The sequence below is a fragment of the Salarias fasciatus genome, chromosome 5 (assembly GCF_902148845.1).
Source record: "Salarias fasciatus chromosome 5, fSalaFa1.1, whole genome shotgun sequence".
NCBI classification, from domain to species: domain Eukaryota; kingdom Metazoa; phylum Chordata; class Actinopteri; order Blenniiformes; family Blenniidae; genus Salarias; species Salarias fasciatus.
This window is the reverse complement of record NC_043749.1, coordinates 32,850,878-32,922,379: the sequence shown is the minus strand read 5'-3', so window position 1 is coordinate 32,922,379 and position 71,502 is coordinate 32,850,878. Positions and strand designations below refer to the sequence as shown.

At 48.0% G+C, this 71,502-nt stretch overlaps 1 protein-coding gene and 2 long non-coding RNA genes across 3 annotated transcripts in view; all 3 read left to right on the top strand.

Moving 5' to 3' along the window:
- The window catches only part of LOC115388734 (uncharacterized), a 2,312-nt gene extending 1,252 nt beyond the window's left edge, over window positions 1–1,060 (top strand). The window contains exon 4 of the long non-coding RNA XR_003931496.1: window positions 1,002–1,060. This is a non-coding gene — a long non-coding RNA (uncharacterized LOC115388734). The remainder of the gene's footprint in view (window positions 1–1,001) is intronic.
- Window positions 1,061–1,240: 180 nt separating this feature from the next.
- On the top strand, window positions 1,241–1,797 carry LOC115388736 (uncharacterized). Its single transcript, XR_003931499.1, has 3 exons — window positions 1,241–1,291; window positions 1,368–1,503; window positions 1,579–1,797. It is a non-coding gene; the product is annotated as an uncharacterized LOC115388736 (long non-coding RNA).
- A 48,862-nt stretch (window positions 1,798–50,659) lies between these two features.
- aldh4a1 (aldehyde dehydrogenase 4 family, member A1) lies at window positions 50,660–62,597 on the top strand. The gene is made up of 15 exons (XM_030092686.1): window positions 50,660–50,814; window positions 51,639–51,732; window positions 51,829–51,921; window positions 52,002–52,049; window positions 55,478–55,633; window positions 55,698–55,847; window positions 55,945–56,019; window positions 56,093–56,280; window positions 56,652–56,725; window positions 56,814–57,010; window positions 57,419–57,466; window positions 58,616–58,768; window positions 60,152–60,273; window positions 60,749–60,867; window positions 62,165–62,597. The coding sequence occupies exons 1-15, from the start codon at window positions 50,762–50,764 to the stop codon at window positions 62,275–62,277; spliced, it is 1,683 nt and encodes a 560-aa protein (XP_029948546.1). The 5' UTR covers window positions 50,660–50,761; the 3' UTR covers window positions 62,278–62,597.
- Window positions 62,598–71,502: the final 8,905 nt, after the last annotated feature.

Sequence of the window (71,502 nt, the reverse complement as noted above, 5' to 3'; positions counted from 1 at the left end):
GGGGCTGTATCATGCAAAATTCACTTTTTCTATGTTTTAACCTTGTTATATAGTTATGTACTCACCAAAAACACCCCCAAAGCGTTTTTTTTTCCTTCATGCCTGCCTGTTTGAGCTTTGCTCGTTGCTGTGCTGCTCAGAGAGGCAGCCCCTCCCCTACCCGTGAAAACGCTCTGTTCCCCATGTGGACGTAACACGGAGAAGATGGCTCCCCTGAGCCCCCCTCCCGCAGCCCTCGGTCATCATTTGTAACTGGGATTACGGATGAAAGCAACGATGAAGCAAGAGCAAGAGTCTGAAGGGTCTGCGCTTGGTGAGTTTCTAACAGGAAAAGACGTTTTTGTGTGTCTTTGGGTGAAGAGAAGCTCGAGCAAAAGAGCTAAAGCTAGCCAGCGTTTTTGTTTTGAACGAGCAAAGCTCAAACAGGCAGGCATGAAGGAAAGAGAAAAAACGCTTTGGGGGTGTTTTGGTGAGTTTAAGTTAATTAATTTTAGTTAATTCCAGAATTTCAATGAGTGAAAAAAACAACACGACAGAGCCGGGACGCGAACCCACGAGCTCTCGGGTGAGAGGCGTACGCTCTACCACTAGACTATTAGTCCAGACGGTAAAAAGGGAGAGTTAAGAAGAGGGTACATCAGAAATCCATTGTAATCTATGCTTCACATGTGTTCCAGCACCTGAAACTCCACAGTGGTGTGAGTGAACAACGCCACACCACCTCCACTCTTCTTTTGTCTGTGTCTGTCAAGCATTTCATCCCCTTCAATGCCAAAATCACTTCTCCACAGCACTGTTTGACCAACTTTCTGATGTTGCTCTGAAATTCAAATGGCATTTGAAGTGACCTACAAACAACATGGTGTTTTCAAAGTTGGTGTAAGGGCCTCAGATAATGAGGTGGATCATTGATCATCTGTTACATGAACAACAATCCTCATTTGTACAGTTTGGACTGTGTGAGTTTCAATCAATTGACACGTCTTCCCTTTTCCCACAAGGGGGCGCCACCAGACCACAAGTCACGCTGATCTGAGACCGGGGGGAGAGCTGTGTTTATTCTCCACATGGAAAGAGGGAAGTCTCCCAGTCACCCGAAAGCATTTCTACATTTCTCATATTTGGTCAGAAGAAAGCTGTGTGTGTGTGTGTGTGTGTGTGTGAAGCTGCAGAAGGAGCTGAAGAACCTGTGTGTGGAGGAGGGCCAGCTGAAGCGAGCTCTGGACATGAAGCTGAACATCCGGCGGCAGAAGAAGGAGGTGAAGGAGCAGCACGTGAAGGAGGTGCTCGGGTACGGGCCTGCGCTCCTCCGCGCCGCACGCCGTCCACCGCGCTCACACCCCCGCTGACCCGAGCCGCTCTTTCAGCCAGTGCACCCACATCCACCAGAGGCGCGAGGAGATGGCCGACAAGATCCAGAAGATCTCCGGCCAGACGCAGCAGCTGAGGGCCGAGATCAAGAGCCTGAGGGACGTCTGCGGCGAGGAGACGGAGAAAGCCCAGGTACCGGCGGCCTCCCGCAGCAGCGGCAGGCCGCTTCCTGTTCCCACGCTGACGCCTTCCTCCTGTCCCCTCCAGGCCATCTACAACACCCTGTCCGCTGCCGTGGACAAGCTCCACCAGCGCATCCAGGCTCACTCCAGAGACCTGAAGCTCGCCGCCGCCAAGATGTCTGCAAACATCTGAGCCTGTTTACTGTTCTCATATCTTCTCACTTTCACAGCCTGATCAGACCAGGGGGGTTCCACAGTCTGACAGCTCATCTGTTTAATGCTGTTTTGTCTTCTGTTTAATGATTCATAAAGACAAACCAAGTCAACCATGTGTTTGGAAAAATTCTTTATCACTTGTCTTCATATTTTTCTCATGAAAAGTTTGACCACATGCCGACTCTTCTGTTTTCCTGATCAGCCCAGCCTCTTTGGACTTCAATCTAGAAACACATTTCCACTCTGATTTCACTGTAAAGCTGATGCTGCTGCATGACGACGAAGAGAAAAGAACTGAGGCTGGTTCTTCAGCCGATCCCCGAGCTGACGGGGTCAGAGGTCGTCCTCCTTCGGCCCTAGCCTCCTCTGTTATACAGGCGCTCAGCTCCACAGCTGCTCAGAGAATGCTAGGTAGCTATGCTAAGCGACCCCGATGGACAATAAATGCATAACTTGGACGACATCCGGCCAAATGTCCAGGTAAGAGGCGATTGGTTTTTTTTACTGCAGTTTGAAAAAGCGATCTTGCTGTTGGCTGTTCTGTGGCATTTTGTGGCAGATTCTGTGGTTTTAGAGGGCTTTGAGTGCTATGGTTGTAATCAACGGAGTCTCAGCTCTCATATGAGAGGCTGTTTGTGTGAATTGTATCAGGTTAAATTGCGCTATTAATATTTCGGCGAGTGGGTTGACACGGTCACGAATATAGTTCATAATTCATTTAGTTCGTGTTTGAGCTGTGTTTGGGGTGTGTAATAATGGCTGAAATGTTCGGTTAGCCCAGGTTTTGCTGTTTAATTTGAGGATAAGCATCATGACATTCTGTCAGAAATAATGCATATTATTAGACAATCTCTGAAATGTTTGCTGTCAGGCCCCCAATTGGGGGGCGCTCGGGCTTAAGGGGTTTTAAAGGGGATATTTCTGTGTACATTTAGGTTGAAGCATTAGCAAGTGCAGTATTGAGCTTTTTGTGAGTTGGGACTGTCTGTTTTCTCCCTTGAATCCATGTTTGGAGCTGAGCAGAAGACTGAAAGACTGTAGAAGCAGTTTGAAAGTTCCTTCACTCGTCTGGACTTGATGTGAAAATATGAAGCAATGAATGATCTGTGGCTGTAGAGGGCAGCAGTACGCTTCGATGAGAAGAAGAAGAAGAAGCGGACACAGGACAGAGCATCAGAGTGAAGCGACAATCGGCTGTGATGAGGTTTTTTTGAAATGGTCTTGGATGTAAATTGTGTGAAAATGAGTGTAAAAGAGGTGAGGCTGTGATTTGTGAGAATGCAGCAGTTGTACATGCGTGTATAAAGAGCGTGAGTGAAGGTGGTTGAATGTGTTTAGTTTTGAAAAGTAAAAACCTAACTAAGCTATTGGGCGATCTGGCAAGTAACTAGCTAGCTAACTGATGGCCATCTGGCATGTGTCCCCCCCAGAAACAGACACTGGGACGACCATCGTGCTTCAGGCACATATTGAGAAGCGGGTCCCTGTGGGACTCGAACCCTGGTTGCTCGCTGTTTCCAGCTGACAGGCGCGGTGACACTTTAACGTAGCCACGCGCACAGGGCGGTTATATAGGCGACGAATGTCCTGTTTAAAGCTGACGTCATCATCTGTGAGCGACGCAGCCAGCCTGCTGGGATGGACGCTGTTAAGTCTGGCCACTAGGGGGCGACGCGACTCTGTGTGCACAACCTCATCTCACCCTGCCCTTCACCTGAAAGGAAACTAACAAAAAATGTTTTGTTTTCTTTTGTTTTTTCATCTCCTCTTCAGGTACACACGCTCCGCTCGCACCGCCAGCTCTGTGTTAGCTCGCAGCAAAATGTTGCACAAACATATTTCACCACTAAAAATTAAAACACCAAGTCAACCTTCATTTATTTGCCACAAAGCAAAAGCTACATCTGGATGTGTGGATGTCTCTTTGTCACGCCACATTTCCAAAAATATCATCAAGGAATTCAATAAAATACCATATGATTATATTTGGAGAAGAAAAAAATATTCTTCTGAGTCAAGGAAACGTGAAAGAGTGATTTATACTGAATTCTGCCATATCTTTCATTTCTTACATTTTTTCTTTGTCAAACATTTGGAGTCCTTTCAATAAAGATATTTATCAAAGAACTAAGATAGCCTGAAGTTAAACTGCCCACGGTAAAAACACTGCTTTGGCAGCTCAAGCAAACATTAGAAAATTAGCTGAAAACATGTCAACAATTCAACTCCTCGTCGTCTGATCTGAGATCAGATTTTCACTCCCTACCAGTCCTACCTGGACCCCTGCTGGGGATGATGATGGTTGATGGAGAAGAGCTTCCATGTGTGTTTCTGGCTCTGACCGTCACCATGTGCTCCTCCCCGGGGTTCAGGCTCAGAGTCACACTCTCACTGCTGTTTGCCACTTCGCTCCTGATCTGCCACTCTTCCTCTCTGCTTTTAGTCCAGGTCACTTCGTAGTCCAGGATCTCTCCTTGGCTCTGATTGGCCAGCAGCTTCTGCACACAAAACACACTTCACCACTCAGAACTCAGTCTGAGATTCAGATCTTGACACTAAACTGTAATACTGCAGTAACAAGATCACTTTTTTCTATTTCTCCTGTTATGAATTGAAGTCTGTAAAACCACACTTCTTTTCCAGACTATTATCATTGTATGAATCTGACCATTAAAAACATGAAGGTGTGTGAGTGTCATGTGACTCACTTTCCACATAACCAGTGTGTGGTTTTCCTTCATCTGCATCCACACATTCAGAGCCTCTGGAACTGTGGGACCAACAGATCATCACTTCCTGTTAAACTCTCGTTGACGTAAAGCACTCCTGTCTCTCTGTGCAGCACTCACCATCACCTCTGGTGTGAAAGACCAAGTCTCTGCTCCAGTCCCCCCACCTCCAGAAGTCCTGAGCTGTTCCACATCGTACCCTCACACTGTACCTCCAGTGAGGGATCAGCTCCTTTAAAACCGCAACCTTAAGGCCCATTCCAACGCTTTCAACCTTGAGACACAATGCAGAAAATCATAAAGATATTCAGGTTCAAACAGGAGCTTCACAGAGGAGCCTTCCATCATCCACTCACTGTTTCAGCGTGATTGATGAGTGTTTGGCATGTTATATTGAGGTCTTTGCACTGCTCCACAGTCCAGGTCCATGTCAAGCTGGCGTTCCTGGAGTTCACAGCTGAAGCTGTCAGAGCGTCTGGAGCGAACATGTGGACTGAAGAACAGACCGAATCCGTCATACTCACAGCCGATATAAGTACAAGCTCCGTAGGAAGTGGTGTTTGTTTGGCACTTGACGTCGACGCAGACCTCTGACGGCTGCTTCAGCAGCAGAGTCAGGCCGTACGTCTGATCGCTGATCTCAGAGGAGTTCATCTCAGCTCCTCCGTAGCCGCTCAGATACATTTGGTCAAACTCTGAGCCGCCGGCACCACGCAGCAAAATGTGGCCTTTCTTCCCGCCTGAAGCACTCGGTCCCGAGGGAAGACGCGCTTCCTCTTCAGGGCTCTAGTTCCTGCAGGGAAACAACATGATGACGTGAGATCAGCTGTTCTTCTGTGGTCTCAGCTCTGAAGCCCTCCCTCCTGAAACATCTGGACCTGAGTAACAACAAGCTGCAGGATTCAGGAGCTGAGCAGCTGTGTGGTTTTCTGGAGAGTCCACTCTGTAGTCTGCAGACTCTGAGGTGAGGGTGGGGTATTAGGGATGGCTTGATACTACCTTTTCATGTCTTCATGTCCCATGCCGGTAGCATGAAATTGAGTATTAGCCAATTCCAATACCAATCTGATACTGATACCAATCCAGTACTGATACCAGTCCAACCTCCTTTAGTGATCAATAATGGTAGCCTTCATCATAATTTTCTGAATACAGACATCTAAAATTCGCACATTCACCATGCAACAAATATTCTGCTCTCCTGAAGGACGAAATAAAATAGCTGACAAAATAACTGAAGTAATGCAATACTGCCATGTTAGGGGTTTTTTTAAATCAAGACTCCAGATTTAACAGCTTTTGATGTTGGTAAAAAAAAAAAGAATGCAACAATGGTTGTATTAATTCCGGATGACTGCCAAAAGGAGATGCTGAAAGCTCTGAATGTTCCCTTCACACATGTGAAGTTCTAGTATGTGTACCCACAACGTCACTGGTGACCTTGTGCATGACCCTAGAAAGGTTATAAGCTCCAGTGTCACCTCAGGTTCGGTTCCTACAGAATCACCTTGACTGATCATGAAGATTCTGAGTGACAGAGTGCTCTGGCGGTCATCCGGGATTCATAGAACCATAGTTACATTAGTAACTTTCATTCTATTTGACACGTTCTGAAAGCCAGAAGGCGGTGCTGAAATCCCTGAATGTCTACAGTACACTACAGTAAACTAAATCTGAGCTGCAGTGAAGCTGTGAGTCTAAATTGAAAATGTAAAAAGTGACACATTCCGTAAGCTTCATGTTTGACTCAGTGAAAGTAGTTCAAAGCAGATTGTTTGGTGCTGAGTTCCTGTCATTATACACACCTGTTCTCACAACCAAATTCTGGAAAAATTACATTCACAGTGGTTCTTCCAACGTTTGCCCGCATCCTTCCATCAGCCTCGGCCATCATGAGGCCGTGATGCACAGCATGATCCACAAGTGGAGCCCTAATTTCACCAGGGATGTACTGACAATCTCCTTCCTCTGTTTGGTCCTCTTCCCCATCCTCAGCCCTTTTCCATGCGGCTGACCTTCCATTTCTGTGTCAGTGTTGGAGAAATGATCCACACTGTCCTGCTTGGGTCTGACACGCTTGTCAAGTGAAGGTTGATGGGATTCAGCTGAGTGACAATGGAAAAGTGACTTGTTACAACTGATAAGAAAATGCTTCTCACACCTGATCAATGAAGCTGAAGTTCACCTGAGAATAGCTTGATTTAAGAGACACTCAGGAAAAACATTCAAAATGTCAGATTTGCTGGACCGATTTTGACTAGTACATTTTCTAGCATGTAACAACTCAAGCAATGAAATGACTGTTAGTTTTATAGAGAATGACTCCAGCATTCCCAAGTATAGTTCATTTTGACTGACATGAGCAAATGACCACATTAAATGCCAGAGTTGTATGAAAAGCATGTGATGCATGTCCTGAAGTATCTGATTTGTCAGAATGACAAACTGCGACTACGATTTGTGTAAATGGCTGAATGTTGTGGAGATTGAACTGTTGTGCAAAAGTGAAATGCGATGTGACAAAGGCACCAGAGTGACTGAGAAAAACTAAACACAGGGCAAATTCTGAGACTCGAATCCCACCTGGCCCCCAGCAGCTCCGAGTGCATAGTCAAGGCTAACCATGAATGGGATGGTTCAAGTGTCACGTAGTACCTAAACCATGGAAGGATCAATGAAGTACTTTCAAGGTCACAAACCCATTTGACAGAAACCTCATTCTGAAGCCTCGGGTCCAACTGGCTTGATAAAGTTTGGATCCATTGGCCAAATCAGACAACAGCAGCTTTAACATGCATTTGGAGTTCTGCAGCTCAGTAGTTTTTTTTCCACCCATTTAAGTCATTCATGTAACCAGTAAACGAAGGCCCAATCCCATTTCTCCTTCTAGCCCTACCCCTTTGAAACGGAGTGCTAAGGGGTAGTGGATCAGTATGTATGCTAATGCGGGAACCGAACTCACTACCCTACAGTCCCAGGCCTGTGTTACAAAGCAGAGCATCACAAAAACATAAAGTAAGAAGAAAACAACAACAACAACAACAAACAAACAAAAAAAGAAAGAAAAGGAGGATAAGTCCTTATCTTAAGACTCCTTTGGCCAAGCTATGGACAATAAGCCAGATCGCAACTTCTGTGCAGAGGAACAGTCCAAACAGTTCAAGAAAGGGTCCCATGTCCTATAAAATTCATATGACTTGTTCTTTAGTAGAGTGGAGAAAGTGTGTGTGTGTGTGTGTGTGTGTGTGTGTGTGTGTGTGTGTGTGTGTGTGTGTGTGTGTGCCTGTGCCCGTGTCCGTGCGCACGCACCTGTCTGTCTGTCAATCTGTCATTTTCCAGCATCCTTGTATTCCCACAGCTGAGCAGCCACACTTAGAGGAGGAGGAGACTGGAGACTGACTGTGAAGCAGCTTTGTCTGGAACTCCAGCTACTAAGGTGTATGTCAGGTTCAGAGGTCATTCATGAACATGTTACTTGAAGTTGTTGTGTAACTCTCTCCTACTTGAGTTAATTTACTGTAAAAAAAAAAAAAAACATTTAAAAATAGATTGTCCTATTGTGTATGATATTTACATGTGAATACATAGAAAAGCCCAGACCTAAACATAGAAAACATCTCTATAAAAAAACATCAATGAAAATATGTGACACACTATGTTTTTCAGGAGCTTTTCCAGAGCCAGAGCCTTCCCGGTAAGCAGTGCAACAACTTTCATCAAGTTGGCGGATGACACCACGGTGGTGGGTCTCATCTCTGGAGGAGATGAGACTGCTTACAGGATGGAGGTGGAGCGACTGTCAGACTGGTGCACCATCAACAACCTCACCCTCAACACCTCCAAGACAAAGGAACTGCTAGTCGACTTCAGGAGGTGTAAACCAGACATACAGCCCATCACACTCAGCGGGGACAGGCTGGAGATAGTGAAAGACTTCAGGTTCCTGGGCACATACATCAGCCAAGACCTGACTTGGACTGCAAACTCCACATCCATTCTGAAGAAGGCACAGCAGAGACTCTACTTCCTGAGGATTGTCAGGAAGAATAACTTAAGAACTGAGCTCCTGGTGTCCTTCTACCGCTGCCTGGTGGAGTCGGTACTCAGCCATGGCGTCTGCTTGTGGTTCTCCAGCTGTACAGTGGCGGAGAGGAAGCAGCTCCAGAGGATTATTAGCACCGCCCAGAGGCTGACTGGCTGCCCTCTTCCATCTCTGGAGGAGATCTATCAGACCCGCTGCCTCAGGAGAGCCCGCAGCAGCATCGGGGATTCCTCACACCCCAGCCACCACCTCTTCCAACTCCTACCCTCGGGGAGGCGTTTCAGGGCAATAAAGACAAAAACACACAGACTCAAAAACAGCTTCTATCCTACAGCTGTCATTGCCCTGAATACTGCACCATAACCAGTCCCTGAACAAGAACAACATGTGACCACCAACTGCGTCATATATTTATATTTATATTGCAAGACACGCAAACTTTTAGTCTATTTATTTTATACCGTTTCTGCACTATTTTTGTCTTGCACTATTTTGTCCTTTTGTCTCTTTTGTTTGTCTGCACTGCCCACGACAGCTGCTGTTCTCAATTTCATTGCATTCTTCTGAACAATGACAATAAAGGAATTCTGATTCTCATTCTGAACATGATGTGAGCGAGCGACCTGGCTGTCTTCAGCATGTCCAAGCATCTTGTTGGGAGAGTTTCAGCACGGCTGACAATTTAGCTGATGTGGATATGTCTTGATTTCTACTTGAAGACTTTTAAGGATTCAGCACCTGTGGAAGCACCATTTGTAGTTGTGTAAATGAAATGATTGAACAAGTTTGGAGCACTTCTAAAAGCAAAACTTGCACCTGTGTATTGTGAGTTGTGTACCTGCAGATGTTTTTTTCTCTTCAGAAATCATTCAATTGCAGGTGTCCAAGTTCTCCAAGTGTCAGATTCAAAAAAGTTGCATGCAAAAGCTCCTCTCCTCTGATTGGCTTTTTCTCCACTGACTGAAGGTACAGATGGTTTTTCAACAAATACGTCAGTGCAGCTCTGTGATGTGTGACTTGAAGATGAAGGAAGGAGAGTCTGTGACTCTTGGCCAAGAACTTGAAATTGATGCAGGCGAACAAATGTTTTTCACCTCATTTATTGAAACACGTTCTCCATTGGTTGTCCACACACACACACACACACACACACACACACACACACACAAAAGCAGCACATTGTGCTTTTTTCTGACCAAATATGAGAAATGTAGAAATGCTTTCGGGTGACTGGGAGACTTCCCTCTTTCCATGTGGAGAATAAACACAGCTCTCCCCCGGTCTCAGATCAGCGTGACTTGTGGTCTGGTGGCGCCCCCTTGTGGGAAAAGGGAAGACGTGTGAATTGACTGAAACTCACACAGTCCAAACTGTACAAATGAGGATTGTTGTTAATGTAACAGATGATCAATGATCCACCTCAATATCTGAGGCCCTTACACCAACTTTGAAAACACCATGTTGTTTGTAGGTCACTTCAAATGCCATTTGAATTTCAGAGCAACATCAGAAAGTTGGTCAAACAGTGCTGTGGAGAAGTGATTTTGGCATTGAAGGGGATGAAATGCTTGACAGACACAGACAAAAGAAGAGTGGAGGTGGTGTGGCGTTGTTCACTCACACCACTGTGGAGTTTCAGGTGCTGGAACACATGTGAAGCATAGATTACAATGGATTTCTGATGTACCCTCTTCTTAACCGTCTGTTTTTACCGTCTGGAGTAATAGTCTAGTGGTAGAGCGTACGCCTCTCACCCGAGAGCTCGTGGGTTCGCGTCCCAGCTCTGTCGTGTTGTTTTTTTCACTCATTGAAATTCTGGAATTAACTAAAATTAATTAACTAAAACTCACCAAAAACACCCCCAAAGCGTTTTTTCTCTTTCCTTCATGCCTGCCTGTTTGAGCTTTGCTCGTTCAAAACAAAAACGCTGGCTAGCTTTAGCTCTTTAGCTCTAGCTTCTCTTCACCCAAAGACACACGAAAACGTCTTTTCCTGTTAGAAACTCACCAAGCGCAGACCCTTCAGACTCTTGCTCTTGCTTCATTGTTGCTTTCATCCGTAATCCCAGTTACAAATGATGACCGAGGGCCTGCGGGAGGGGGGCTCAGGGGAGCCATCTTCTCCGTGCCACGTCAACATGGGAAACAGAGCGTTTTCACGGGTAGGGGAGGGGCTGCCTCTCTGAGCAGCACAGCAACGAGCAAAGCTCAAACAGGCAGGCATGAAGGAAAAAGAAAAAACGCTTTGGGGGGGTTTTTGGTGAGTACATAACTATATAACAAGGTTAAAACATAGAAAAAGTGAATTTTGCATGATATAGCCCCATTTAAAAGTAGAAAAAAATAGTCCAAAATGTGGGAACATTTGCTTGCAACAAGCAAAGAAACGTTGTGGTGTAAGAAATGTGGACTTAAAATAAGTGTTGTGCTTTCTTGATGAAGCTGACTTGAAGAATGTTTTAGTTAATTCCAGAATTTCAATGAGTGAAAAAAAACAACACGACAGAGCCGGGACATGAACCCACGAGCTCTCGGGTGAGAGGCGTACGCTCTACCACTAGACTATTACTCCAGACGGTAAAAAGGGACGGTTAAGAAGAGGGTACATCAGAAATCCATTGTAATCTATGCTTCACATGTGTTCCAGCACCTGAAACTCCACAGTGGTGTGAGTGAACAACGCCACACCACCTCCACTCTTCTTTTGTCTGTGTCTGTCAAGCATTTCATCCCCTTCAATGCCAAAATCACTTCTCCTCAGCACTGTTTGACCAACTTTCTGATGTTGCTCTGAAATTCAAATGGCATTTGAAGTGACCTACAAACAACATGGTGTTTTCAAAGTTGGTGTAAGGGCCTCAGATATTGAGGTGGATCATTGATCATCTGTTACATTAACAACAATCCTCATTTGTACAGTTTGGACTGTGTGACTTTCAATCAATTCACACGTCTTCCCTTTTCCCACAAGGGGGCGCCACCAGACCACAAGTCACGCTGATCTGAGACCGGGGGAGAGCTGTGTTTATTCTCCACATGGAAAGAGGGAAGTCTCCCAGTCACCCGAAAGCATTTCTACATTTCTCATATTTGGTCAGAAGAAAGCACAATGTGCTGCTTTGTGTGTGTGTGTGTGTGTGTGTGTGTGTGTGTGTGTGTGTGTGTGCGCCTGTGCCCGTGTCCGTGCGTGCGCACCTGTCTCTCTGTCAATCTGTCATTTTCCAGCATCCTTGTATTCCCACAGCTGAGCAGCCACACTTAGAGGAGGAGGAGACTGGAGACTGACTGTGAAGCAGCTTTGTCTGGAACTCCAGCTACTAAGGTGTATGTCAGGTTCAGAGGTCACTGATGAACATGTTACTTGAAGTTGTTGTGTAATTATCTCCTACTTGAGCTAATTTACTGTAAAAAAAAAACATTTGAAAATAGATTGTCCTATTGTGTATGATATTTTACATGTGAATACATAGAAAAGCCCAGACCTAAACATAGAAAATCTCAATTAAAAAAAATCAATGAAAATATGTGACACACTATGTTTTTCAGGAGCTTTTCCATAGCCAGAGCCTTCCCGGTAAGCAGTGCAACAACTTTCATCAAGTTGGCGGATGACACCACGGTGGTGGGTCTCATCTCTGGAGGAGATGAGACTGCTTACAGGATGGAGGTGGAGCGACTGTCAGACTGGTGCACCATCAACAACCTCACCCTCAACACCTCCAAGACAAAGGAACTGCTAGTCGACTTCAGGAGGTGTAAACCAGACATACAGCCCATCACACTCAGCGGGGACAGGCTGGAGATAGTGAAAGACTTCAGGTTCCTGGGCACATACATCAGCCAAGACCTGACTTGGACTGCAAACTCCACATCCATTCTGAAGAAGGCACAGCAGAGACTCTACTTCCTGAGGATTGTCAGGAAGAATAACTTAAGAACTGAGCTCCTGGTGTCCTTCTACCGCTGCCTGGTGGAGTCGGTACTCAGCCATGGCGTCTGCCAAGCGGTCTTCCATCTTCCCGAGGGGGCTTCTCCGGAGCCTCTGCAGTGGTGGATGGAAGGTGAGCAGCCTGCACAGACAATAACACACTGAACTTGCTGAATTCTTGACGGATTTACAAACGGTTTGGTTTATTAAAACCCTATTAATGTGGCTATGATTCAGGCCACGCAGACCTGTTGAAATTGCAGTTTTTCTTTTCGAAAATCGCTGCATAGTTGTGTGTTTGCTACAGCCATTTGCAAGACTGGGAGTTTATTATTATTATTATTATGGGACTTTGTTATTATTATTATTATATAAGTTTCCGTGAGACCAATAATAATTTTGTGACAACAACATATTTTGTCTATTTTGTCAGCTGCTTAAGTGTTGAGCAGAATGCATGAGGAACCCTGTCAGGAAATAACAGATGACAGTACATCCACCCATAGAGGATGGAGATCCTGGTTCAGAGGCTCAACCCTCCTCAGCAGCCACGGAAAGACAGCCCTCTGATCAAGACATGGGGTTTAAGAGAGAGAGGAGCAAACAGTCCATGACATCCATGACCGTGCCTTTTTTGAGCTGCCTGATTCTCTGACTTTGTAATCTTGAAATCAATGTCCTCAAAAAAAAAAAAAAAACCTTCCTGACCCTCATTTCCAATCTGAACGATCCACTGGAGACACTTTGACTGTGTGAAATAACAGTTTGAAATCAGCACACTGGATGTCTGTGGACCCCTCACCAATCAACGCTGGTCCTGCGCCTCAGCCAGCCTCCAGCTCCACACGGTGGAGGCCTTGATGCAGACCTGATGCCGCTGATCCGGACCACAGTCACTAAGTGGCAATGATGGCGCCTGGACACCCGCACCCACGTCCTTTTCTGGATCCAGGAGAGGGAGGGACTCCTTTGTTTCAGACTGAAGCAGCTTGTGAAGGAACCACGCTGTATATCCATAAAGTACCGTTTATAAGAGCTGATTCCAAATGCTCATCTGGAAGAAAACTGATTCCAGCATGCATGCCTCTTCTTCAGGGTGAACTTTGAATTTGACAGCAGCTCATCTTGATATTGACGTTTTCAGATGGACAGCAGTTTTTAGAACTCTTACATGAAGTCCATTTCATTGGAAAAAACAGATTCCTCCTCCCTCCTGAGTGTAATCTCAGCCTTTGTAGAGGTGAGACTCTGTAATGAGGCTGGTGGGGGTGAATGCTGTTGGAATCATTTAGATGCTTTTTCCACTTCCACAACAGTTTGATCTCAGGCGGGCCAGACCAGTTACAGTTGCACCCACGATTACCAGCTTTGCATTGAAGCTTTTTTCTTTTTTGACAATTCCAAATGTTTTCCCCAAATATTTCTCAGCTGGTGGGCCACGGACCACGTGGGTGTTTGCCAGTGAAAATAGAGTCCAGGGGGAAAAAGCTGAACGTCTATTCACAGAGCTGAACAGTAGATGGCGATAATTCCTTGTAAAACGGTTTGACACCCACCCTCAGGATTTCGTATTGGTTATTTTGACCCCATCTGTACAATTTAGTGCACTGCTTGACTTTTTCTGGACTTCACGGGAGCAGTGCATTCATGCCAAGAAAAATAAGGTATTTTAGGAGCTTCTATGTATTATTTGAATATGTATGATTTTCTCAGTTAGTGTTTGAATTTGTTTTTAAATACTGGATAACTTCATGAGGGCCCCGTCCTGCCCACCCGCCCCTCATCAGCAGGCTTGGCTCAGTGAAAACAGCTGACAACTAAAAAAAGTCAATGCCTCATTGTGGTTTGGATGTTCTGGCCTGCAGGTTGTGTGTTTGACAGCCCTGCTGTGGAGCAGTGGTTCCATCCGGAGGGACCAAACGATGGAAGCAGGTGTACAGTGTGTGTTGCTGCCCATTCTGACAGCAGCGGGTTTCAGCTCAGGCACCACAGGCCCGGTCTGGAGAACTTCGGTCCTGCTTCACCACACCTGATCGCAGCGAGGAGTCTGATTCTGGGCCTCCCGGGAGCTTCTCAGTAGATCCAGGCAGACATCTCCCAGGGGGGTCCGCTTCTGCCATGTACCATGAGACAAACGTCAATTCAACTTTTTACTGACATGATTAACAGCTAACTGGCCAGCAGTGATATAGGGGGAGGCGCTTCATTAATAATAACCTTCCTGCTAAATTTGTTACCATTTCAAAACGCTAGTCACAACTTTCTTCAAGAATATAATGGTGTCTGCCATCAGTCTCTGAGGAGTCCTCACATGTCCTGCTCTCCGTCCCTCTCAGAGAGCGTCCTCCTCAAGCCAGAGGTGGCTGAGACTGAGCGGCGTGTCGGTGAGGACCAGCCGCCGCCGGCCAGAGGAGACAACACGGTCATCATTTACAACAGAGTGCCCCAGACGGCCAGCACGTCCTTCACCAACATCGCCTACGACCTCTGCAGGAAAAACCAGTTCCACGTCCTGCACGTCAACATCTCCCCAAACAACCCTGTCCTCTCTCTGCAGGACCAGGTGAGCGAGCAGGACAAGCAGGACTCCAGCTCCCGCACCAGCTGGTTTCCATTCACCCTGGTGCTTCTGATGCAGCAGAGACAAAGGGTTCAATAACACATTCTCTGGCGTGGTTGCACGCCGCTGTGCTGTTTCCTGTTCCCTCTTTCATACAGCAACGGTAATCAGTTTTAACATTACCAACATCTGTAATATCATTAATATTTACCGATGCCAAAGTCAAAGAGGGCCTGGGAGCAGTCTGTCCAGATGCTGCTGCTGACGGACCTGGATGATCTGGAGCGCTGGGGGATGTGACCGGGACACTGCTGGAAGGCTGCAAGAGCACCGGGAAGGAAAAGGAATTCATTCATACACAATAAAACACCTGCACACATTCATTTCATGAGATACTAACAATACCTTTGTTGCATGGAAACCGCAGCTACATGTTTGCGTCTGGCCAAACAAAGATGATTGTCCCCTCAGCTGCACCGGGCATTTCTCAATCTATCTTATAATGCCTCACACTTTTATTTTAAGAAAGTTTATTCTTAATATGCGCACACTGAATACTAATTATTCTGTCCAATTTTACCTTCACATAAAGATCATGCCACTTTTTCTGGCGTGGTGCTGCTCTGTTTCCTGCCTCAGAGGGCCAAACGCTGGAAGCAGGGAACCTTCGCAGGCGAGAAACCCACTCCTCCTCCCCCATGGCTCTGTGCTTCTTCTGTTTGGAAGCCATCTGCCATTAACAGAGGAATAAATGCACACATTGCACCAAAAAGTCCAGCCAGAGTTTATACCTCATTAAGAAATAGCTATTACTAATATGTTTTCAGTTACTGTCATTATTATTTGTAAGTACATACGTTTAAAAAGAACCAATTCTATTATATCGTATGTATATTATGCCTTTAATGGTGCTCAGTGTTTGTTCTTTTTTTTTTTGGGGGGGGGGGGTGACTTTACTGCAGTGACACTGCAAATTAATAAAAGATTTTCAATGAAATTTCTCAGTTTTATATATATAAACTGCTTGAAGTGAATTGGCACATTGCATAATTAAACAATACTCACGTGGCTGTGATAACAATTACAACAAAAACAGCACTTTAAATAGCTAGGATATAGCTGAGGAAAGCAAAACTGAAAGAAGCTCTCAATTCTCCTTTTTTTCCATCTCCCCCTCTTCTCCACCTTCTTCCCGAACAAATTAAACTGACAATATTTCACTTGCAAAATACAAAAGTACAAATGCTAACTCAGAAAAAAAAAAAGGGCTGGTTGAAAACTCTGGAAACTCCAGCTTACGGAAGCCCGACAGGCTCGTAACACAAACTCGAGGGCTTCACTCCCAGGCGCCACCTAGTGGTACATGACTGAGAGAACGGCAGCAGAACAATGGATACACCAAAGAAAACACTGACGTGAGTGAAGCACGGAGAGCGATTTCTCATTGTTTGTTTGTTTAAAAAAACTATAGAAACACAATAGAAGGTGCGGGGCGAAGAGCAGGAAGTGAGTTTTTTCAATCGTCCAATCAGCTTTCTCTGACGTCACAATTTCCCGTCATGCACCTGAACAAGTGGAAAACAATCGCTGGTATTGTGGCAGCAACCAGAGCAGGTGTGCCAGACCATGTGAAATCGATGTCACAATGCTGTCGGCGACCTGGCAGGACTCGGTTGGTGGGGTTTTGACAAACTTGTCATGTGGTCGCACCAGGAGTCACACTCATCTCCATTATATGCAATTGAAATAGTGTTCGCGGCATTTCATTTTTTGTTCAGCAGTTCTGCTTGGAAGATCGTGCTTTGCTCGAGCGGGGGCTCGTGAATCGCACGTTCTGTACAGCTGTTCGCCCTCATTGTGGGGCGTCAGTCAGGCGGTCTGTTGAACAGGTGTGAAGACGAGGGCGGAGTTGCAAGAGAGGGGATTGGGAGGGCAGGCAACTCCGCTGCATCTCACACTTGGTTAGGGATATACCCTTTTTCAATTCAAACCTTCATTCAATTCATTCATTCATTACAAATTGCATTTTTTGCCTGCAAGCTAAATTTACTTGGCGACAATACTTCAACCAATCAGCGTTTCAAAACAAAAACGCTGGCTAGCTTTAGCTCTTTAGCTCGAGCTTCTCTTCACCCAAAGACACACGAAAACGTCTTTTCCTGTTAGAAACTCACCAAGCGCAGACCCTTCAGACTCTTGCTCTTGCTTCATCGTTGCTTTCATCCGTAATCCCAGTTACAAATGATGACCGAGGGCCTGCGGGAGGGGGGCTCAGGGGAGCCATCTTCTCCGTGCCACGTCAACATGGGAAACAGAGCGTTTTCACGGGTAGGGGAGGTGCCTCTCTGAGCAGCACAGCAACGAGCAAAGCTCAAACAGGCAGGCATGAAGGAAAAAGAAAAAACGCTTTGGGGGGGTTTTTGGTGAGTACATAACTATATAACAAGGTTAAAACATAGAAAAAGTGAATTTTGCATGATATAGCCCCATTTAAAAGTAGAAAAAAATAGTCCAAAATGTGGGAACATTTGCTTGCAACAAGCAAAGAAACGTTGTGGTGTAAGAAATGTGGACTTAAAATAAGTGTTGTGCTTTCTTGATGAAGCTGACTTGAAGAATGTTTTAGTTAATTCCAGAATTTCAATGAGTGAAAAAAAACAACACGACAGAGCCGGGACATGAACCCACGAGCTCTCGGGTGAGAGGCGTACGCTCTACCACTAGACTATTACTCCAGACGGTAAAAAGGGACGGTTAAGAAGAGGGTACATCAGAAATCCATTGTAATCTATGCTTCACATGTGTTCCAGCACCTGAAACTCCACAGTGGTGTGAGTGAACAACGCCACACCACCTCCACTCTTCTTTTGTCTGTGTCTGTCAAGCATTTCATCCCCTTCAATGCCAAAATCACTTCTCCACAGCACTGTTTGACCAACTTTCTGATGTTGCTCTGAAATTCAAATGGCATTTGAAGTGACCTACAAACAACATGGTGTTTTCAAAGTTGGTGTAAGGGCCTCAGATATTGAGGTGGATCATTGATCATCTGTTACATTAACAACAATCCTCATTTGTACAGTTTGGACTGTGTGACTTTCAATCAATTCACACGTCTTCCCTTTTCCCACAAGGGGGCGCCACCAGACCACACGCTGACCTGAGACCGGGGGAGAGCTGTGTTTATTCTCCACATGGAAAGAGGGAAGTCTCCCAGTCACCCGAAAGCATTTCTACATTTGTCATATTTGGTCAGAAGAAAGCACAATGTGCTGCTTTGTGTGTGTGTGTGTGTGTGTGTGTGTGTGTGTGTGTGTGTGTGTGTGTGTGTGTGTGTGTGTGTGTGTGTGTGTGTGTGTGTGTGAGTGCGCCTGTGCCCGTGTCCGTGCGTGCGCACCTGTCTGTCTGTCAATCTGTCATTTTCCAGCATCCTTGTATTCCCACAGCTGAGCAGCCACACTTAGAGGAGGAGGAGACTGGAGACTGACTGTGAAGCAGCTTTGTCTGGAACTCCAGCTACTAAGGTGTATGTCAGGTTCAGAGGTCATTCATGAACATGTTACTTGAAGTTGTTGTGTAACTCTCTCCTACTTGAGTGAATTTATTGTAAAAAAAAAAAAAAACATTTAAAAATAGATTGTCCTATTGTGTATGATATTTACATGTGAATACATAGAAAAGCCCAGACCTAAACATAGAAAATCTCAATTAAAAAAATCAATGAAAATATGAGACACACTATGTTTTTCAGGAGCTTTTCCATAGCCAGAGCCTTCCTGGTAAGCAGTGCAACAACTTTCATCAAGTTGGCGGATGACACCACGGTGGTGGGTCTCATCTCTGGAGGAGATGAGACTGCTTACAGGATGGAGGTGGAGCGACTGTCAGACTGGTGCACCATCAACAACCTCACCCTCAACACCTCCAAGACAAAGGAACTGCTAGTCGACTTCAGGAGGTGTAAACCAGACATACAGCCCATCACACTCAGCGGGGACAGGCTGGAGATAGTGAAAGACTTCAGGTTCCTGGGCACATGCATCAGCCAAGACCTGACTTGGACTGCAAACTCCACATCCATTCTGAAGAAGGCACAGCAGAGACTCTACTTCCTGAGGATTGTCAGGAAGAATAACGTGAGAACTGAGCTCCTGGTGTTCTTCTACCGCTGCCTGGTGGAGTCGGTACTCAGCCATGGCGTCTGCTTGTGGTTCTCTAGCTGTACAGTGGCGGAGAGGAAGCAGCTCCAGAGGATTATTAGCACCGCCCAGAGGCTGACTGGCTGCCCTCTTCCATCTCTGGAGGAGATCTATCAGACCCGCTGCCTCAGGAGAGCCCGCAGCAGCATCGGGGATTCCTCACACCCCAGCCACCACCTCTTCCAACTCCTACCCTCGGGGAGGCGTTTCAGGGCAATAAAGACAAAAACACACAGACTCAAAAACAGCTTCTATCCTACAGCTGTCATTGCCCTGAATACTGCACCATAACCAGTCCCTGAACAAGAACAACATGTGACCACCAACTGCGTCATATATTTATATTTATATTGCAAGACACGCAAACTTTTAGTCTATTTATTTTATACCGTTTCTGCACTATTTTTGTCTTGCACTATTTTGTCCTTTTGTCTGTTTTGTTTGTCTGCACTGCCCACGACAGCTGCTGTTCTCAATTTCATTGCATTCTTCTGAACAATGACAATAAAGGAATTCTGATTCTCATTCTGAACATGATGTGAGCGAGCGACCTGGCTGTCTTCAGCATGTCCAAGCATCTTGTTGGGAGAGTTTCAGCACGGCTGACAATTCAGCTGAGGTGGATAAGTCTTGATTTCGACTTGAAGACTTTTAAGGATTCAGCACCTGTGGAAGCACCATTTGTAGTTGTGTAAATGAAATGATTGAACAAGTTTGGAGCACTTCTAAAAGCAAAACTTGCACCTGTGTATTGTGAGTTGTGTACCTGCAGATGTTTTTTTCTCTTCAGAAATCATTCAATTGCAGGTGTCCAAGTTCTCCAAGTGTCAGATTCAAAAAAGTTGCATGCAAAAGCTCCTCTCCTCTGATTGGCTTTTTCTCCACTGACTGAAGGTACAGATGGTTTTTCAACAAATACGTCAGTGCAGCTCTGTGATGTGTGACTTGAAGATGAAGGAAGGAGGGTCTGTGACTCTTGGCCAAGAACTTGAAATTGATGCAGGCGAACAAATGTTTTTCACCTCATTTATTGCAACATGTTCTCCATTGGTTGTCCACACACACACACACACACGCACACACACGCACGCACACGCGCACGCACACGCGCGCACGCACGCACACGCGCGCGCGCGCACACACACACACACACACACACACACACACACACACACACACACACACACACACATACACACACACACACACACACACTGGGAGACTTCCCTCTTCCATGTGGAGAATAAACACAGCTCTCCCCCGGTCTCAGATCAGCATGACTTGTGGTCTGGTGGCGCCCCCTTGTGGGAAAAGGGAAGACGTGTGAATTGACTGAAACTCACACAGTCCAAACTGTACAAATGAGGATTGTTGTTAATGTAACAGATGATCAATGATCCACCTCAATATCTGAGGCCCTTACACCAACTTTGAAAACGCCATGTTGTTTGTAGGTCACTTCAAATGTCATTTGAATTTCAGAGCAACATCAGAAAGTTGGTCAAACAGTGCTGTGGAGAAGTGATTTTGGCATTGAAGGGGATGAAATGCTTGACAGACACAGACAAAAGAAGAGTGGAGGTGGTGTGGCGTTGTTCACTCACACCACTGTGGAGTTTCAGCTGCTGGAACACATGTGAAGCATAGATCACAATGGATTTCTGATGTACCCTCTTCTTAGCCGTCCTTTTTTACCGTCTGGAGTAATAGTCTAGTGGTAGAGCATACGCCTCTCACCCGAGAGCTCGTGGGTTCGCGTCCCGGCTCTGTCGTGTTGTTTTTTTCACTCATTGAAATTCTGGAATTAACTAAAATTCATTAACTAAAACTCACCAAAAACACCCCCAAAGCGTTTTTTCTCTTTCCTTCATGCCTGCCTGTTTGAGTTTTGCTCGTTCAAAACAAAAACGCTGGCTAGCTTTAGCTCTTTAGCTCGAGCTTCTCTTCACCCAAAGACACACGAAAACGTCTTTTCCTGTTAGAAACCAAGGGTGGACTGGCCATCGGGAGCACCGGGAGGTTTCCCGGTGGGCCGCTGCCTCAGTGGGCCGGTCGGACCACGAGAAAAAAAAAAAAAGTCTGACGCGACACCGCCAACAGCGCTATGGTCCGCTCCACAAGGAGGCTGGGCTGTCAGCTGGACAGCTCCTGATGCCATAGGCTGGTTTACCTGGGATTGCTGCTGATAGCCAATCACATTTCATCCCTGCGGTGGTTACGTCCCACCCACTCCCTCACTCTGCAGCTGCTGTCAACTGTCAATCACACACAGCCGAGACGGACATCTGACGGCAACTTTGGATGGATGCAAGAATGCACAAAATATGGAGAAAAACAAAACAAAACAAAACAAAACGAAAAGGTGGCGCTGAGAAGCTCAGGGACAAAAAGAGAAAATCCCTTCATGACCGGCAAGTAAGTTATGTTTGGTACTTGTTGATGCTTTGATGAAAATGTATTTGGTTAAAGTGAGATAATTCAGCACAGCGAAATTTCCTGTAGATGTGAACCTGGCTGTGCTGTTGCTAATTATGATGGGATGGGGTCTTTCACCTTTGTAGCCACGTTGTCATCTGGTTGAAATTAACCTGTTCTTATCAATTAATTGACTGTAATACTAAATGACCATAAATTAATGAATTGTTTACTTGTCTGTACAAGTTCGCTATCAGAATAATTCAGTGATACATCCCAGAATGTATTATTTTTTTCTTTTTTATGTAAAATACCGACTGATGATGATGCGTGATGATGATGATGATTGGTAAACTAGCATAATTAATAATATTAATCTCTTATCTAGATTAAATATAACCCAGATGTGGACAGAGAAGTGAATCCCAGACTTGTTATGGTAAGGCTGATGACAATAATGCTTGTTTGCCCAACCATAACCCACATGCACTAATATCAAATGCTGTTGATAGTAAACCACTAAAACTGCTCTAACAATTCACATTGCCAATCATTTTTGTAGTCTGATGTCCATGCTGCTGACACAGAAGGCCAAGGACAAGAAGTCAGGTTCCCCCCATCAGTTGATTATTTCACAAGGCCAAAGCCAGAGACTTAGACGTCTTCCTCCATTTTCACCACAAGCAGAAGGCAGACAGCCCTGTAGTGCAGAGGCCATTTTGTTTGATGGAACAAACCAGAAATGACTGACATATAATGAACAAACCAAAACACTCTTCTGCTTTCTTTGCATGGCTTATGGTAATGTTGAGATAGCAGCTCCTTTATCACTGGCATGACCACCTTCACCCACATACACCTGAGAGTCGATGAGTATGACAGACAGCAAGTATGCAAGAGGTGACAAGTTTTGGAGCGCATCATAGATGTGATCAAGCTCATCGGCAGAAGGGGTTTGAGTCACAGAGGAAAGCAGGCAGAAGCAGCACACACCTTAGATGATGAGACTATTGATCATGGCTGTTTTTTAGAGATCATTCTTTTACTTGGAAAATATGATGTCTGTCTCAAGGAACACCTCACTCTCAATATAGAAAAAAACAAACAAATCCATCAGTCTGACTCTGGATGAAGAGGAGGAAGGTAGAGGTTCCCTTGTCACTTTCCTATCAAACAACTAAGGCTGCACGATATTGGAAAAAACTGACATTGCGATTTTTTTGGGGGCTTGCGATATATTGCGATATATATTGCGATATTAAAAATAGAAGAATTTTCATCAGATGACCTGAATAGCTCTATTTGGGGAGATGGCCACTTGAGAGAAATACGTGGTGCTTCATACCGCTTGTCGAGCATGCGGATCATTTTTTAAAATCCCTCTTTAACGATCCACGGTGTTCAATGGCACCATGTCTTTTGCTAGGTAAAAAGTTATTGCATCCGTGATTTGTCGATGCTGTTTGGAGTTCCTATCATACGGTGTTATGCCGGCAAAGGCTTCTGTAATTGTTTTTTGAGAAGATGAAGTTTCACCTGGGGTCTTTGGTTTTGCACTGGAAATACAGGAGCTTGTGATGGCGTTTCAAATGGTCCAACAGGTTTGACGTATTACCTCGTGTTGAGGCAACCACGACGAGGCACTGTCGGCAGAGGACGTTGTTTTGCTCCGTATCGTCTTTTTTTTATAGCCGAAATATATCCAAATTTCACATGTTGGCCTTCTCTTGGGGACTAAATGCTCTGTCGCTTCCTCCTGCATGTCGCCTGTGTTCAGAGTGTAGCCCGAACCCCCCCTCTCTCTCTGCTGTGGAGGAGGGAGGGAGGCGGTGAGTGCTGAGCAGGAGGGAGGGAGAGAGTGGCTGTGCGGAGCATGGAGCAGCTTGCTGCTTTTACGAAGCAAAACAAAAGTTAAAAATAATAATAATAATAATAAAAATATCGCACATCCTGCAATGTGACTATTGCACATGCGCACATTGCGATGGCAATGTTCAAACGATATATTGTGCAGGCCTATTATGTACTCACCAAAAACACCCCCAAAGCGTTTTTTCTTTTTCCTTCATGCCTGCCTGTTTGAGCTTTGCTCGTTGCTGTGCTGCTCAGAGAGGCAGCCCCTCCCCTACCCGTGAAAACGCTCTGTTTCCCATGTTGACGTGGCACGGAGAAGATGGCTCCCCTGAGCCCCCCTCCCGCAGGCCCTCGGTCATCATTTGTAACTGGGATTACGGATGAAAGCAACAATGAAGCAAGAGCAAGAGTCTGAAGGGTCTGCGCTTGGTGAGTTTCTAACAGGAAAAGACGTTTTCGTGTATCTTTGGGTGAAGAGAAGCGAGAGCTAAAGAGCTAAAGCTAGCCAGCGTTTTTGTTTTGAACGAGCAAAGCTCAAACAGGCAGGCATGAAGGAAAGAGAAAAAACGCTTTGGGGGTGTTTTTGGTGAGTTTTAGTTAATTAATTTTAGTTAATTCCAGAATTTCAATGAGTGAAAAAAGCAGCACGACAGAGCTGGGACGCGAACCCACGAGCTCTCGGGTGAGAGGCGTACGCTCTACCACTAGACTATTACTCCAGACGGTAAAAAGGGACGGTTAAGAAGAGGGTACATCAGAAATCCATTGTAATCGATGCTTCACATGTGTTCCAGCACCTGAAACTCCACAGTGGTGTGAGTGAACAACGCCACACCACCTCCACTCTTCTTTTGTCTGTGTCTGTCAAGCATTTCATCCCCTTCAATGCCAAAATCACTTCTCCACAGCACTGTTTGACCAACTTTCTGATGTTGCTCTGAAATTCAAATGGCATTTGAAGTGACCTACAAACAACATGGTGTTTTCAAAGTTGGTGTAAGGGCCTCAGATATTGAGGTGGATCACTGATCATCTGTTACATTAACAACAATCCTCATTTGTACAGTTTGGACTGTGTGAGTTTCAATCAATTCACACGTCTTCCCTTTTCCCACAAGGGGGCGTCACCAGACCACAAGTCACGCTGATCTGAGACCAGGGGAGAGCTGTGTTTTTTCTCCACATGGAAAGAGGGAAGTCTCCCAGTCACCCGAAAGCATTTCTACATTTCTCATATTTGGTCAGAAGAAAGCACAATGTGCTGCTTTGTGTGTGTGTGTGTGTGTGTGTGTGTGTGTGTGGACAACCAATGGAGAACGTGTTGCAATAAATGAGGTGAAAAACATTTGTTCGCCTGCATCAATTTCAAGTTCTTGGCCAAGAGTCACAGACTCTCCTTCCTTCATCTGTCTATCAATCAATTTAACAAAAGATCAAGAAATATTCCTGCAGTATTAAATAAACTACATTCCCTTTCTCAAAATCTGAGGCTGTGATTCAGTGAATAAGCAACAAATAAGTTCCTCAAAGGTTCAATAACTGCATTAATGATGTAAAAAACTTTATAAGCATCAAATTCAAGTTCTATTCAACTTCATGAGCATTAATAATTCAGTCTAATATATCTTGGCTGCTTGGCAGTTGTTTGTTGACTCTGCTGTGTTGAACCATCAGTTTAAACTTCTCCTCTGTTGTTTGCTCACTTGTCCAGCGTTCCAGCCCCTTCGTTCCAGATGGTCACCTTCCTCCATTTTTCATCAGATCACTGGAGAACTCTCCATTTGCTTCCTGCTCACTGGTACTTTGGCTCCATCTAGCGGCGCTGATGTGTAACAACAATCTGGTCCTCGATGATAGTGAGACCCCATTTGGAGAACTCAATTTTTGGAAAAAAACAATGCCTACATTTGGGCCAACACGGTATTTATTTTGTGACATGTCCATGGTGGATCATCTTGGGGATACATCGGCTACAGAGTTTCCTTTTTAAACGTTCCTGGTTGCTGGTGTGCATTGTGATTCATTTTTCTATTGAAGAAACTCCAGCTCTGGGTCCTCCTCTTCATCAACTTCCCATCCAGCGATGGAAGGCAGGGCTGCGGACGAGACAACAGGGGATTGTGGTCTGAATAAAAGAATACGCACAAATCTTATTGATGAAAAGTTATCATTATTGACTGGAAAAAGAAAAAGCATGTCAAATGATGCCATGTATTTGGTGATGTGGTAAATAGCTGTGGGTGCTGTGTCTTCTCTCTTGGGGCTGGACACATCAGGTGAGGACAGAGTTCTTTCACCTGTATTGACAACATCAAACATATGAGTAAAATTCAAATGATAGCGGTTTATTTCTTCCTGCATCTCTGGAAGTTCTTCAGCATCTTCCAGGAAAAACAGTTTGTCAGCAGAAAGGTTGCTGTCCTTCTGGACTTTCTCCGAGTCCTTATTTATGCTGCTGGCCAGGTATGTGGCTGAAACCAAGGGCATTCTCCAGCAGCCACATGAAGGCTGGCCCTTGGTATTTGCCAAACTGCAGCTTGCAGCTGGCCAGAAGCTGCGTCCTGTCAGATAGATCTCCACCTCGGGAATGCACAAATTCACAAGTTCTGACAAGTTCTGTAGTTTGGTCCATGTGCAAACGGGTCCTCTCCTTCTGCTTGGCCTCAGCGGTGGGCACCAGCACTCTCCCTTCAGGGTGAACAGGGAAGACTGCACTCTCTCCAATTACAAGATGGAAATAAGCAAATGAAATCATGATTATTACAACAAATGACACTGCCATATTTGCCATCTGAATGAGAGAAATGAGTCGCCTGGGTGATTCATTCTAATATTTACTAAATACTGGTCACAGGAAAACTTCCAATCTCCACAAAATCATGTCTTTACGCTTTTACGACACAGTTTTATATTGGCCAAAGTCAAAGGATTGTTTAATAGTACACATACACATTTCACATCAACATGTCACATTTAGAACTCAAACTTATGATACACATTAGTTGTTGGAGATAAGTTCTACACGGAAAGAAAATCTTTTTCATTTTTCCATATTTTATTTTGAAAATGTCATGAACTGCACTTGAACTATTTACAGAGATGTTTGGGAAAAAATATTGAAAAGATAAAAGATTAGGCTTCCCACATCACAATACTGCTTCAGCTTTCACATTTTAAAACTTTCATTTGGCAGGTTTTCACTTTAAATGCGCAAATGTGCCCAGTTTTGCGCATGCGCACTGGAGATCGATGTAAAACCAAACAAACGTTCTGATTGGCCAAAAACGGGCCACAATTTATCAGCCAGCACATTGATTTGCCATCAATGGGCTGAAACGGGGCTTTAAATTGCTAGAAGTATTGCCAAGCTCTCGGGAGCATGCGCATTTAGCCTCACTAGCGTGACCACAGAGCTGGGCTGGCCCACATCCAGCCCGTTGTTGTTCAAGTTCATTGTGAAAATGTTTCTCTTTTTTTTCTTCAATGAAAAAAAATCTGGCCTTTCTGCCTGGACTCTGCCATCTACCTGTTGAGCCTGTGAAAAGCCAGTCGCTATTGATTAGTTGGGTCTGCAGAGAAGAGGAGCTGATCCCGGTGAGTAGGTGGCACAGAGAGCAAAGGATTGGGCCCTTTTTCAGGTGTGTTTGACTTGTTTGTGCTGTGAAAGTGTAGGTGACATTTGTTAGTTGGTTTTCGGTGTGTTTTCATATGAAGCTGAACGTGGAGTTTGATGCAGCAAACAAAGTGAGATTTGGCGCATGCGCACTGGAGGCCAACGCATCCTCGTGACGTCAGTAGGCTTAAATACGCCCTCTGTCTTTGTTCTACTGGGCCCCCGTAGTGTAGCCTTGCGGTTAGCAACACAGGCCTGGGACTGCAGGGTAGCGAGTTCGGTTCCCGCATTAGCATACATACTGATCCACTGCAACACGATCGAGACACACATGAACCACCTTAGAACCGCAGAGCTACTCTGCGGGGGCTACTTTTGCCCACATTCTTTACACCATCCTGTTTGCCAGCTTTCCTCCACCGTAACCTGTTCAATGTGCTTTTAGCATGCCAGCTAATGTTAGCTACTCTTGCTAGCATCGCTTCATTATACTCTGTTACTTTGGACATTTCTCCATTTTATTTTCACAAACTCATTTCTCTTTCAACAAATGAGCGAAAAACCACTGGAGAAAAACTGGAATACTCAACACTAAATAATATAAGGGGGACTTCAACACAACTTTATTTGCACATTAAATCAATCATAGTTCGCTCAATACTGCGCATTTTTTTCATCTGCAAACGTCATTCAAAGAGGCATGATAGAGGCCACAATTTTTGGCGTTTTCAAAAGTTTATAATGAATAAAATAATATTTTAGAAGATGCTGGCAGAGCTGTATGCCATAGTATAATAATTAATTAGGGATATATCTAGGTTTAGAGCCAGGTTCCTGCTTTGTCTCAATAATTATTAATAACTGGCGGTTTTAATAGACTAATTTAATATTTGTAATTATTTTGTTTAATTTTATATATCTTTATCTATTTATATACACATGTCAAAATATAATATAATAATATAATATAAAGTCATAAGTAAGTAATGTATGCCATGTAATCAATAGAATATTTCCCTTCAACAACGCTTACAGCCTGAGAATGAGAGGTTCTAAGAAACTTTAAGGAATAAAATAGAATGAAAAAAGAAGAAAGTGAACTCTTAGATGATTTTGTGTTGTAATACTTTTCACTTGCAGTGTAATTTATGGCTGTCTTTGTGTGTCACATGGGTGGACTTTCTGTAGTGAAGATTCTATCTGCTTACAGGTGTCCAGGCCACGGCGTCCTGCAAGGATTTAGTGTTGGGCCATCCGCTGCAGAGCTTTTGTGTTCCTCAGCAACAGCAGTAAAGAGACCTTCAGAGAGATGTGTTGTGGACCTGGAGGAGGATCTGGAGCAGGGCGATGATCCATTAGAGGACAGCTCTTCAGCAGCAGCTTCCAAACATCTGGACTCTACCTCTGACCCTGCAGATGCTGCCACGTTGACCGAGTCAGCATTGTTGTAGTAAGTTACTCAAACGTTTCTGTCGTTGTGTGTTTTAGATTGTATGTCATAGTTGATGAGCTGAAACTATAGGATATTACAGCAGTCCTGCAATCAGTCCAATGTTCATGTCATTTTGTAGTTCAGTATCAGTTTGTTGGGAACAATTTTGGACAGATGTGTGTCCATCTCTTGATGTAGTTTTGGCTCATTCTTAATGGAATGCCCCTACACTGGCATTGTTGGTCTTTCATTGTGTGGCTGTGGAATTGTGAAGCTCAGTTGCTCACAACACATTTGTCTTTTTCTACAGGGATGAAAGCAGATGAAGCGATGAAGATGTGTCTGTTAATGCATTGTGGAATAACAGGGAGCCAGTGGAGAGATTTTCAAACAGGCGTGATGTGGGACCTCCTGTTGGCGCTGGTCAGCAGCCTGGCAGCTGAGTTTTGGACGTACTGAAGACGAGCAGCTCTTTCTGGTTGAGGCAGTGAACAGGCTGCTGCAGTCGTCCAGCCGCGAGGATATGAACGCATGAAGGATCATTTCAAGCTCGTTCTTTGACACCATGGGTCTGAGCTTAGCGATATTGCGCAGCTGGAAGAAACAGTTTCTAACAAGTTGCCTTGAGTGATGGTGTAGTGACATTTTATTTGGAAATGAGCGTCAAGCAAAAGCAACTCATATCCACAAATGTGTCTCCACCTGTTTTTACACAATGAGATTTGTGAGACTTAAAGCCTTTCACATAAAATATATTGGTGATTGACAGAGACAATTTAGAGTCACTGAAGGTTACACACACACACGCACACGCACACACAGGCACGCACGCACTTCTTCCATTTTGCCTTCCAAATATGTTTCACAAGTTCCAAAGTCTTGAGTGAGAGCACCGTATAGGACGACGCTGATTATAAGACGACCCCGATTTTTCAAATGTCATTTTGTGAAAATGAAAATATGTTGAAGACAATAAGGTTACTCATAAAATGTTTTTTTATTGTTTTATTGTACAATTATTGTAGGAAAACTCACAACAGACATAACATTTCATGTGATTTACGAGCAAGAAATATATGAATCCTGAGACGAATTCTGTAACCGGCCTTTCAAAGCTCTTGTTTCTAATTCCATCTGGGAAAGACAATTCAAAATTCTGCATTGGCTTTTTATTTCTCCTGAGAGGAGGCACAAAATGTATTCTTCACTTTCTGAAATGTGTAACAAATGTCATTCTGATGTTGGTATCTTCTTCCATTGTTTGTGGGCCTGCCCACATATTTTGCCATTTTGGTCATCAGTTATTGGTCAGCTCTGTACTGTATTTTTTTGTAATTCAAGTTTTTATTTTTTTCACAACTTAGAACTAGACAAACAAAATCAGACAGCAATGAACAATACAAAATTTGGCCAAACTAACATACAAAATGAGTACTCTACTTTAATTCACCGTATCTAAAATGGTTAAGATGTTTCAAAAATCTGAGCCCAGGATTCAACAAACTTATCCATGTCATTATTCACTCTCGCCAATAATTTTTCATATGTTACAATTTTCTGCATATTTTCTTTCCACCTACTAAACTGTGGAGCAGAAGGATGTAGGCATTGTTTTTTTCCAAAAATTGAATTCTCCAAAATGGGGTCTCACTATCATCGAGGACCAGATTGTTGTTACACATCAGCGCCGCTAGATGGAGCCAAAGTACCAGTGAGCAGGAAGCAAATGGAGAGTTCTGCAGTGATCTGATGAAAAATGGAGGAAGGTGACCATCTGGAACGAAGGGGCTGGAACGCTGGACAAGTGAGCAAACAACAGAGGAGAAGTTTAAACTGATGGTTCAACACAGCAGAGTCAACAAACAACTGCCAAGCAGCCAAGATATATTAGACTGAATTATTAATGCTCATGAAGTTGAATAGAACTTGAATTTGATGCTTATAAAGTTTTTTACTTCATTAATGCAGTTGTTGAACCTTTGAGGAACTTATTTGTTGCTTATTCACTGAGTCACAGCCTCAGATTTTTTAAAAAAAAGGGAATGTAGTTTATTTAATACTGCAGGAATAGTTCTTGATCTTTTTTTAAAAATTTTTATTGAACATTTTGTACAAAGCAGAGCAGAGCATCACAAAAACATAAAGTAAGAAGATAAAAACAACAACAACAACAAACAAACAAACAAAAAAAGAAAGAAAAGGAGGATAAGTCCTTATCTTAAGACTCCTTTGGCCAAGCTATGGACAATAAGCCAGATCGCAACTTCTGTGCAGAGGAACAGTCCAAACAGTTCAAGAAAGGGTCCCATGTCCTATAAAATTCATATGGCTTGTTCTTTAGTAGAGTGGAGAAAGTGTGTGTGTGTGTGTGTGTGTGTGTGTGTGTGTGTGTGTGTGTGTGTGTGTGTGTGTGTGTGTGTGTGTCTTTGAGTGTGCCTGTGCCCGTGTCCGTGCGCGCGCACCTGTCTGTCTGTCAATCTGTCATTTTCCAGCATCCTTGTATTCCCACAGCTGAGCAGCCACACTTAGAGGAGGAGGAGACTGGAGACTGACTGTGAAGCAGCTTTGTCTGGAACTCCAGCTACTAAGGTGTATGTCAGGTTCAGAGGTCATTCATGAACATGTTACTTGAAGTTGTTGTGTAACAAAAACATTTAAAAATAGATTGTCCTATTGTGTATGATATTTACATGTGAATACATAGAAAAGCCCAGACCTAAACATAGAAAACATCTCTATAAAAAAACATCAATGAAAATATGTGACACACTATGTTTTTCAGGAGCTTTTCCAGAGCCAGAGCCTTCCCGGTAAGCAGTGCAACAACTTTCATCAAGTTGGCGGATGACACCACGGTGGTGGGTCTCATCTCTGGAGGAGATGAGACTGCTTACAGGATGGAGGTGGAGCGACTGTCAGACTGGTGCACCATCAACAACCTCACCCTCAACACCTCCAAGACAAAGGAACTGCTAGTCGACTTCAGGAGGTGTAAACCAGACATACAGCCCATCACACTCAGTGGGGACAGGCTGGAGATAGTGAAAGACTTCAGGTTCCTGGGCACATACATCAGCCAAGACCTGACTTGGACTGCAAACTCCACATCCATTCTGAAGAAGGCACAGCAGAGACTCTACTTCCTGAGGATTGTCAGGAAGAATAACTTAAGAACTGAGCTCCTGGTGTCCTTCTACCGCTGCCTGGTGGAGTCGGTACTCAGCCATGGCGTCTGCTTGTGGTTCTCCAGCTGTACAGTGGCGGAGAGGAAGCAGCTCCAGAGGATTATTAGGACCGCCCAGAGGCTGACTGGCTGCCCTCTTCCATCTCTGGAGGAGATCTATCAGACCCGCTGCCTCAGGAGAGCCCGCAGCAGCATCGGGGATTCCTCACACCCCAGCCACCACCTCTTCCAACTCCTACCCTCGGGGAGGCGTTTCAGGGCAATAAAGACAAAAACGCACAGACTCAAAAACAGCTTCTATCCTACAGCTGTCATTGCCCTGAATACTGCACCATAACCAGTCCCTGAACAAGAACAACATGTGACCACAAACTGCATCATATATTTATATTTATATTGCAAGACACGCAAACTTTTAGTCTATTTATTTTATACCGTTTCTGCAATATTTTTGTCTTGCACTATTTTGTCCTTTTGTCTGTTTTGTTTGTCTGCACTGCCCACGACAGCTGCTGTTCTCAATTTCATTGCATTCTTCTGAACAATGACAATAAAGGAATTCTGATTCTCATTCTGAACATGATGTGAGCGAGCGACCTGGCTGTCTTCAGCATGTCCAAGCATCTTGTTGGGAGAGTTTCAGCACGGCTGACAATTTAGCTGAGGTGGATAAGTCTTGATTTCTACTTGAAGACTTTTAAGGATTCAGCACCTGTGGAAGCACCATTTGTAGTTGTGTAAATGAAATGATTGAACAAGTTTGGAGCACTTCTAAAAGCAAAACTTGCACCTGTGTATTGTGAGTTGTGTACCTGCAGATGTTTTTTTCTCTTCAGAAATCATTCAATTGCAGGTGTCCAAGTTCTCCAAGTGTCAGATTCAAAAAAGTTGCATGCAAAAGCTCCTCTCCTCTGATTGGCTTTTTCTCCACTGACTGAAGGTACAGATGGTTTTTCAACAAATACGTCAGTGCAGCTCTGTGATGTGTGACTTGAAGATGAAGGAAGGAGAGTCTGTGACTCTTGGCCAAGAACTTGAAATTGATGCAGGCGAACAAATGTTTTTCACCTCATTTATTGCAACACGTTCTCCATTGGTTGTCCACACACACACGCACGCACGCCCACACACATGCACTCACACACACACACACACACACACACACACACACACACACACACACACACACACACACAAAGCAGCACATTGTGCTTTTTTCTGACCAAATATGAGAAATGGAGAAATGCTTTCGGGTGACTGGGAGACTTCCCTCTTTCCATGTGGAGAATAAACACAGCTCTCCCCCGGTCTCAGATCAGCGTGACTTGTGGTCTGGTGGCGCCCCCTTGTGGGAAAAGGGAAGACGTGTGAATTGATTGAAACTCACACAGTCCAAACTGTACAAATGAGGATTGTTGTTAATGTAACAGATGATCAATGATCCACCTCAATATCTGAGGCCCTTACACCAACTTTGAAAACACCATGTTGTTTGTAGGTCACTTCAAATGCCATTTGAATTTCAGAGCAACATCAGAAAGTTGGTCAAACAGTGCTGTGGAGAAGTGATTTTGGCATTGAAGGGGATGAAATGCTTGACAGACACAGACAAAAGAAGAGTGGAGGTGGTGTGGCGTTGTTCACTCACACCACTGTGGAGTTTCAGGTGCTGGAATACATGTGAAGCATAGATTACAATGGATTTCTGATGTACCCTCTTCTTAACCGTCCCTTTTTACCGTCTGGAGTAATAGTCTAGTGGTAGAGCGTACGCCTCTCACCCGAGAGCTCGGGGGTTCGCGTCCCGGCTCTGTTGTGTTGTTTTTTTCCACTCATTGAAATTCTGGAATTAACTAAAATTAATTAACTAAAACTCACCAAAAACACCCCCAAAGCGTTTTTTCTCTTTCCTTCATGCCTGCCTGTTTGAGTTTTGCTCGTTCAAAACAAAAACGCTGGCTAGCTTTAGCTCTTTAGCTCTCGCTTCTCTTCACCCAAAGACACACGAAAACGTCTTTTCCTGTTAGAAACCAAGGGCGGACGGGCCATCGGGAGCACCGGGAGGTTTCCCGGTGGGCCGCTGCCTCAGTGGGCCGGTCAGACCACGAGAAAAAAAAAAAGTCTGACGCGACACCGCCAACAGCGCTATGGTCCGCTCCACAAGGGAGGCTGGGCTGTCAGCTGGACAGCTTCTTCTTCTTCTAGTGATTTCCGGCAGGCTGTACGCTGATTTAGCGCAATGCTGCCCCTTCAGGTTAAGTAGTAAACATCAGTTCACACTTTAGACTCTGGAGTAGAGGTTGGTGGCTCGCAAAAACTTAATCACAGCATTGTCAATCAAGCAAGAATTGCTACCAGCAGAAAATAACGACTTAAAAGAAAAGACTGTTATTCCAAATTGAGATAGTTCTTTATGTAAAACCCGCCTCTCCACACTGTAACACACACAAGAAAATAATACATGGATAATGGTTTCAGCTTCCCCACACTGACACAAGCCACTCTGATGCTTTCCTAATACATTGAAATAGGCAGCAAGCCCACAATGCCCCAGTCTTATGCGAGTAATTTTTACTTGACTTGATCTGATGTCCATCAGTGGCCTACAATTTTTAACTCCGGGCTGACAGCTAAAATATACTCTACCTTTAGTTTCCTTATCCCACTTTGTTTGCCATTGTTTGTCTATTTCATTTTTAAAAAGAGAGATGCACTCCAGCTTCCCAAGGCCCATTTCATATTCCACCTCACTATGAAGAAGAGAGTCTTTAGCAAGATTATCCGCAGTTTCATTTCCATATATACCTGAATGGCCAGGGATCCACACAAAAATTACCGCACAGCCAGACTGTTCAATTCTACGCAAGCAGCTCAAAATTTCAAGGATTATATCAGAGCGCTCTCCTGAAATTCCACCAGCTATAGAATGAATTGCAGCTGAGGAGTCAGAAAAAATGTACGATAGCTCAGGTTTATTCCGCTCGATCCAATCCAAGGCCCACCAGATTGCCAACAGTTCAGTAGAAAAAACAGACACATTATTAGATACTCGCATATTTTTCCTAATCTCCTTATTCATTATGTAAACTCCAAAGCCAGCTTTTCCTGAGGTTGGATCCTTGGACCCATCTGTAAAAATAAAATACCCTGAGTCACTCCTTGAAATAAATTCATTCACTTGTTGGCAAACTCTTTCCTTATTCTGACCCAACAGGTCAAGCTGCACTTCTGGATCTGGTAGGAGCCAAGGAGGGATAGGGGACCATACTATGCTAGTCACATTTTGCTTGCTCAGCCCCAGCTCACAAGCAGCCCGACATATTGAGCTCAGATAATTAGCCCGTCTCATGTTTTTTCCGAACTCCCAGCATTCTCCCAGGAGACTCTTTGCACTCGAATCATGCCCCAACCCAGCTAGTCTAGCCCAGTACTGAAGCCCGAGTTTCTGCCTTCGCATTCCCAACGGAGTCTCTCCCATCTCAACTAATAAAGCCGGAATCGGTGTCGTTCTAAAAGCCCCTGAGCAGACCCTTAATGCTTTAGCCTGTATTCTATCCAGTTTCGCCAAGCTGGACTTAGATGCAGCTCCATACACAAAACAGCCATAATCCAAAGTAGACCTCAACATCGCTCTAAATATCACTTGCAAAGTTAGACGGTCTGCCCCCCAATCCGTGCCGGCCAAACTGCGAAGAATATTGATGATCTTTTCACATTTACAGATGACTTTTTCAATATGGCAGTTCCATGTAAGCCTTTCATCCATCCACATACCTAAAAATTTAAATGTTTTGACCCTTTCCAGTGGGTGATCATATAAAAACAATGTACTTTCTGGAGTTTTCTTTTTAAAACCAAATATCATGAAATTACTCTTTGAGATAGAAATCTTAAAGCCCCACTGATTTGCCCACTGAACTAATTGATCCAAAGCAATCTGAGTATGCTCAATTAACAGATCTACGTTCTTGCCTCTGCGCCAAATTGCGCCATCATCAGCAAAGAGGGATTTTCCAAATCTTGAGTCAATATTTTTGAAAATATCATTAATCATTACATTAAAAAGCACAGGACTAATTACTGATCCCTGAGGAGTACCGTTCAAAATACTAACCTTTTCAGAACATTCACAGTTCACCCTCACTTGAATTGATCTATTGTTTAGAAAATCCTTAATCCAGGAGAACATTCTTCCCCTAACCCCTGCATCAAATAATTTAATCAATAAACCCTCACGCCACAAACTATCATACGCTTTTTCAATATCAATAAAAACTGCGAGCAGTGATTCTTTATTGATAATCGCTTTTCTTATGTCCTGGTCTAGAACTCCTACTGAATCCATTGAATTTCTTCCTATTCTAAAACCATTCTGATAACTAACGAAAAACCCAGAGACCTCCAAAAAGTAGACAAGCCTGTTCGTAACCATTCGCTCCATCACCTTACACAGCACAGAGGTTAGGGCTATGGGTCTGTAAGAAGAGGGAGCGGAAGGGTCCTTTCCTGGCTTACAAATAGGTACAATTAAAGCATGCTTCCATTCTTTTGGCAACGCGCCGGCCTCCCAGACATAATTACATAACACAAGGATCTCATGAAGTACAGGTACCTCAAGATGCTGCAGCAGCTTATAACTTATCTGATCTGGACCCGGTGAAGAATTTGCTCCAGCTTCTACTGCATCCTTTATCTCTCTAAAAGAGAAATACAAATTAACAGGATTATTCATATCTGTAGACTCAGCACCACGGGCTAACTTCCAGCCTTGGGTCAGCAGAAACTCATCTCGAAGCTTAAGAATTTCTTCCCCCAAAAATTTTGCATTATGGACATCCTGGAACACTTTGACACACATATCGGCCTTTTCTTTACTTGAAACTGCCTCTCTCCCACCTTCCTTCAGGACAGGCATAGAAGAGCTTGTAATTTTCCCCGACATTCTATGGATCCTGGACCATACCTGCCTGATTGGGGTCTTAGGGCCCAACGTGCCACAGAAGTCTCTCCAACTTTTCTTTCTCTCTTTTTTAATAGTTTTACGAGCAAAAGCTCTGCACTTTTTATATTCAACCACATTTTCTAGAGTCGGTTTTTTCCTTACTGTTCTAAATGCTTTTTTCCTTTTTCTCACAGCTTTTTGACACTCCTCGTTCCACCAAGGCACAATAACCCGATCTCGAGGGGCCCTTCTGCATGGTATGGTCTCAGAGGCCACCCTAACAATCATCTCTGTTAATGAATCACACATGATGTCAATTGAATCCTCACTGTTTACATTCGTCAGGCCATCATTTGTACATTTTCTGAATTTTTCCCAGTCTGCACGGGCATAATCAAACCGAGGAAGTCTATCCCGAGCCTCCTTTATGAAGGATTTTGCAATTGTCGTTTTTACAGGGAAATGGTCACTGCCAACTGTGTCATTCAGAACCTTCCATTCTGCTATACTGGCCAAGTTGGGAGAAACCAAAGTCAGATCAAGGCAAGAGGTTTTACCTGAGTTTACATCAATACGTGTTGGAGTACCAGTATTTAAAATTACTAAGCCGCTCCTGTCCAAAAGATCTTCAACCACCAAACCATTTGAGTCCCTTACCTGGCTACCCCACAGTGGGTTGTGAGCGTTAAAATCTCCAACCCATATAGTCCGTGGTCCAGTTTTCTCCACCACTTCCTCTAAATCTGAAAGCATCAAGGGATTGGGTGGGTTGTAACAATTAACAATATGAAATTTCCCCTCTGTACCCCACACTTCTGTGATCAAACATTCAAGCGAACCATCAAAATCACATCGTTTATACTGAAACTCTTCTTTTATAAAAGTGGCACAACCCCCTCCAGGATTACTAATTCTGTCTTTACGCAAACAGTTATATCCCGGGATATTAAAATCAAGACACGACTTTAACCATGTTTCCTGAACACATAACACATCTGGCTTTGTATCAAGATCTTTAACAAACTTTTTAAACTCTTGCCCGTTGGCGATAAGGCTACGTGCGTTCCACTGCAAAATACCAACCATGAGAAGTAGACTAAACATCTTCAATGTTGTCCTCAAACTCAAATTCATCATCAAAGTCACAACCTTCCTCATCGCCGGTTTCAGTCTCATCTCTCACACTGGCTTGGCTCAGCTGAACAGGATCATTCTGGGCTGACCTCATGTAGGAAAATAGCCTCTCTGGCTGAAAATCTCTAAGCCCCAAAAACCTGTTCGCGGCCTCGGTTACAGATTTCATTATGTCCGATCTCGATTGTTTTCCACGGGCGACATACAAAACATCTACGATGAAAGCCATAAGGGCCTCATTGCTTATGACAAGCTCCCCTTGATTTAGGTTACCATGGGAATGCTTGCTGTCAAAAGGACCCCTCACTGGGGCACGGGAGAGACTGTGAGGATGTGCACTTCCCTCCACTCTTTTCAAGGCTTCTGCATAAGAGATCTTATGCATTTCTTTAACCACTTGAACCTGCTTTGCTTTGACAAAAAGATGGCATTCCCTCGATGTAGTCATATGACTGCCACCGCAATTACAGCACTTAGAAACAGACGCGGTGCAAGATGCAATGTCGTGTTCCCCTCCACACTTTGCACATCGTCTGTTACCATTGCAGGAGGCAGCCATATGCCCAAAGCGCTGGCATTTAAAACACCGCATGGGGGGTCTCTGGTATTCCTTTACCTGATACGATAAGCACCCAATAAACACTCGGCTTGGCAAAGTATTGCCACTGAACGTGATCAAGACTGGGGCATTGGGGTTTCCTCCTTCCCGGGCCTTAAACCTTTTTACATCAGTCACAGTTCCTCCTTTCACATTATCCTTAATTTCACATTCAGAGATCTCAGCACAGACACCATAGATCACACCTTTTACAGTGTCCCTCCTCTCAATCACTGAAACCTCCACTTTTTCCCCCGCTACCGACTTAACTTTCTTAGCCTTGTCCAGTTGCTCCTGAGACTTACAAATCAACAGAAGTGCTCCACTTGCTAGAACTCGAGCATCCAGTCCACTGCTGACATTCTTAAAGGACTCTGCTATTTTTAACGGATTCACTCCTCTAAACCCACCTCCCGTTTGCTCTTTTAGCTTGAAGATTACTTTATACTCCCCCTCCGTAGCCCTTACCACCTTCGCCGAGCGATCCCCTTCCTTTTCAAGAGATGTATCATTTCTATCGCGCTTTCCTGACATATTGGATCCCAACCTACTACTACTGCGATCCCTGGATTGACCTCCTCCCGAAGTAGCAGCCATCAGCAACAGGTGACTAGCGAGAGGAATATGTAAGGAACCGATACCGGACCTATACAGGCCGTCGGCCGGTAACCAGACACAAGCCCCCGGCAGCACCTACCAGTATCAGCTAACAAATCAGAAATCCGTGATCCAAGCTGTAATCCTTAAAACATATACCGTTCAAGCCGGGCAATACCAAACAAAATTCAAACTTCGCGGACAACAGACAGCGTCACCAACCCTACGGAAGCCCTCACCCAAACTGCCACTATCGAGCTGGACAGCTCCTGATGCCATAGGCTGGTGTACCTGGGATTGCTGCTGATAGCCAATCACATTTCATCCCTGCGGTGGTTACGTCCCACCCAGAAATACGAGAAATACGGCCGCCATCTTGGTCCGGTCCAGAGGCGCATACGCTCCAGTCATTTGTGTGGAGATTCAGCCGGACCTCTGCTGTGACACGATGATCATTTAGTTTATGTGAAAAAAATAAGTTAGTATCATCAGCAAAGGGTATTTTCTGTAATCTTGAGCAGTACACAAAGTAATTTATGTATAAAATAAACAAGAGTTGACCAAGAATAGATGAGGAGAAGGATTGTAATTGTATTTATCTATGAAACCTGATCAAACTAATCAAATAGACAGACTCAGTGACTGTATCAGAGAAATTAAATCCTGGATGACTACGAACTATCTCCGTCTGAATTCTGGCAAAACAGAGGTCATTATACTAGGCCCCCATAAACTGAGAGAGTGTCTATCCAAACAGATTATCACCTTAGATAACGTCAGTGTATCCTCCTCCTCTACTGTGAGGAACCTCGGGGTCTTATTTGATCAGGATATCTCATTTAAAGCACACATCAACCTGGCTTGTAAAACAGCATATTTCCACTTGCGCAACATAGCTAAAATAAGAAACATTCTACCTAGAAGCGATGCAGAAAAACTCATCCATGCATTTGTTTCTACTAGACTGGACTACTGCAACTCCCTTCTCGCAGCCTGCCCAAAAAGTGCATTAAAAAACTTTCAGTTGGTTCAAAATGCGGCCGCCAGATTATTAACTGGAACTAGAAGACGTGAACACATTACTCCCGTTCTAAAATCTCTTCACTGGCTTCCAGTCGAGTTTAGAGTTAGATTTAAAATCCTTCTCCTCACTTACAAAATCCTAAATGGGATGGCTCCGACCTATCTCCAAGATGCTTTAACGCCTTATCAACCAATCAGAGCACTCCGCTCTCAAAATGCAGGGTTACTGGTGACTCCTAGAGTCTCTAAATGGACACTAGGTGGAAGAGCCTTTAGCTATCAGGCACCATTTTTATGGAACCAGCTTCCAAGTAGTGTCAAAGAGGCAGACACAGTCTCCACATTTAAGGTTAGGCTCAAGACGTTTCTCTTCGATGCAGCCTATGATCAGGTCAGCTAGGGATTCTAAATTAAACTAAACTAAACTAAACTAAACTAAAACAAACCAAACCAAACCAAACTAAAGTAAACCAAACCAAACTACAGTGAACCAAACTAAACTAAACTAAACAAAACTAAACCAAACCAAACCAAACCAAACCAAACTAAACTAAACTAAACTAAACTAAACTAAACTAAACTAAACCAAACCAAATCACATATAACAAAATTAAACTAAACCAAACTAAATTAAACTAAACTAAACTATACTAACTAAGTACTAGTTTAAACAGTTAAGTATCCACAAAGCTGCCCTAGGAGCTAGAATGCTGTGGGAAGTACGGTTCACTGAGCCCTGTCCTCTAATGTCTGAATGTTATTCCCTTTAGTCCGTTCATTGCTTTTCACCTGCTGTCCCCCCCTTCGAGGGGGAGTCTTCTCCAGTTTCAGTTGCTGACTCCACTATTACGAGGGCCTACGAACAAGCTCTGTCCGGACCGGGAGGACAGTCCTGTCGGTCCTGCCCGCGGACTGGCTTCGGTTCTACTGCTGGGATCCGTGGTTCTTGTGCTGGACCGTCCAACGGACTGTCCTCAACATTGTCCTAGGCTTTACTTCTTATTGTCTCATGCTAGCTGTTGCCAAAGCTGTCCGTCCCTGGGAGAGGGATCCCTCCATACTGTGGTTCTCCCCAAGATTTCTTCTTTTCCCACTGGGTTTTTGGAGTTTTTTCTTGCCGGATGTGAGGGTCGAAGGCGGTGGTTGCTTCGTTCTGTCTCGTTACTGTAAATATTGACATATTACCATTATGCTTATTCACTGTTTTTACTTTTACCGACCAATGTAACATCTTGAAGCCCTCTGAGGCAACTGTTGTTGTGATACTGGGCTATACAAAAATAAATTGATTGATTGATTGATTGATTGAAGAAGAGAGGAGGTGCCCTTCCCCCTCCCAGCAGGGGGCTGGCACCATTTGGCGCCTCCTCCCAGCAGGATACCACCGCCATCTTGCTCCACAAGCCTAAGCTCCCATGTGTTCAGGCTCAGAGAACAAAGAAAACCATGACTGGGGTGCAATGCTACCGTCCCACCTCACGAGGGCGCTCGTGAGGGCACTCGTAGGGCCCTTCCCAGAAAGGGGAGGGAAGACCCAGATCACCATCTGATTGGCCAAGCAGACCCTGGGGGCGGGAGCTCCGCCTGCCATTCAAATAGACAAAACTCCGCCGAGACCAGCAGAGTCTTCCTGATTGTTCCCAAGCAGGATCACCGTCTGCTTACCGGGATAACCAGGGCTGGTACCGAACAGATCCGCTGGCCGGGACTTTTGGGACCATCTCCCTTGCTTCACTGGTGAAACTTTCCACAACGGAGTAGCTGCTCTCAAGACGACCGAGCTCTGACTCGAGGAGTCCATCCCAGCTGTGCTGCGCCTGCAACTCCGATCTCCCCCCTGCAGCCAACTGAGGACCGGACAGAGGAACCGGACGCCTTTGTTCCTCCACGTGGACTCCCCCAGAAGAGCCAAGGTTCTGCCGGACGCGGAAGAACCCGACCGATACCGAAATCACCATATTTCGCTGACTGCAACACAGCTTGGCCACGGCCGGGCCAAGCCTCCGCCACACGCCTGGCGCCAAACGCTCCTCGCCGGAACACCATAGGTGAGCGCTGGGCAGGCAGATAGATAGGAGTGTAATTCATGAATTGGCTTTTATTAATGAACAGACCGAATCGTGTTCATTATTGTATGACTGTTTACCTTTCTTTCTTCATTTCTCTCTCTTCCTCCTCCGTACGCTCCCGTGCGCACGTATGGCACTGAGTAATTTCACAGGGACTGTAAACAGTGGGCGCGAGCGGCGGAAAAACAGTGAGCACCAAGGCATGAGTCCAAGTTGAGTGGTCCACTTCTTTTTTATTTTCCATCCATCCATCCATTTTCTACCGCTTATCCGGGGCCGGGTCGCGGGGGCAGCAGTCTCAGCAGGGATGCCCAGACTTCCCTGTCCCCAGACACTTCCTCCAGCTCCTATGGGAGGATCCCAAAACGTTCCCAGGCCAGCCGAGAGACATAGTCTCTCCAGCGTGTCCTGGGTCTTCCCCGGGGTCTCCTCCCAGTGGGACATGCCCGGAACACCTCCCTAGGGAGGCGTCCAGGAGGCATCCTAAACAGATGTCCGAGCCACCTCAGCTGGTTCCTCTCGATGTGGAGGAGTAGCGGCTCTACTCCGAACTCCTCCCTGGTGACTGAGCTCCTCACCCTATCTCTAAGGGAGCGCCCAGCCACCCTACGGAGGAAGCTCATTTCGGCCGCTTGTATCCAGGATCTTGTCCTTTCGGTCATGACCCAAAGCTCATGACCATAGGTGAGGGTGGGAACGTAGATTGACCGGTAAATCGAGAGCTTCGCCTTTCGGCTCAGCTCCTTCTTCACCACAACGGACCGATACAACGACTGCATCACTGCAGCCGCTGCACCAATCTGCCTGTCAATCTCACGCTCCATCCGTCCCCCACTCGTGAACAAGACCCCAAGATACTTGAACTCCTCCACTTGGGCTAGGGTCTCTCCACCAACCTGGAGGGGGCAAGCCACCTTCCTCCAGTCGAGGACCATGGCCTCGGATTTGGAGGTGCTGATCCTCATCCCTGCCGCTTCACACTCGGCTGCAAACCGCCCCAGTGCATGCTGTAGGTCCGGGTTCGATAAAGCCAACAGGACAACATCATCTGCAAAAAGCAGAGATGAAATCCTGTGGTTCCCGAACCGGACCCCCTCCGACCCCTGGCTGCACCTAGAAATTCTGTCCATGAAGATTATGAACAGAACCGGTGACAAAGGGCAGCCCTGCCGGAGTCCAACATGCACCGGGAACAGGTCCGACTTACTGCCGGCAATGCGGACCAGACTCCTACTCCGGTCATACAAAGACCGGATGGCCCTTAACAAGGGGCCCCGGACTCCGTATTCCCGGAGCACCCCCCACAAGACACCACGAGGGACACGGTCTAACGCCTTCTCCAAGTCCACAAAACACATGTAGACTGGTTGGGCGAACTCCCACGAGTCCTCGAGCCCCAATGGAGGGTCTAGAGCTGGTCCAGGGTTCCACGACCAGGACGAAAACCGCATTGTTCCTCCTGGATCCGAGGTTCGACTATCGGTCGGATCCTCCTCTCCAGTACCCTGGAATAGACTTTCCCGGGGAGGCTGAGGAGTGTAATCCCCCTATAGTTGGAGCACACCCTCCGGTCCCCCTTTTTAAACAGGGGGACCACCACCCCGGTCTGCCAGTCCAGAGGCTCCGTCCCCGACCGCCACGCGATGTTGCACAGACATGTCAACCAAGACAGTCCCTGCACATCCAGAGACTTAAGGTACTCAGGCCGAATCTCGTCCACCCCCGGTGCCTTGCCACCGAGGAGCTTGCCAACCACCTCAGTGACTTCAGCTTGGGTGATGGACGAGTCCACCTCTGAGACCTCAGCCTCTGCTTCCTCCACGGAAGACGTGGCGACGGGATTGAGGAGGTCCTCAAAGTATTCCTTCCACCGTCCAACAATATCCCCAGTTGAGGTCAGCAGCTCCCCACCTCCACTGTAAACAGTGTTGGCGGAGACCTGCTTTCCCCTCCTGAGGCGCCGGACGGTTTGCCAGAATTTCTTCGAGGCCGACCGATAGTCCTCCTCCATGGCCTCCCCGAACTCCTCCCAGACCCGAGTTTTTGCCTCCACAACTGCTCGGGCTGCAGTTCGCTTGGCCTGCCGGTAACCGCCAGCTGCTTCGGGAGTCCCATGAGCCGGCAAGGCTCAATAGGACTCCTTCTTCAGCTTGACGGCAGCCCTTACTTCCGGTGTCCACCACCGGGTTCGGGGGTTGCCGCCACGACAGGCACCGGAGACCTTACGACCACAGCTCCGAGCAGCTGCTTCGACAATGGAGGTGGAGAACATGGTCCACTCAGACTCAATGTCCCCAGCCTCCCTCGGGATATGAGAGAAGCTCTCCCGGAGGTGGGAGTTGAAAGCCATGCTGACAGAGGGTTCCGCCAGACGTTCCCAACAGACCCTCACAACACGTTTGGGTCTGCCAAGTCTGTCCGGTTTCCTCCTCCGCCAGCGAATCCAACTTACCACCAGGTGGTGATCGGTCGACAGCTCTGCCCCTCTCTTCAGCCGAGTGTCCAAAACACGCGGCCGGAGGTCAGATGACACGACAACAAAGTCGATCATCGACCTCCGACCTAGGGTGTCCTGGTGCCAAGTGCACTTATGGACACCCCTGTGCTCGAACATGGTGTTCGTTATGGACAAACTGTGACTAGCACAGAAGTCCAATAACAGAACACCACTCGGGTTCAGATCGGGGAGGCCGTGCGATCCAATCACCCCCTTCCAGGTCTCACTGTCTCTGCCCACGTGGGCATTGAAGTCCCCCAGTAGAACAATGGAGTCCCCAGTCGGAGCACTGTCCAGCACCCCTCCCAGGGACTCCAAGAAGGCCGGGTACTCTGCACTGCTGTTCGGCCCGTAAGCTGAGACAACAGTGAGGCACCTATCCCCGACCCGAAGGCGCAGGGATGCAACCCTCTCGTTCACTCGGGTGAACTCCAACACATGGCGGCTGAGCTGCGGGGCTATAAGCAAACCCACACCAGCCCGCCGCCTCTCACCGCGGGCAACGCCAGAGAAGTGGAGAGTCCAGCCCTTCTCGAGAGGTTGGGTTCCAGAACCCAGGCTATGTGTGGAGGTGAGCCCGACTATATCTAGCCGGTACCTCTCAACCTCCCTCACAAGCTCGGGCTCCTTCCCCGCCAACGAGGTGACATTCCATGTCCCTAGAGCCAGTCTCTGTGTCCGGGGATCGGGTCGCCGGGCACCCTGCCGTCGGCTGCCACCCAATCCACACTGCACCTGGCCCCTACGGTTCCCTCGGTGGGTGGTTTTTATTTTCTTATGCAAAATAATGAAAAAATGCAAAGTGCAAAAAGCTGCATAGGAGGATTTCTGGAGACAGGCTTCACCACAATCACAATCTCTCCCACTGAAGGTCTTTGGGCCCTTAAATACCCTCGGCTTAATAGGGCAAAACCATAAAATCTCCAAGCGGTGTAAAACATAACAGGGTGCGAAATTCCCTATAAAATGGTGGCGGGGACCGATTAAGATTGAATCTCCACCGGTTTAGGTGCCATATAAGTGGGACCTGTTGGCTTTATTTATCATGACATGAAGAAATTTTGAAGAAAGAAACTGCTAGCGTGTAGCGCCCGGAACTAAAGCGCAGCATGTTTCCGCACGAGAGTGTCAGCCGCACGGACATGTTGGAGCAAGCAGATGGAGCACGGCGTGGTGAAACGATGCGAGACATGGATAAAGCTGCGTTCACACCGCCAAATGCTTTCCGCGATTTTGCGTCAAAATACAATTGAAAACAAAAGGGAACGCGCGTTCCACCAGCGACGAGACGCGTCGGATGCGGCGTGTTGTCGTGACGCGATTTCGCGGCGCGTCGGGGTGTTGAAGAGCAGAATGAAGAAAATGCTGGTGAAAAGGAGGAAGGACAACAAAGAAAACGCCAGAAAATGTCAAAAGTTTGGGACAACTTTAAACGAAAAAAAGGGAAGAGCTCGGTGCAAAGTCTGCAGTGCCGAGCGGAGCTGGCGGATTATAACAGCACCACGTACATGCTAAAGAAGAAAAAAAAGTGACTGTATTCTGAAATTGTTGTTTTGCACTCCTTTGAATGCACTTTAAATTTTAGGGCAGCTGTCAGTTTAAAAAGGTGAATGTGCTGTTTTGGACTCAGCCTGAGTTTTATTATTTTAGTTTGTTTTTGCACAAGACAGATGGCAAATTAATATCAATAGGAATTGTTTGATAATACTGAATACTGCCTGCCGTACCTGAAGTGTTCTTTAATCAGCTTTCATGTGCATTTTTTTATAATGAAGGTAAGGCCTTAGCCCTCTCTCAGGAATTTTATTTATTTTTTATTTACATAATTTGTGAATTTAAAGTGCAATGTTCATCCTAGCAATGAGTGTTCCTGTGCAGTTTAATAAATGTTACTGCAAGCATTAATAGTTCATTTTTTTGTCCGTGGTGAGTTTTATGCTTGCCAAAAAAAGAAAAAAAAAAAAATATATATATATATAAATAAATATATATATATGTATATATGTATATATATATATATATATATATATATATATATATATATATATATATATATATATATATATATATATATATATATACATATGTATGTATATATATTATTGGCCTGAATATAAGACAATGTTTTTTTCCAGAAACTGCATCCTCAAAAGTGGGGTGGTGTTATAATCGCAGACTTACGGTAGATGGTCAATACACATCCGCGCCGCTAGATGGAGCCAAAGTATCACTGAGCAGAGAGCGAGTGGAGCGATGAAATCAATGACGTAATTCTATATGTCATTGGATGAAATGAGATCAAATGATCTGATGAAAAATGACGGATCATCTGGAACAAAGGGGCTGAACGCTGGACAACTGAGCAAACAACAGAGGAGAAGTTATGATACCAACTTTAAACTGATGGTGATCAACGCAGCAGAGTCATCAAACTACTGCCAAGCCGCCAGGAGATCTGGTGGAGCAGAGCCTCGTTCTTATTGGAGAGCACAGAAAAAACACTACAGATGCTAACGCTGTGAGAAAAGCTTTCCGTGGTCCTGAGAGATGCTTCAGAGAGACTGATAGAAGGGTGAGAGAATACGTCTCTGAAAGACGGACAGACGGAATGTCCACCACCAGAGCCTGATTCAGCTGAAGGACCTGGACAGTTATTTACATCACTGATGCAGATTTGACCCAGTTTGGACCCCTTGAGGTTCTTATTTGTTGCTTATTGTTTCTTATTTTGAGAAAGAGAATATATTTTTTATTCAATACTATAGTAATATTTTTACATTTTATATCTCGTGAAATGTTATCTCAGTTGCGAGTTTTTGAGTTTATAATAATTGTATAGTAAAAAGTTGTAGGGCTGTCAAAAACAACGTGTTAATTGCGTTAATTAATTTATGTAAATAATCTGATTAAAATTTTTAACGCAGTTTAACGCATGCGCATCATGACAAGCCTCACCTCTACCAGCGGGTGGCGGTAGTGCACCTGCGTGGAATGCAAGCTGCCTGCAAGCTGCCAGCAAACGAAGAAGAAGAAGAAGCCTCCCCTCAGCCTCGGCTCGTCCAAGCTTCACATGTACGCGTTTCCGCGTCTGCTTTGGAGTGTCCGCACCACCGATGCCACGCGCTTTCTCCCACACTACAATCAGGCTGCTGCGCAGACGTCCGCGGTTCAGTCCGCGGACCCCAGCGGACAGGAATTCATGACTATTTTCATGTCACACGGACCAACGCGCAGCGCACACCCACGCAGACATGTGAAGCAGGACGGGCAGCAGACAGGAGGCAGAGGAGGCCTGGCGTCAACTCATTTATCAGAACAGAAGAAGAAAGCAATATGGAGGGAGATAAGCTGCTGGCCCCATGGATTCTACTTGTTTGATTAAAAAAATGTTGAAGCAGTTTTCTGTTTTCCACACAAAAAGCAACTCTGGCTAAGAATGACCTGTTTAATTGTGTAAGAATAAAGTGTGGTATCTCTTAGTTTTACTTTTCTTGTGATACTACATTTGTCACAGACCTGAAAATGTAACTCCTGCCAAAAGCCAACTTTAGAGGGACTGCAGAGGGAGCACTGCACACACACAGACACACACACATTATGTTATGGTGTGCATGTTTTAGTTTTTTGAATATTTATTTTATTTGGAGCCTTAAATATAAAACACATCACGTGTTAAATATATATAATCATGTCCTTTCGTTTTTTTTGCTAATGCAATACAGGAAAAAAGGGTATATTTCAGACATGGTTGGAAATTGCGATTATTTGTGATTAATCATGATTAATTAATTTGTAAGCTGTGATTAATCTGATTAAAAATTTTAATCATTTGACAGCCCTAAAAAGTTGTTTTATGAGTGACCTTACTGTCTTCAGCATTTTTTTTTTTTCACAAAATGATCTTTGAAAAATAGGGGTCGAGTTATAATCGGAGTCGTCTTATATTCGGGCCAATATGGTAATTTCTAGCCCCCCCTATAGAGGGCCTATACAGGACACTTTGGCGTCGTTTCACATTGATATCAGACAGATTAATAGTGTTTACAGGTTAAAAAAAAGGTCCACTGATCAACGTCTCCTTTAAAAAAAATTGCTAAGTATATAAAATAAGGTCTCAAAATCATGGAAAAACCAGCTCTTCTCTGTGCTGTGACACGCTGGGGGCCTCCTGCTGAGGAGGGGCTCCAGGAGCCGGCGGCGGGTCTCTGCCGCCCGGGAGCGGACATCCGGAGCTCTACCCAGTCTACCCAGGTGGTGCCCCGAAATTATTAATTAAATATCCCGCAGGTTTATTTAATTCATAAATCACAACTTCACTCAGCTCATTTTCTGTAATTTACCCATTTCCAGTAATTGGTCGTTTGTGGCATTATTGATTAATTAAAACACCTTGTTAATCAGCAATTTGATGGTTAAATCACTCTGTGGTCTCCTCCATTCCCAAATAGCTGATTATTCAACATTATTAATGAATAAATAACCGTTTATTCTGATCAATAATAATTGATGTTGGGTTAAATTACTTGGTGCTTCACTTTAAACAGTTTATTAGGCCGTAATTGATTGTTATTGGTGATCCACCATTAATGACCTGCAATTATTCACTGGTAAATCAAAATTTACTCTAGTTAATAAGTAACAAAATTACTCAAAGTAATGGATTACTCTCAGTAATCAATACTTTATTAATTTATTCCCAATTACCAATCGTAAACCCCAACACCCTCATCATGGCCCCGGACAGAACTGGACAGAACCGGACAGAACCTCTACCAGCAGAACCTCGGAGATCTGAGACCCTCAACCAGAGCCGAGCTGAGGAACCTCGGGCTGACCTTTGACACCATGACTCCAGACCACCAGTTAGGACAGCTGGTCAGAACCGGTTTCTTCCAGCTGGTCGGAACCGGTTCCTTCCAGCCGGTTAGAACCGGTTCCTTCCAGCCGGTCAGAACCGGTTCCTTCTAGCTGGTCAGAACCGGTTCCTTCCAGCTGAGGCTGCTGAGCAGCGCCACCTGGAGGTGGAGGTTCCGAATCCCAAAATGTGAGGTTCTGTCAGGTCCAGTAGAACCAACACTGAGTTTTCATTGTCTAGATTCCTCCTGATGTCTTTAAAGGTTCTGCGGTTCCCTCTAGTCTTTCTAGAACTGGACTTAGAGCAGTCAGCTGGGTTCTGGTCAGTAGTTATCCAGAACGTTGGGTTCTAGATTCTTCTTCACCGCCGCCTTTCGAAAGGCAGTGAGGAAGACTCCGGTCTGTGGAGAGCAGCTCATCCTGGTTCCTCAGAGAACCAGAAAGAAGTTAGAGTGGAGGGAACCGGGTCTGGAGGCAGGTTCTGGGTTCTACTGGGAGAACATCAACCAGGCCCACACTGTCCAGCGTGTCCTCAAACCTGGACACGGTTCTGCTGTGTTCTCTGATAGAACCGGTTGGGGTCAAATCCTGGACCTGATGGTCTGCAGTGGTCTGCAGGTTCTCCCAGAGAACGTCTGCTGGAGCCCAGAAGGCATTCTTAACGTCAGAACCGGAGAACCGGGACGTTCTGAGATCAGCTGAGAGAACCGGGACGTTCTGGAATGTTCCTGAGTTATTCTGGATTCTGAGATGCTGTAAAATCTCTGGATGAACAGTTGATCTAGAACCCTCCTCGCAGAACCTGATGGTTCTGTTGATTGTTCTAATGCTGTCAGTGTTCCTCCAGAAGAACCAGAATAATCTGCTGTTCTCCAGGGTTCTCCAGTGTAATGTGTTGTTCTGAAGTTCTCTTGTCAGGCTTCAGCTGCTCTGGAGTTTGACCTTTGACCCAGGTCCTCCTGGTTGCTCATTGGTCAGATGAGGAATGTTTAACTCTTCCTCCCTCTGAAAGCTCTTCTCTGATTGGTGGATGTCGCTGGCTGCGCTTTGATTGGCCTGCTGCAGAAACACCTCTGGAATGTTCCATTTCCTCCGGTGGTGAGGGGGGGGGGCTGGAGCTTTGTTTTTATTAACGCCTCCTTTAATGTTCCGGTTCGGGCCGGTCTCCGGTAGAACTCCCTGCGGACGTTCTGCTGTTGTGACTCCAGGTTCTCCGGGCCGTGGAGCGGTCCGGTCCCGGGGTAAGTCCCTCCGGTCCCCCCTGACGCTCCCCGCTCGGTGGTGGTATCTACCCGGGGGGGGGGGGTGTTGTAGACCAGAACCAGAGGAGCGGGATCCCGGCGACAGGCTGTCCGAAGACCCAACACCGGCTGCGGCTGCACCATGATCCGGGGACCGCTGCGAGCGACGGCCGGCCTGTGGCGCTGCGCGCGGGGGTAAGAGGCTCCGACCGGGGGGGTAAGAGGCTCCGTCAGGGGGGGTGAGAGGCTCCGACCGGGGGGGTGAGAGGCTCCGTCAGGGGGTAAGAAGCTCCGACCGGGGGGGTAAGAGGCTCCGACCGGGGGGGTAAAAGGCTCCGACCGGGGGGTAAGAGGCTCCGTCAGGGGGTAAGAAGCTGCGTGCGGGGGTAGGACCAGCGGGTCACGTGACTCCTTCTGCCCCTCAGCGGCTCACGGGGCTTTAATCTGAACTCTGCTGCTTCATCACCTGGGGTCAACCCGGGGTCAACCCGCTGTGCACGGGATCCACTGCCCCCCCCCCCCGTGTTATGGGGGTCTCTGGGTGGGGTGTCCGGTTGTAGTCTTCAGTGGACCGCCTCCAGCTGGTCTGGAGCTGCAGACCTCAGACCAGATCTTCCACCTGTGTTCAGTCCCCTGCAACACACACACACACACACACACACACACACACACACACACACACACACACACACACACACACAGTGTGTGCTGGCAGCTGCAGCAACACTGGGCCTCTGAGAAGCAACAGGTGGTTGGTTTGAATCCATCATGTGGAGCTGCTCAAAGTGCAGAGGAGATGAGTCAATGACTCCCTGCTGGGCCCCCCTCCCCTTTAGACCCCTGCTGCCCCCCCCCCCCCCCCCCCACCACACACACACACACACACACACACACACACACTCCAGCAGCATCCAATGAGGAGCGACTCTCTGACCACGTTTATTTTATCAGTTAACCTGAGAGTCTGCAAGCTGTTCATGTGTGTGTGTGTGTGTGTGTGTGTGTGTGTGTGTGTGCAGGTTCAGGACGTTCCCCTCTGCTGCTGTTGATGTGAAAAATGAGCCAATCCTCAGTTTCAAAGACGGAAGTTCAGAGAGACGAGAACTGATCCAGGTGTGAACACACACACACACACACACACACACACACACACACACACACACACACACACACACTGTGTGTTGTTAACTGTCCCCTGGTTGTCTCCAGGCGTTGGACCGTCTGAAGGGACAGACTGAAGACATTCCCTGTGTGGTCGGAGACGAACATGTGTGGACGTCAGACATCAGATACCAGCTGTGTGTGAGTACTGAGTAATCTGAGTACCCGCTGAGTAATCTGAGTACCCATTGAGTAATGTGTCTCCGTCTGTCTCTATCCAGCCGTTCAATCACTCGCACAAGGTGGCCAAGTTCTGCTACGCGGACCAGGTGAGAGACCGCCGGACCAGTCCAGAGTGGGACGGAAGGACGTGAGGACTTTAAGTCCTGGTGACGCTGTCGTGGTGGTGTTGTTTCACACTTGTCACAGTGTTGTGGCGGTGTCGCGGCACTGTTGTGGCGCTGTTGTTACAGTCTTGTGGCGGTGTTGTGGTGTTGTCATGGCACTGTCGTGGCACTGTTGTTACAGTCTTGTGGCGGTGTCATGGCGCTGATGTGCTGCTGTTGTTATGGTTTTGTGGTGCTGTTGTGGCGCTGTTGTTATGGTTTTGTGGTGCTGTTGTGGCGCTGTTGCGCTGTTGTGGTGCTGTTGTGGTGGTGTTGTGGCACTGTTATGGTTTTGTGGTGCTGTTGTGGCAAGGTGTCGTGGTGCTGTTGTGGCGCCGTTGTGACGGCATCATGGTGCTGTTGTGGCACTGTTGCGCTGTGGTGGTGGTGTTGTGGTGCTGTTGTGGCACTGTTGCGCTGTGGTAGTGGTGTTGTGGTGGTGTTGTGGCACTGTCGTAGCACTATGGTTTTGTGATACTGTTGTGGCACTGTTATGGTTTTGTGGTGCTGTCGTGGTGCTGTTGTGGCACCGTTGTGGCGGCATCGTAGTGCCGTTGTGGCGCTGTTGTGGTGGTGTTGTGGCACTGTCGTGGCACTGTTATGGTTTTGTGGTACTGTTGTGGTGCTGTTGTGGCGCTGTTGTGGCGCTGTTTTGTTTTTGTGGTACTGTTGTGGCGGTGTTGTGGCAGCGTTGTGGTGCAGTTGTGGCAGCGTTGTGGTGCCATTGTGGCACTGTTGTTATGGTTTTGTGGTGCTGTTGTGGTGGTGTTGTGGCACTGTCGTGGCACTGTTATGGTTTTGTGGTACTGTTGTGGAGCTGTTGTGGCGCTGTTATGGTTTTGTGGTGCTGTTCTGGCGCTGTTGTGGCGGTGTTGTGGCACTGTCGTGGCACTGTTATGGTTTTGTGGCGCTGTTGTGGCGCTGTTATGGTTTTGTGATACTGTTGTGGCGCTGTTATGGTTTTGTGGTGCTGTTGTGGCGCTGTTGTGGCGCTGTTATGGTTTTGTGGTGCTGTTGTGGCGCTGTTATGGTTTTGTGGCGCTGTTATGGTTTTGTGGTACTGTTGTGGCGCTGTTATGGTTTTGTGGTGCTGTTGTGGCGCTGTTATGGTTTTGTGGTGCTGTTGTAGTGCTGCTGTGGTGGTGTTGTTGCAGTGTGCGCAAAATGTTCTAACAGTACTTCAATACTCTTCAATCATTTAAGTACAGTTTTATCAGCAGAACAACAGTCAGACGTGAACAGTCGTGCAGAGCGGGGTTCAGGACAGCACGGTGTGTCTCTGTAGGACACTGAGGACGTTCCATCACCCGGTCCGCTCGCTGGACGTCCGCTGTTTAAAGACAGGAACAATGAACTACCGTATTGGCCCGAATATAAGACGATGTTTTTTTTTTCCAGAAACTGTATCCTCAAAAGTGGGGTGGTGTTATAATCGCAGACTTACGGTAGATGGTCAATACACATCCGCGCCGCTAGATGGAGCCAAAGTATCACTGACCAGAGGGCGAGTGGAGCGATGAAATGAGATCAAATGATCTGATGAAAAATGGCGGATCATCTGGAACAAAGGAGCTGAACGCTGGACAACTGAGCAAACAACAGAGGAGAAGTTATGATACCAACTTTAAACTGATGGTGATCAACGCAGCAGAGTCATCAAACTACTGCCAAGCCGCCAGGAGGTCTGGTGGAGCAGAGCCTCGTTCTTATTGGAGAGCACAGAAAAAACACTACAGATGCTAACACTATGAGAAAAGCTTTCCGTGGTCCTGAGAGACGCTTCAGAGAGACTGATAGAAGGGAGAGTGAATACGTCTCTGAAAGACGGACAGACGGAATGTCCACCACCAGAGCCTGATTCAGCTGAAGGACCTGGACAGTTATTTACATCATTTATGCAGTTTGGACCCCTTGAGGTTCTTATTTGTTGCTTATTGTTTCTTATTTTGAGAAAGAGAATATATTTATTCAATAATGTAGTAATATTTTTTCATTTTATATCTCGTGAAATGTTGAAATGTTATCTCAGTTGTGAGTTTTTGAGTTTATAATAATTGTATAATAAAAAGTTGTTTTATGAGTGACCTTATTGTCTTCAGCTTTTCTTTTTTTTTTTTCTTCACAAAATGATCTTTAAAAAATAGGGGTCGTGTTATAATCTGAGTCGTCTTATATTCGGGCCAATACGGTACTACTGTCTGATGGTGGAGTGATCATTAGCTCCGCCTACTGGGAGGAAGGATGAACTGCGTCGCTGAGCGCCTTCTAGAAGGAATCTGCTGATGATGCAGTTTACCCACAATCCTTCACTTCATCTTGCTGGGAATGAATCACGCTACATGATGCAGTGTCGCTTGCCGACACGGTTTGTTATTATTATTGTTCATCTGCATATTCCACTTAGTTCTCTCCTATTCTCAGCTCCTTACCGTCGTTATTTGCTGTGTTGCTACCTGCGATTTTACTTTATTTATTCTTATTACTGTTCTTATCGTTGTTTTAATCTTGTAAAGTGTCCTTGAGTTCCCTGAAAGGCGCTTTGAAATAAAATGTATTATTATTATTATCTATCTTCACACACACACACACACACACACACACACGGTGCAGTGGACCGTCACGCTGCTGCAGACCCGTTCACTTCACCTGACCTGGTGTTCTAGTGAGTCCTGTTAGCCCCCCCCCCCCCCCCCCCCCCCCCCCCTTAATGAAGAACCGTATTAACGTTGTACTGACAAACCGCTGCCCTACACTCTGGGAAGTTGTGTGGTCGTCATGGAGACGTGTTTCCTTTCTGACTGGGTGACTTTCTGTCAGGTTTCCTTCTTCATCCTCATTAAAAGCCAAACCAGTCCAGACTTCAGACTTGGTCCTTTAGGGTCCTCCAGCAGCCTTAACTCGTTCAGCGACAGAACAGACCGAATGAATGAATGAATGAATGAATGAATGAAGGGAGGGAGGAGCTGCTGCTGGTTCACAGTGGATGAATGAAGGGCGGAGCCTGGAGGACGAGGAGGTTCCCTGCTGGAGAACCTCCCAGTGTTCTGCTCCTCACTGGAGGTCCAGAAGAGGAGACGTGTCTTCTGTCGTCCCCCAGAGTCTCTGGTCCTGAAACCAGAACAACTTCACGACACTGTTCATCTTCCTCCTCCTCCTCCTCTTCCTCCTCTACCTCCTCCTCCTCTTCCTCTTCCTCCTCCTCCTCTTCCTCCTCTTCCTCCTCTTCCTCCTCCTCTTCCTACTCCTCTTCCTCCTTTTTCCTCTTCCTCCTCCTCCTCCTCTTCCTACTCCTCCTCTTCCTCCTCCTCTTCCTCTTCCTACTCCTCCTCTTCCTCCTCCTCCTCCTCTTCCTCCTCCTCCTCCTCCTCCAGGAGCTGATCAACAGAGCCATCCTGGCGTCCGTGGCGGCGAGGAGGGACTGGGACTTGACCCCGGTGGAGGACCGAGCTCAGATCCTCTTCAAGGCCGCCGACGTGATCAGTGGACCGAAGAGAGCCGAGATCCTGGCCAAGACCATGCTGGGCCAGGTGGGTCCGGGCCGGGGGGATCGACCCCGTGACCCCGCTGACCCTCGTCCTGCTGTGTGCGCAGGGAAAGACGGTGGTCCAGGCGGAGATAGACGCCGCCGCCGAGCTCATTGACTTCTTCAGATTCAACGCCAAACACGCCGTGGAGCTGCAGCAGCAGCAGCCGCTGGACGCCGAGGGCAGCACCAACACCATGCTGTACCGCGGCCTGGAGGTAAGCCCCGCCCCCTCCCGCTGCCGTACCGCGGCCTGGAGGTAAGCCCCGCCCCCTCCCGGTGTATAACGTGTGTGTGTGTGTGTGTCTGTCCCAGGGCTTCGTTGCCGCAGTGGCTCCCTTCAACTTCACCGCCATCGGAGGGAACCTGGCCGGAACGCCAGCTCTGATGGTGAGTGGGACGGACGCCGCCTGACGGTCCTCCGGAGGACGGAGACGTGACACTCGGCCCGGTGTCTCCGCAGGGGAATGTGGTTCTGTGGAAACCCAGCGACGCCGCCATGTCCGCCAGCTACGCGGTCTACAGAGTCCTGCGGGACTGCGGTCTGCCCCCCAACATCATCCAGTTCCTGCCTGCAGACGGACCCGCCTTCGGGGACACCGTCACGTCCTCCGAGCACCTGGCGGCCATCAACTTCACCGGCAGCGTGCCGTAAGGACACCGGCCGAGACCCGGCTGTGGTTCCAACCGGTCCCCGCTGGGTGGGACCGGCTGAACCTGGTTTGAACGGTCCCCACTGGGTCGGACCGGTCAGACCAGGTTTGAACGCTGATTTGAACCTGCTGAAGCCGGTTTGAACCGGCTTGAACCGGCTGAACTGGTTTGAACCAGCGGGAGCTGGTTTAAATCTGCTGGAGCCAGTTTGAACTGGCTTGTACCGGCTGAACTGGTTTGAACTGGCAGGAGCAGGTTTGAACCTGCTGAAGCCGGTTTCAACCTGCTGAAGCTGGTTTGAACCGGCTGGAGCCGGTTTGATCCGGCTGAACTGGTTTGAACCGGCTGCGATGTGTTCACGGCTGCAGGACTTTCAAGCGTCTGTGGAAGCAGGTGGCTGAGAACCTGGACTCGTACCGGACGTTCCCCCGACTGGCAGGAGGTGACTCCACCCACACAACCTTCACCCTGCGTGCCCTAACCCCTGACCCCTGACCCCTGACCCCTGACCCCTGTGTGTGGGTTCTCAGAGTGCGGGGGGAAGAACTTCCACTTCGTCCACTCTTCCGCCGACGTCCGGAGCGTCGTCAACGGAACCGTCCGCTCAGCCTTCGAGTACGGAGGACAGAAATGCTCCGCCTGCTCCCGCATGTACGTCCCCCACAGCCTCTGGCCCCAGGTCAAAGGTCAGCTGCTGCACATCCACAGCCAGCTGCGAGTGGGAGACGTACGTATACACACACACACACACACACACACACACACGCTCAGTCTTTCTATCCTTGTGGGGACCGTCCATTGACTCCCATTCATGTGTAGCCCCTAACCCTGACCCTTACCCTAACCCTAACCCACACCACAACAAAGCCTAACCCTAAAGAAATGTTTTTGCACTTTTACTTTTTTCAGTAACAACAACATGGTCAAGAAAACACTGTTTCTCCTACTTAGGACCGGAAAAAGGTCCCCACAAGGCACGTCGTTCCACGTTTTGCTATCCTTGTGGGGACATTTGGCCCCAACAAGGATAGAAATACAAGAACGCACACACACAAACACACACACACACACACACACACACACACACACACACACACACACACACACACTGCTGATGCTGACTTGTTTCTTGCAGCCCGTCGACGACTTCAGCACCTTCTTCTCTGCGGTCATCGATGACAAGGTCAGCAAACCACCGCCTGCCTCCACCCGCCTGCCTCTACTCGAGATGCTCTTATCTGATATATTTATTTATTTGATAATTTCCCCGATACTTAAAAGAATACTCCGAAGATTTTGGACCCACGCCCCATCCCGATCATTTACAGAGTGAGATCAGCTCATAAATACCTTTTTTTGTGTCCGTTCGTCCAGCGGCTGGCTAACAGCTGTTAGCATCGTAGTTAGCTTAGCTCAACTACGGCAGGTGAAGAGGAGACAGAGCCAGACTGAGAAAGTGGACAAAATCCTCCTTCCAGTGGTCCAGGGGACGGCGTGTTAGCACGTGAAGTAAATCCCAATGGTTATAAAACATTTTAAAAGACGTGTTTTCTTTTCAATCCCTTAAAATAGCGTTTTGATACACAGACCTGCACAAGCATAGTGCGCTGTGGAAGGATATGCCGGCGCACAGCGGCTGAGTCCATGCTTCTGCTGCTGTGCTCCGGTATATCCTTCCAGAGCGCTGCCATGCGCAGGTCTGTGGATCAAAACATTATTTTAAGGGATTGAAAAGAAATTCAGCCTGAATACGAGCAGTGAGGCGGTTCTGTGACATCATTGTACTGACAGGTACTGTAGTATCAGTACTGGCAGTACTGTAGTATCAGTACTTTACTGACAGGTACCTAAATTTATTTGGAGCACATTTACAACCTAACAGCAGCACACAATAAAACAAGAGGCCCTCAGCTGGACTCGTGTCTGAACGTCGACGGAAATAGAGGCGTCTTGGACAGAGACTTAAAGTGCATGAGAGATTCTGCAGTCCTAGCGTGCTAAGGCAGAATGTCCCGGAGACGATGACTGGCCGCAGGGACGGCACGGCCCCTCTGCTCTTCAGCCCAGTCCCAGGGACGTCCGGGAGACCCTGGGAGGACGACCTGGCGCCTCTGGCTGGAGTGGGAGTGATCAGTAGCTCACACAGACAGGAGGGGGAGGGGCCGGACCGGGTACCGGGGACCGGGGACCGGGGGACTGGAAGCCAGGCAGGGACTGCAGCCGTCGTATCAGCTGTTAACCCCACACCAGAGGCCCGAGCCCGCCTGCATCAGGATCAGCACCCCCGGTCTCCACCTGTCCGTCTCCACCGGCTTGTCCCCCGTCTCTGCAGTCCTTCTCCCGGATCAGAGGCTGGTTGGACCATGCCCGCTCGTCCCCGTCCCTCAGTGTCCTCGCCGGTGGGGGCTGTGACGACAGCAGAGGATACTTCGTGGAGCCGACCATTGTCCAGACCACCGACCCCCACGACCCCATCATGAGCCAGGTCTGACCCCCGACCCCACCCCTGACCCCTCCTCCTCCTCCTCCTCCTCCTCCTCCAGTCTGACTCCTCCTCCTCCTCTTCCTCCTCCTCTTCCTCCTCCTCCTCCTCCAGTCTGACTCCTCCTCCTCTTCCTCCTCCTCTTCCTCCTCCTCCTCCTCCAGTCTGACTCCTCCTCCTCCTCTTCCTCCTCCTCTTCCTCCTCCTCCTCCTCCAGTCTGACTCCCTCCTCCTCCTCCTCTTCCTCCTCCTCCTCCTCCAGTCTGACTCCTCCTCCTCCTCCTCCTCCAGTCTGACTCCTCCTCCTCCAGTCTGACTCCTCCTCCTTCTCTTCCTCCTCCTCCTCCTCCTCCTCTTCCTCCTCCTCCTCCAGTCTGACTCCTCCTCCTCCTCCTCCTCCAGTCTGACTCCTCCTCCTCCAGTCTGACTCCTCCTCCTTCTCTTCCTCCTCCTCCTCCTCCTCTTCCTCCTCCTCCAGTCTGACTCCTCCTCCTCCTCCTCCTCTTCCTCCTCCTCCTCTTCCTCCTCCTCCAGTCTGACTCCTCCTCCTCCAGTCTGACTCCTCCTCCTCCTCTTCCTCCTCCTCTTCCTCCTCCTCCTCCTCCAGTCTGACTCCTCCTCCTCCTCCTCTTCCTCCTCCTCCTCCTCCAGTCTGACTCCTCCTCCTCCTCCTCCTCCAGTCTGACTCCTCCTCCTCCAGTCTGACTCCTCCTCCTTCTCTTCCTCCTCCTCCTCCTCCTCCTCTTCCTCCTCCTCCTCCAGTCTGACTCCTCCTCCTCCTCCTCCTCCTCCTCCAGTCTGACTCCTCCTCCTCCTCCTCCTCCTCCAGTCTGACTCCTCCTCCTCCAGTCTGACTCCTCCTCCTTCTCTTCCTCCTCCTCCTCCTCCTCTTCCTCCTCCTCCAGTCTGACTCCTCCTCCTCCTCCTCCTCTTCCTCCTCCTCCTCTTCCTCCTCCTCCAGTCTGACTCCTCCTCCTCCAGTCTGACTCCTCCTCCTCCTCCTCCTCCTCCTCCTCTTCCTCCTCCTCCAGTCTGACTCCTCCTCCTCCAGTCTGACTCCTCCTCCTCCTCCTCCTCTTCCTCCTCCTCCTCCTCCTCCTCCTCCTCCTCTTCCTCCTCCTCCTCCTCCTCTTCCTCCTCCTCCTCCTCCTTTCTGACTCCTCCTCCTCCTCCTCCTCCTCCTCCTCCTCCTCCAGTCTGACTCCTCCTCCTTCTCTTCCTCCTCCTCCTCCTCCTCTTCCTCCTCCTCCTCCTCCAGTCTGACTCCTCCTCCTCCAGTCTGACTCCTCCTCCTCCTCTTCCTCCACATCCTCCTCCTCCTCCTCCTCCTCCTCCTCTTCCTCCTCCTCCTCCTCCAGTCTGACTCCTCCTCCTCCTCTTCCTCAGGAGATCTTCGGTCCTCTCCTCAGTGTTTATGTTTATCCGGACGACGACTACAAGAAGGTTCTGGAGCTGATCGACCAGACGTCTCCCTACGCCCTGACGGGGGCGGTGTTCGCCCAGGACCCGTGAGACACACACACACACACACACACACACACACACACACACACACACACACACACACACACACACACACACACACACACACAGTGGCGGCTGTAAACATAGGCGAACTAGGTGGCCGCCTAGGGCACCAAGTACTGGGGGGGGCACCGTGGCCGTACAAGGGGTGCCTTGACGCTCCCCTTGTACGGCCACTGCTCTGCTCTGCGCCGCCGCCGCTCTGACCGTCCATGTGAGCGCCGCACTTCACTTCTCGGCATCGCTCGCCCCCCCCCCCCCGGACAGCAGTTCGGTCCTGATCCAGATCCAGATGGGTTCCGGCACAGATCCTGCTTTAGGTCTGAACACAGGGGGGCGCTAACATGTAGCATAGATCTACAACACCTAGAACGAGGTTCTACTGTCACCACATCACCTCTGACCCTCATCATGTGTGTGTGTGTGTGTGTGTGTGTGTGTGTGTGTGTGTGATGACAGGTCGGTGATTGAAGAAGCTGCTCGAGTTTTGAGGAACGCAGCAGGAAACTATTATGTGAACGATAAATCTACTGGATCCATCGTGGCTCAGCAGCCGTTCGGAGGAGCCCGAGCTTCAGGTGAGAACCGCCGGACCGCCTGTAGTCTACAGCCGACCCAGACCGCCTGTAGTCTACAGCCGACCCAGACCGCCTGTAGTCCACAGCCAGCACTAGACTGCCTGTGGTCTACAGCCGACAGCAGACCGCCTTTTGTCTGCAGGTTACACCAGACTGCCTGTAGTCGACAGCCTTCGAGAGACCGCCTGTAGTCTACAGCTGGCACCAGACGGCCTGTAGTCTACAGCCGGCGCCAGACCACCTGTGGTCTACAGCTGGCACCAGACCACCTGTGGTCTACAGCTGGCACCAGACCGCCTGTAGTCACAGCCGCCGCCAGACCACCTGTGGTCTACAGCTGGCACCAGACCACCTGTGGTCTACAGCCGGCGCCAGACCACCTGTAGTCACAGCTGGTGCCAGACCACCTGTGGTCTACAGCTGGCACCAGACCGCCTGTAGTCACAGCCGCCGCCAGACCACCTGTGGTCTACAGCTGGCACCAGACCACCTGTGGTCTACAGCTGGCACCAGACCACCTGTGGTCTACAGCCGGCGCCAGACCACCTGTGGTCTACAGCTGGCACCAGACCACCTGTGGTCTACAGCCGGCGCCAGACCGCCTGTGGTCTACAGCTGGCACCAGACCGCCTGTAGTCACAGCCGCCGCCAGACCACCTGTGGTCTACAGCCGGCGCCAGACCACCTGTAGTCTACAGCTGGCACCAGACCGCCTGTAGTCACAGCCGGTGCCAGACCACCTGTGGTCTACAGCTGGCACCAGACCACCTGTGGTCTACAGCTGGCACCAGACCACCTGTAGTCACAGCCGGCGCCAGACTGCCTGTGGTCTACAGCTGGCACCAGACCGCCTGTAGTCACAGCCGGCGCCAGACCGCCTGTAGTCTACAGGATTGGTCCTCGGATCGGTCAGTCAGTTGAATGTTGGGTTGGTCGGTCCTTGGATCAGTTGATTGGGTGGTTGATTGGTCAGTCTTTTGTTTGTTGGGTTTGTCAGTCGGTCATTCGTTTGTTTGTTTGTTTGTTTGTTTAGTCGGTCGATTGATCAGTCAGTCATTTGGTCAGTCGGTCGATCACTTCTTCCTTCTGTCGGTCGGTCGTTGGACTGGATGGTCGTGGTCGGTTCTTTGGTAGACCACTCAGTCTGTCAGCTGTTTGGTTGGTCTTTGGGTCGGTTGGGAGTTGGGCCAGTCTGAGTTCTGGTGGTCAGTCTGGGTCCTGTTGGGTCAGTCTGGGTTCTGGTGGGTCAGTCCGTGGTTCTGTCTGTCTGTCCTTCATTCCACCGTCTCTCCAACAGGCACCAACGACAAACCCGGCGGTCCTCACTATGTCCTCCGATGGACGTCTCCTCAGGTGGTCAAGCGGACCAGTGTCCCCCTCACAGAGTGGACGTACCCCTACATGGGCTGAGAACCCGGATGTCCTGCATCCGTCCTCTGTTCATGTGTCCTTCTTTCTCTGTCTGTATTTTGTCTTCTGTCTTTCATCGTCCATTGGTCCTCCATTTTCCATCTGTCCTCTGTCCAGCTGTCCTTGCTGTCCTGTGTCCATTTGTCCCTCCCTGTCCCTGTCTTGGAATCTTCCCTCCGTCCTGCAGTTGCACTGATTGGCAGTCTGGTCTGAGGCGGGAGACGAGGGACGGTGGATTTCTCTGTGTGCGATTGGTCAGGCCTGAATGTGATGCGTCTGCTGATGATTTTAACCAGATTCAATAAAAACACTGATCAGTTTCTCTGTGTTCGGCTGGTTTGTTCTGAATGAGGGAACCTTCTGAATCCACTGGGACAACGCCCCACTGCCCGGGGACAACGCCCCCCGGGGACAATGCCCCGCTGCCCGGGGACAACGCACCGCCCCCCAGGGACAACGCCCCGCTGCCCGGGGACAACGCCCTGCTGCACTGGGAGAACCCAGAGACGGAGACAAAACCAGAGCTTCCAGAGAATCGCAGGGAGGGGACACACACAGGTTCAGGCAAAAAATCCCGACGTTCTGATGATTTGTTGAGACGGAGTCAGGAATGTGTATTTATCTATGAAACCTGATCAAACTAATCAAATAGACAGACTCAGTGACTGTATTAGAGAAACTAAATCCTGGATGACTACGAACTATCGCCGTCTTAATCCTGGCAAAACAGAGTTCTACTTCGTAAGTGCTTAGCCCGCCTACGGGCTTCGCTAGTGGCACACCTCCAATCTCTGTCCAATCCACTGAGACTATACAAAGCTCGATGCACCAATCCCCCGCACGCGATGGTGCAGCGCCACGCCCCACACCGAGGGTACATAACCTCGGATGGCGCTAAGCAAACCCTTCTTCTTTCTCAGCATCTCAATGAGACTTAGAAGCCTCTTTTCTCCGGATCAAGATTCGACTAGAATGGATTCGCCGGCCCGGGACCAGTCGCCATCGGGTGTCGGGCGGTTCTCCTGCCGCTCCTGCGGCATTCTGCTCATCGTGCAGGACTGTCACGAGCTCTGCTTCCTCTGCCTTGGCTGGCAGCATCACCGCCAGCAGACCTCCTGCCCGGCCTGCCTCGCGCTGCCGCGCGAAGAGAGCCAACGGCGAGCAGCCTTCATGGGCGCAACCTCCCCGGCTCCTGCCGGTGAGGATGACGCCGAGGAGAACGCTGCCCCCGCCGCCGCCGCCTACGACTGGGCCGAGATCCGCGGCAGCGTCAGCAGCAGCAGCAGCAGCGTGTCGGTGTCACGGAGTTCGACTCGGTTCGACTCCGCCTCCACCGCATCCCGTCTCCCCCGCGAGCCTGTGGAGCACCTCGCGGGGCTCTTCACTTCAGCCGACGAGCGCACTGGCCTCGCGCTGCAGCTGCAGCCTCCGGAGCCGGTGCAGCGTGATTTTGCACTCGGGCTGGCAACCCAGTCACGGGCTCGGTCCCGGACTGCGGTGCTATGTCCCGCCGTGCCGTCGTTTCAAGCTCACGTGCAGCGGGACTGGGGTACGCCACTTGCCGCCAAGGGTACGATGAAGGGCTACCGAGAGTATTCTTGTGTGGAGGGCTGGCCGCCAGTCTCCGGAGTGCCTGCCATTGAGGACTCCGTTCGGCTGTGCCTCCTCCCCCGATCCTCTGCCTGGCCCGGCGGAAAGCCCGTGCTGCCGTCGGAAAGGGACAGGCGCATGGCAAGCTTCCTGGATCGTGGCTACGCTAGCGGCAACCTGACGTTCGCCCTAGCCAATAACATGACCTTCCTACTGGGCTCTGTGGACAAGATCTGCCATGAGAAGTCCCAGCTTTCCCCCGAAGACATCGTGGAAGTCCAAAATACGGCCGAAGTCCTGATGCGCATGTGCAGAGCCATTGCCGTCAGTGGAGGCCGCGTCATGGCCAACGCACAGCTCGCCATGAGGCACCTGTGGCTTGGTCTGTCTTCCTTAACTGAGCGGGACCAGCGGGGCGTTCTGGGACTCCCCCTGTCCACCTCTTCTCTTTTTGGGCCCGATATACGAGGGTGGACCCAAAAGTTCCCGGACTGTAGTTATAACTTTTTATTTTTTAATCTTCGCAATTATTTGAAACTGTCACCTTCAAAATACTCTCCTTTGGCTTGAATACAACGCTGCACCCGAGATTTTCACTGTTCAGAAGAGTCGCCATGACCGTGCGTAACTGTGCCGGAAAGATAGAACTTCGATTTTCCCTCCCCCGCCTGTATGCCTGTCTTACCTTTCCGCTGCCGCTCCAGTTTCATCTTTGACAACAAAAAGCCGTCGCCCGGGGCCAGATCAGGTGAATATGGCGGTGGGGAGGCTGGCTGGTCACGGTTTTAGTCCAAAAATATGCTTTACGCACAACATTTGGTGCTATTTCTGTGCGTAACGGGGCGTCCTGTGGTCTGCTGTCTGTTATGATGAGGCCATTTCCGGGAGCCTTCATCTCACTGCTTCTAATAACCGCCTGAGGATGATCAGTCTGGATCTCTACAATACTCCCATCAGTTCTGCAATGTCATCAAAAGTCCTGCGTGGATCTACCAGGACGTCTTCTTCAGTTTTTGTGACGTTTTCCTCTGTTCTGGAAGTGGATTGTTGTCCTCTGCATGCCTGGTCTTCATGATGTAATCTGATTACTCTTAAAGGGCCCAAACCACTCAGACACCCTAAGAATCCTTCTTAAAGAATGTCTGCAACATGGTGAGTGTTTCTGCCGCTGTTTTCCCAATAAAAAACTAAATGTTTTGACAGAGCGCATATCCGTGGATATCCGCCATCTTGAAAATCGAAGAGCGGGGTGTCACTCTGTCAACACAAACAGTGACTGTCAGCTGACCGCATCACGGGGGAAGACCAAACCTGGCACAGTTATGCATGAGGCTATCCTGTAGCGACATCTAGCGGCCAAAGTCGGAAATTCATTGTATTTTTTTATTAATAGAATCAGTCCGGAAACTTTTGGGTCCCCCCTCGTACAGGTGATCATTGAGCGCCTGGAGGCAGCAGCACGAGGCTCGCAGCAGCTCGCCCCGCACCTCCAGCCCCGCCGTGAGCCGCCGCCGCAGCGCCGTCGCTCCGCGGACCAGCGGCGTCCAGCCCCTTGGAGCACCCCAGCACCTGGACAGACCAGACTGTCTTTCCGCCGATCCTCCCGGGGCGCCGATCAGCCCAGACGGTCCCGCGTTCCTGAGACACGGAGCGCCCCGTCTGCTCGACCCGCACCTGCCAGCAAACATGCAAATAAAGGCCGTCAGGCCCGTTACATCTTCCTCCAGGCCCTGTTGGACAGCGGTCGCGCTCCATCCACCCTGGCGGTGTTTGCATCGGCCATCGCAGCGGGCCACGGCGGCTTCGGCCGCTTTTCTGCACGCAGCCACCCGCTTGTGAAGTGGTTTCTGCGCGGGGCGTGTTGGTTGCGACCGCCCCCCAGGCATGTGGTCTCTCCGTGGGACCTCCACGTGGTGTTGGAGGGCCTTAAGGGACCTCCTTTCGAGCCTTTGGAGCAGGCGGAGAACCGCTTTCTCTCCTTTAAGGCCGCCATCTTGTTGGCACTAGCATCCGCCAAGAGAGTTGGGGATCTCTGCGCTTCGTCAGTCCAACCATCCTGCATGGTGTTCAGCGAGGATGGGGGACTCGTGCACCTCTGACCTAACCCGGCCTTTCATCCCAAGCTGATCACTTTGGACTTCCGGTCGTGAGTGATCCGGATCAGGACGCTTGACTCCATGCCTGGTTCGTCTGGGGACGACCCACGGCTGCGGTCACTGTGCCCGGTCAGGGCTCTGCGTCTTTATGTCCAGCGCACAGCTGGCTTTCGCACCACGGACCAGCTGTTTGTGAGGTTTGGAGCCCGGGGGCGTGGTTCCCCGCTGACCTCTCAGCGTCTCGCCCACTGGGTGGGGGGCGCTATTGCAGCTGCCTACGAGGCACAGAATCTCTCGCCACCGGCAGTGATTCGTGCCCATTCCACACGATGTGTGGCTGCCTCTGCGGCCCTGTGCAGAGGGGTCACGGTGAGTGACCTCTGCCAGGCTGCCTCCTGGGCCTCTGCGTCCACCTTCGTGCGTTCGTATCTGTTGGATATGTGCACTGACTCTGTGGCCATGTCGGTTTTCGGCGAGAACAGGAGTTCGGTTGTCTAACCGTTTCGGTCCTTCTGGCCTGGCTGCCACGTCCCGGGTGGGGTCGCGGACCAGGGATTCCCTGCCTGCTGCTCGGCTCTGCCGCGGTCTGCGGATGTTGTTTACGGTGTTGCGGGAGCAGGGGTTCTGCTGCTTGCTGTTTTTGGGTTCGCTGCCGCTCCCCGTGTGTGGAACGCGGGCCAGGGGTCCCCCCCTTCACCGCCTGCCGCTGTGGTTTCCCGGCCGGCGTGTGTGTGTGTCGCTGTGGCGATGCTTTGTACGTCGTGGGCCGCACTTTGTCGCTAGGTGCCCGCCTCGTCCTTCGGGAGTTCTACGGCCGTTCTGGACGTATGGTTTGTTTACTTCCGTCTTACACACCAATCCCATCAGCAGGCCAGCTGGGAGTACATTCATCGACCTACGGCCTTCGCCTTGGTGAGTACCACTAGCGAAGCCCGAAGGCGGGGTAAGCACTTACGAAGTAGAATTAGTAGTTACTGGATGTAACTCCAGTTCTACGAGTAAGTGCGTGCCCGCCTACCTGCTGGCCCAGCTGTCTGCTTCCCTTGTTTTTGCTACGTCAGAAGAAGGGTTTGCTTAGCACCATCCGAGGTTATGTACCCTCGGTGTGGGGCGTGGCGCTGCGCCATCGCGTGCGGGGGATTGGTGCGTCGAGCTTTGTATAGTCTCAGTGGATTGGACAGAGATTGGAGGTGTGCCACTAGCGAAGCCCGTAGGCGGGCACGTACTTACTCGTAGAACTGGAGTTACATCCAATAACTACTAAGTCATTATACTAGGCCCCCATAAACTGAGAGAGTGTCTATCTGAACAGATTATCACCTTAGATAACGTCAGTGTATCCTCCTCCTCTACTGTCAGGAACCTCGGGGTCTTATTTGATCAGGATATCTCCTTTAAAGCACACATCAACCTGGCTTGTAAAACAGCATATTTCCACTTGCGCAACATAGCTAAAATAAGAAACATTCTACCTTGAAGCGATGCAGAAAAACTCATCCATGCATTTGTTTCTACTAGACTGGACTACTGCAACTCCCTTCTTGCAGCCTGCCCAAAAAGTGCATTAAAAAACTTTCAGTTGGTTCAAAATGTGGCCGCCCGATTATTAACCGGAACTAGAAGACGTGAACACATTACTCCCGTTCTAAAATCTCTTCACTGGCTTCCTGTCGAGTTTAGAGTTAGATTTAAAATCCTTCTCCTCACTTACAAAATCCTAAATGGGATGGCTCCGACCTATCTCCAAGATGCTTAACGCCTTATCGACCAATCAGAGCACTTCGCTCCCAAAATGCAGGGTTACTGGTGACTCCTAGAGTCTCTAATGGACACTAGGTGGAAGAGCCTTTAGCTATCAGGCACCGTTTTTATGGAACCAGCTTCCAAGTGGTGTCAAAGAGGCAGACACAGTCTCCACATTTAAAGCTGCTGTAGGCAGGATTTTGCTAGTCAATGCTAATGTCTCTGTGTTTTCTTTGGATTAAATGTTAGAGTATCCATTGATAATCCTTTAGGAGTGTAGCATAACTGCTCTACCGCGAGGGCGCAGCGTTTCCATCTGTCTCTGTTCTGAGCTGAAAAGGAATCTCGACAGCTCCAGGTATCTTTGACCAATCAGAAGAGCCCTTGAGGCTCTAACTGTGATTGGTCGAGGGGCGTTCGTCGTACGTTCGTGTGGGAGGGGCTTAACTTGCGTAAGGGTGTGATGTCAGAGAAAACAGGACAGGATTGGCTGTGCTGGGTTTCAAATCGCCATCTTAAATGGGTCAAATCGCCATCTTGCTTAGGTAACCCTAAGCAAGATGGCGGAGATGCGGAATCCTGCCTACAGCACCTTTAAAGCTCGTGTCCGGAGTTTTGAACGAGAGTGTTTTTTTTTTTAATCCAACGTCTCAGGTTCCCCCTCCCTCTGCTTTCATGAGCAACCAAGCCATGCCCCTTTAATTGTGCTCGCGAATTATCTGTCGGGTGAAAATGAGAGCCTCTGAGTCCTACAGCATCTTAAATGTTTAGCTGTTTACGGTGGATGTTCAGCAGACACTCTCCTCTGCTGGGCGAGCGGCTGTGCTCTCTGGCTGCTCCACACTTTGATTGACAGCACGAGAATGCGGAGGCTCGAAATCTATTGGCTGAAGCTGACCGGCGCTTTTTCGGATAACATGGGGGTCTATGAGACGAAGGCGGGGCTCATAAATTAATTTTTATATTGCTTTATGCTGATATTATATTGTAGTATCGAACCAGACTGACACATTTAAGCTCTGTTGAAAAATGATACATACTTTGGAAACGAACGGAAACTCCGGACACCAGCTTTAAGGTGAAGCTCAAGACGTTTCTCTTCGATGCAGCCTATGATCAGGTCAGCTAGGGATTCTAAACTAAACTAAACTAAACTAAACTAAACTAAACTAAACTAAACTAAACTAAACTAAACTAAACTAAACTAAACTAAACTAACTAAATACTAGCTTAAATACTAAACTATCCACAAAGCTGCCCTAGGAGCTAGAATGCTGTGGGAAGTACGGTGCACTGAGCCCTGTCCTCTAATGTCTGAATGTTATTCCCTTTAGTCCGTTCATTGCTTTTCACCTGCTGTCCCCCCCTCGAGGGGGAGTCTTCTCCAGTTTCAGTTGCTGACTCCACTATTACGAGGGCCTACGAACAAGCTCCGTCCGGACCGGGAGGACACTCCTGTCGGTCCTGCCCGCGGACTGGCTTCAGTTCTACTTCTGGGATCCGTGGTTCCTGTGCTAGACTGTCCAACGGACTGTCCTCAACATAGTCCTTGGCTTTACTTCTTATTGTCTCATGCTAGCTGTTTCCAAAGCTGTCCGTCCCTGGGAGAGGGATCCCTCCATACTGTGGTTCTCCCCAAGATCTCTTCTTCTCCCACTGGGTTTCTGGAGTTTTTTCTTGCCGGATGTGAGGGTCTAAGGCGGTGGTTGCTTCGTTTTGTCTCGTTACTGTGAATCTGACATATTAACATTATGCTTATTCACTGTTTTTACTTTTACCAACCAATGTAACATCTTGAAGCCTCTGAGGCAACTGTTGTTGTGATACTGGGCTATACAAAAATACATTGATTGATTGATTGATTGAATGTGTCTTGGGGGGCGAGAGAGGGGACAGTTCTTGGTTTCATTGGAGACCAAGTGAAACGTCCATCACAGAGACATGTGTTGGACGTTGTTGAAATGAGGTTTTCATGTCTGGACAGAGGACAGCAGCGACAGCGCTCTGATTAATGACGTCTCCATCAGAGACATGGCGAGACACGATGGACAGGTCCAGGATTCAGGCCACCAAGAATCAGTTTGACCTTTGTTTTCTGTCTCTGAAAAGAATGTCAGGTGCTGTTCCCCAAAAAATATGCCGTGATATGTCCCCTTTTCTTTTGATGTGATAGAAGACCCAGACCAGTGTATATTTAATGACGTTAACTTGTGTTATTTTCTTGATTGCCTGACTGTTTGTCCCCGCGAGAGTTTGTATGTTTGTTTTTTATATACAAAAAAAAAAACAAGTGAAGTATGAAGACTGGACAGGAGAGGGCAGCATTACGCTCATCCAGCGTACAGCCTGCCGGAAATGATTTGAAGAAGAAGAAGGCGCAGCTGCTCGGTTTGTCCCTCCGGCTCGCCGTAGCTCCGCTGACAGCTGAGGATTGTTTGTGCCTGATTTAGCTCCAGACAGCAGCTCCGTCTGACCAGGACTAGGACCAGGACCGGCACCGGCACAGGGACTAGCACCAGCACCGGGACCGGTGAGCCGCGAGCGGCCGAGCGGCGACTCCTGTGGTCGGATCCGCGCGGAAGGTGCTGCTTTTAGCATGTTAGCACGTTAGCCTCAGATCAGATCTCCAAACGAGGACCCGGTACCGACCAGAACCTCAGTCACAGGTCCGATAGAGATTCGGATCCCCGGACTGGCACCAGGATAGCAACACGGCTAACAGCGTGTTTACTGAGGGACTGCAGCGTTAGCACTGAGGAAGAGGAGCAGGAGGAAGATAGGTGAGGAAGAGGAGGAGGAAGAGGGGTGAGGAAGACAGGAGAGGAAGATGAAGAGGTGGAAGAGACGATTCAGGAGAAAGAGCGGGAAACTTGCAGGGGCCACATTGAACTACTGATTGTTTACTTATATTGTTCAAGATGAACATGACGATGAAGGTGATGATGATGATGATGGAGGGTGATGATGATGATGGAGGTGATGATGAAGGTGCTCTCTCAGCAGATCACAATGAGTTCTAAAGGAGGACCCACACTGGCACGCCGCAACTACCGACTGTCCTCAGACGACAAACACCGAGCAACAGGTACACAACATTACTGTCCTGCTGTAGTGTGTTTCTGTTGTGTTGCTGTCCTGCTGTAGTGTGTTTCTGTTGTGTTGCTATCCTGCTGTAGTGTGTTTCTGTTGTGTGTTGCTGTCCTGCTGTAGTGTGTTTCTGTTGTGTGTTGCTGTCCTGCTGTAGTGTGTTTCTGTTGTGTTGCTGTCCTGCTGTAGTGTGTTTCTGTTGTGTTGCTATCCTGCTGTAGTGTGTTTCTGTTGTGTGTTGTTGTCCTGCTGTTGTGTGTTGCTGGGCCAGGCTTTGCTTGCCCCCCCCCCACCAGGCGAAGCGTTGTTGGTTTATTTATTGTAAATCAGTCCTTCTGACTTTTTGGGTTTTAAGCAGGAGGTGTCAGAAAAGTTCCCACAGGGAGAACCGGCTCGTGGCGGCCCAGCGTTCATAGCGACGTCGCTTTTTGATCCTTCGATGTCGGCTCTTCCGATCATTGTGAAGCAGAATTCACCAAGCGTTGGATTGTTCACCCACTAATAGGGAACGTGAGCTGGTTAGACCGTGGTGAGACAGGCTAGTTTGACCCTGCTGATGACGTGTTGTTGCAGTAGTAATCCTGCACCAAAACAGCGACACCAAAGAAGGTCTATAGAGCTTTTAATGGCGTCTGGTGATACGGTTGAAGGTGCGATGGCGACACCTTATGGTCGATACGTGAACACACGGGTCAGAGGTCAGGTGTAT

What these genes read in the sequence shown, in the direction of transcription:
- aldh4a1 (XM_030092686.1), top strand. Translation starts at nt 50,762, where the DNA reads ATGATCCGGGGACCGCTGCGAGCGACGGCCGGCCTGTGGCGCTGCGCG. An exon ending in GTTCCCCCGACTGGCAGGAG is followed by an intron (nt 56,726 to 56,813) that starts GTGACTCCACCC and finishes GTGGGTTCTCAG; the next exon opens with AGTGCGGGGGGAAGAACTTC. An exon ending in ACGACCCCATCATGAGCCAG is followed by an intron (nt 58,769 to 60,151) that starts GTCTGACCCCCG and finishes CCTCTTCCTCAG; the next exon opens with GAGATCTTCGGTCCTCTCCT.